At 37.7% G+C, this 72,089-nt stretch overlaps 1 non-coding gene across 1 annotated transcript; it reads left to right on the top strand.

The window, feature by feature from the left end:
* Nucleotides 1–38,318: 38,318 nt before the first annotated feature.
* Trnak-cuu (transfer RNA lysine (anticodon CUU)) lies at nucleotides 38,319–38,391 on the top strand. The gene has a single exon. It is a non-coding gene; the product is annotated as a tRNA-Lys (tRNA).
* The last annotated feature ends 33,698 nt before the right edge of the window (nucleotides 38,392–72,089 follow it).

Genomic DNA, 72,089 nt, shown 5'->3' with positions numbered 1-72,089 from the left:
TCTTCTTCCTCCTCCTCATCCTCCTCTTCTTCCTCCTCCTCCTCCCGCTTCTCCTCCTCCTCTTCCTCCTCCTTCTTCTTCTTGGCCAACACAGTTCTACATCCCAACCCTCTAGAGCTTCTAAAAAGCTAGTTTGAGAAATTCACACTCTTTAATAATCAACACAAATTTTCCTTTTCCTTTCTAGGCTCCAGAACAGGGAAAGGTGGGGTGGGGGAATAAATGGGACAGTCACCTAGAGAAAATTTTGCTGATTATCATATTTTTTGTTCATATGGCATTTAAAATATATTACCATATAATTTAAATCCTATTTTTAAAATTTCTTCATAGAAACAAAGACCATTTTTTTTCATTTTTATGTATAAAGTTCACAATTCTGTCTCTATAAGAATCTTTTAAACCATTATTTTGACATGACTTCTACAATCTCCATAGAGGCAAGACTGAAGTCTATATATTAAATATTCTAATCATCAAATGAAATAATTAGGAAGGGCAAATCAATAGAAACAATGAAAACTATGTCAAATACAATGAACAGGACAATCACCCATCAAACAGATACTTATCTTCTTTGAGAACAACAGTCTGAGAATGTGCAGAATTACTGACAGGACAATGTTTGAATTCAAAGGAAAGAGGAAAACTCTTAAAAATTGAAAGACAAACATGCACCAATATGTCATGCCTGTAATCCTCGATGCTCAGGATGCTCATTAGTGGCTAAAAAAAGCAAGAATAAACCAGATAACATCAAATGATCACATTCATAATTCAAAGACATTATAACAGAAGTGAAAATATATCCAACAGATACAGGGTACATATTTTTTTAATGCTACAATGTTAATGCTACAATGATCCTGAATCTTAAGTATTTTTATATCTTATAATTCTCTCTATATATATTTCTTTGGGGTCCGGTCATGGGGCTTGAACCCTGGGCCTGGGCGCTGTCCCTTAGCTCTTCAGCTCAAGGCTAGTGCTCTACCTCTTGAGCCACAGCGCCACTTGCTGATTTTTTATTTTGGCTTATGTGGTGCTGAGAAATGAAACCCAGGGCCTCAAGCATGCAAGGCAAGCGCTCTACAACTGAAACACCTTCCCAGCCTCTAATTCTATATATGATTTTCTGAATAGTATATTTCTTTTTCTTATTTGTGAAAATACTGTACAGTGGGGTTACAATTACATGAACAAAGTAATGAGTACATTTCTTATTAAGCATTGTTGCCTCCTCCTCTGTTTCCCATTCACATCCATTCTCATCCCCCCACCACGTGTCCCCCTACCTCCCCCCAGGCCAAAGTGGTAAAGTTCATTTTTCAACATAACGACTTTTATACCTCATTGTTGCAATGGGTCCATCTGTATCCCTATTTAAACTGTTTGTTTTTTCCCTTCCCCTCCACAAATTATACCAACATCAAATACAGTGAAAACAGGGGTTATACTGTTGGGGAGGGACATACAAAGCAACAAAGAAATCATCTTATGAATGTTAGACACAATCACAAGAAAGAAAAAAAAAACATTTGAATACTTATATTGGGGTTCATTTCACCTAACATCAACTTATCTGACCGTTTCTGCTTGTCTCAAAAATATACGTTATTGCAAATACGGGAAACCATGGGACCTATGTTTCATTGGGCCTGGCTTACTTCACTTAATTTTTTCCAAGTCTTTCCATTTCCTATGAAATATGGCAATGTCATTCTTTCTGATAGAGTAATAGAATTCCATTGTGTATATATACCATATTTTCTTAATCCATTCATCTACTAAGGGGCATCTGGGTTGGTTCCATATCTTACCGATGGTAAATAATGCTGCAATAAACATAGTTGTGCTGGTAGCTTTAAAATAATCATGTTTGTATCATTTGGGTAAATGCTCAAAAGTGGGATTGCAGGGAAATAGGGGAGCTCTATGTGGAGTCTTTTGAGGAATATCCATACTACTTTCCAAAGAGGTTGAACAAGTTTACACGCCTACCAACAATGCAGTAGGGCTCCTTTCTGTCCACAGACCAACCTGCTGTTAGAATTCTTAATTATAGCCATACTAACTGGGGTGAGGTGGAATCTGAATGTTTTGATTTGCCTTTATTTTATAGCTAGGGAGGTTGATGTGTCTACTGGCCATCCTTCTTTCCTCTTCAGAGAAGTTTCTCTTTAAGTCTTTAGCCCACTTATTTATTGTGAGGATTTGTTGTTGGGACATTTATTTTTTGAGTTCCAGATATATTTTAGATATGAGACCCTGGTCCATTGTATGGCTAGTGAAGATCTTCTCCCAATCTTTGGGCTTTCTATTGATCTTGCTAGCTTCATACTTTGCCATGCAGAAACTCTGAAATTTCATGCAATCCCATTTGTCCGACCTTTCTTTGATTTGCTGTGTTTCTGGGTGTCTTTTAAGAAAATTTCGGCCTGTACCAAGGAGACTTAGAGTTTCTCCAATTCCATCCTGTAATGTTTTCAGTGTCTGCTTTGACTCCAGGCCTTTGATCCATTTGGAGTTTATTCTTGTGCAGGGTGATATATAAGGATCTAGCTTTAGTTTTCTACAAGTAGTTAACCAATTTTGCCAGCACCATTTACTGAAGAGGCTGTCTTTCTTCCATTCTAATTTTTAGCTCACTTATCGAAGATTAGATGGCTATAGGTCTGTAGGTTCATTTCTGGATTTTCAATTATATTCCATTGTTCCTGAAGTCTGTTCTTGTGTCAGTATCATGCTCTTTTGATTACAATGATGTTGTAGTAGTGTTTGAAATTTGGTATTGATATTTTTCCAGCACTTTTCTTTCTGTTTTTGATCATTTTTGCTATTTGGGGTCTTTTATTGCTCCCTATGATTTTTTGGATTGCTTCTTCTACTTCCTTGAAGAATGAGGTTGGAATATTGATAGGTATCGCTTTGAATTTGTAGATAGCCTTGGCAACTACTGCCATTTTCACGATGTGGATCCTTCCAATTCAGGAGCATGGGAGGTTTTTCCACTTCTTAAGAACTGTTTTGATTTTGTTTTTCAGGTTTTGAAAGTTTTCATCAGCCTGGCACTGGTGGCTCATGCCTGTAATCCTAGCTATTCAGGAGGCTGAGATCTGAGGATCATGGTTCAAAGCTAACCAGGGAAGTATACTCAAATGGGTAGTTAAAAGTCCCAGGTATAGGGGCTGGGAAGGTGGTTCAGTGGTAGAGCGCTTGCCTTGCATGCGTGAGGCCCTGGGTTCGATTCCTCAGCACCACATAAGCAAAAAGAAAGTAGCCGGAGGGGGCGCTATGACTCAAGTGGTAGAGCACTAGCCTTGAGCTGAAGAGCTGAGGGACAGCGCCCAGGCCCAGAGTTCAGGCCCCACGACTGGACCCAAAAAAAAAAAGAAAAAAAGAAAAAAAGAAAAAGTCCCAGGTATAGTTCAAAAGGGACATGATTAGGTAAGAACTACCAGAAAGATGTAAAGATGCTACATTAGAATATAAATGAAAAAATAACAACCCAGATTCTGAATTTCTGGGAAGCAGAACAGGAGATAAATGCCTTTTCCACTAGAATCATTTGAAAAATATTTTAGCTCGGTGGGTGTCTCTATTTTAATCTAATGAGACTTCTTTTAGATTTCTGTCCTTTAGAACTGTAAAATGATAAATACGGATTATTTAAGCCAAATAACTTGTAGAAATACTTTACAGCAAATTTGGTTTAGTAAATTAATTCAACTACAGCCTTTTCCTAATGTAACTACAGGGACACCACATTTCCTAATTTCTGAGAATAAGAAAAAATTTGCCACCAGCTTAGTACACCTGTATGATGTACATACTACTAAGGGCCTTGCATTAATGAAGTCTTGAAATACTAAATAATATCTAAATAAGAAGCTCCCTATCTTAATTTTCACATTTGGGGATCACTAAGTACCAAAGTTATGTAGACGGCTAGGGTAAGATTATGGAAATTAAATCTGTTTGCTAATATTATAAAGATAATTTATGTCATGTTGAGTTAGAGTTTCTAAAGTAATTAAAAAAGGTAAAACAGAAACAGAGAAATTAGAGAATCCAGTAAAGTCATAGTCATCCCAGGATGGTATAGAATATTATTGCAACACTAGATGGTGAAAAAGAAGATAACAAAAATGAGTCCCCTGGAACAATGCGAAACAAATTTACACCACATATTGTCATATAGCTAGAAAATAGTTTCCACGATGCTGTCTTTTATATTTTAGGTTTGTTTTCACAGCAACTTTCACTTCTTAGGAAATGACCTTTTATTAATAGTCAAGGCTTTGCAGCTTATAACCCAGAAACAAATAATGCTTCTAAATTTAAACAAGCATGATACTAAGTGTAACCCAGGCTACAGCTGATAAATAAGAATGATCTTCAGGAATAATCAAACAATCTTGAAATTTTTCATACCTTTCCTCTTCTCCAACATGAGAGGTCCTAGTCAATATATGTAAAATATTAATAAAGGATTTTTATATTTTTTATTGTTCACTCCAAAGCAAATACACTTTCCTCTTTTCAAGCCAGACTTTGGAAGAGTCAAACCCTCACGATTATTTTATAGACAAAAGATTACTGCTTTGGCTTAGGTGTTTTCCTGCCTTAGGGTGTTGCTCTCTATTATTTTGGCAACTCCATAGAAAAACAAGATAAATCCATTACGCTTATATTGAATTTTTCAAAGTCAAGATGTCTTCACAGTTTTCTGTTACCTCCTTCACTGCTAATTAAAGTTTAATTATTGCTCTTTAAATGCAACAAAAACGTGTTACTTTAATGTATATTCTCATTGAAACTGGTGATTACAGGAGTGTCTGTGATGGCTTTTTTAATTGTTTTCAAGTATTTTCCTTATTGCCTTTGTTGCAGTCTTCTAGTCAGGAACAGAGGGTTACCCAAAAAGATCTTGCTAAGATATAAGATGTTAGGCAGAAAAAAGTAGATGTATAATTAAAGATTTTCATCTCTGAAGAGACTGCAAAGCCCAGAAGACATTTTGCTATTACTGGCATGGTTAAGATGACTTGAATGTTTTGGATCTTAAACTAAGTGAAATTCATGTAAAATGTTACAGTTGTTCCAAACAATGATTATAGCTTATACTTCTCTGCTCCAACGAGATGAAAACTCTGATAAGGTTGGAGGGTATATCGATTTTATGGTAGAAGGGTTAATGTTAAAAAGCCAAGGGAAATTGCTAAAACAGCACTGCCTAAAACATATCATTTAATCATTCTTATGGTATATAAGTATATAAACATACAAATATGAATTGAGTGACAAATATGTGATTTACAAAATTAAATGACAACTAAGTCCAGAAAAACCTTCTCTATATTTATATAAACTAGTATATCTAGTGAGGATTTAAAATTTTTACAATACATAGTTTAACATTTATGTCAAAATATTTATTTTAACTGTTTATTTTTAGTCGGTTGTGGTGCTTGAAATCTGGGCCTGGACACTGTCCCTCAGCTCTTTAGCTCAAGACTAGTGCTGTACCCCTTGAACAACTGTCAGTTTTTTGGTGGCTCATTGGAGATAAGAGAGTCGTCGACTTGACTGCTTAGGCTGGCTTTGAACCATGATTCTAAGCTCTCAGCCTCCTTACTAGGTAGGGTTACAAGCATGAGCTACTGGCTCCTAGATATATAATCATTTTTTACATATTTATAAAGTATTGAGTGGTAATCCCATTTATTTATATTGTGTAATGATAAGCTCCATCATATCCATTAATTTCTGCATGTAACATTTCTTTTTAGTGAGAATGCACTAAAACGTATCTTCTGGGTATGATGAAATATCTATTCTTAACTATAATAACTTTGTTTCTTGTGGTATATAATTAATATATTTACTTTTATTCAAAGAAATCTGCTAATTTAAGTTAAATAAAACATGATTTGTAAAGTGAAAGTAATTTTTGGCTTCATTGATTGTTTAAGAAAACAATTATGCCTTTTGTTTTCAATTATATTTCTGTGGGAATGTTTGATACTCATTGATTTAACTGTTAAAATTAATAACAGTTATATCAAGTTGATTCAAACTTGTATTTGAAAATTGCACACTTAACACAAATATACTTCCACTTTCCTCTACCACATAATTAAAATAATAGTAAAGCAAAGATTGGTGTTAGCCATTCATGTGTACAATCCTAGAACTCAGAGGGCTGAGACCTGAATATTTTAGTTCAATGTCAGTCCAAACAGACAAAAATGTGAAAACTTATCTCCAATTATCCAGCAAGAAACAGAAGGTGAGCATGTGACTCAAGGATAGAGTATCATCAGCCATGAGCAAAAAGTACAAGGGAGACCATTAAACATCGAGTTCAAGCCCTACAAATGACATATACACACAAGACAACAACAAAATGTACTATGATTATCAATAATGAAGACAAAGTAGTAAAAAAGATCCTGAGAAAGACAGAAGATCATTCTGGAAGACAGAAATCATTTGACAGAATTTTGATTCATGAAAGGGAAAAGTCACAGCCTCATTTGTACAGTCTCATTGTAGTCATTTGCATTGAAACCTGTCTACTGGGTAACATGTGAAAGAGTAGCTTGGACATACCTGACACAGGAGAAATTGCCTTTGACTATGAACCATCCCACTCTGCAAAAATTTAAAATCGTGTTTGTTAATTTAAATAAAACTTATTGTTAGAGACTGCTTGGTCCACACAGACTGAGATCCTTATTTTGAGGCTTCAGATCAATGCTTTTGTTTATAACCATTTCGGTTTTACCCCCCTTCCCTTGTGCAGCTATACCTTACTTAGCTGGCACCAAGCCAAGTCTTTGAACTAGACACCTGTGCCTTAATCCCTCCCTTTCTCCAGCTACAACTCATTTCACATACTATCTCTGTCTTAGCACTAGTTGTTTTCTGACTAATCCCCATCAGAAATCACTTATATTCATGTAAACCCACTATAAATAACCTAGTTAGAAAAGGGAGAAAGGGTTTACCATTGGCTGAGGCTCTCATCTGTAAGTTTGTTACCTAATAAATCTGTGCTACACTATCTCTTTTTTTCATGGCTTTTGAGTCTGACAAATGATTGATTTGGTTTGATGTAATCCCATTTATCCAGACTTCCTTTGGAAATTTTGACCTATGCTAAGGAGCCCTCATGTTTCCCCTAACTCTTCCTGTAAGATTCCTAAGGCATCTGGACTTACATTGAGCGCTTCAATCCATTTGGAATTGATTCTGGTGCAGGAGGATATAAAATGATCTAATTTCACTTTTCTGTGTACAGCCAGTTAAACCAATTTTTTGAAGAGGCTGTTTTTCTTCCATCCTGTGTTTCTGGCTTCCTTATCAAAGACTATGTGACTATAGGAGTGGATTCATTTCTGGAACTTCAATTCTGTTGTATTGATGGAATTGTGTGCTTCCATGGGAAAGAATGGCATTACCCCATTCTGAAGAAATGGAAAGACTGGGGGGAAAATGCTATTAAGTGAAATAAGCCAGATCCAATTAAATATATGCTACATGGTTTTCCTCTTTTCTAATAACTGGATATGCCCATAAATCTACATGTAAATCCGATAGATAGTAAAACACAAATAATTACACTTGGATATGATTAACAGCACTCTAAGCATTCACATGGCAAGAACAAGGGACGCTATTCTTAGGAGAGGATCACAATGGCTCAATAGCTATATGCATATGACCAGACAAATGTTGCTTATTGCAATGAACTCTAAGAATTAATCATATATATGAAATACATATATCTGTATATAATTTTAAAAGATGTCACAAATAACTGACTTCTCTGTAAACTCAAAAGCAAAATTCTAAGTTCAGAAGATAAAATTGAGGAGTTTTCAACACAAATCAAAATACATAGGAGAAAACGTGGGAGAAAATATAAGATGAAAAGTAGAATAGCTAACTATTGAAGAATTCATAAACAATTTTCAAAACTATACAAAAGAGCTTGGGTACAGCTAAGTTGTAGAACTAGACTGATACATACAAAGCCATGATTTCAATCTCCAAACCTAAAGGTCTAATAATAAGTTAATAAATAGTAATAATACAATATTTACTTGAAATAAATGCTTTTATATTAGAGAGGCCTGAATCCTAAAACAGTAAACAAAATATTCTCAATTCTTGTATCCAATGAAATGAAACCAAGAATGAAGAGCAAATAGTTTCTTTTTATCCATTCCTTTCATTTTCTGTTTTCTACTTTTCTTTTTCCTTTGGCACTACTGGTGCTTGAAATTGCTACGGCTCTAACCACTTTAGATTATTTTTCAGGCCAAGCCTCCCTTGAGTAATGATCTCTTACCTACGGCTTCCACATCGTGAGATAACAGGAAAATTACACAATATCTAGCTTTCTTTGTTTTTGTAGTTTTTTTACGATTTTTTTGTCAAAACTGTCCATGATATCAGTCTTCTAAATCTCTGCCTCCTAATTAGCAAGGTATATTTCATGTTAAGTTTGGGAGCAGACTAGATTTTAATGTAAACATTCAATATTTACTTCTGTTGTCTAGATATCATTAAATTATATTGCGGTTAGTATGGATCTTTATGATGTTGTAAGAACACACATAATTCCCTTGAAACCTTTTTCCAATTTATTTAAATATTTCTATTATACATCACAAATATGACATTAATATTTCACAAGTATCGTACGGAGACTTCAGTTACTTTATTTTGTGACATATTAACCCCAATATAATTTTATCAAGTCTATATGAATATACAATATTTGCAGATACATTATTTAGAGAATTAATTCATATTATTTACTTTTAATATTTTTGGGTAAGTACTTGGGTTCAAATTCAGAGCCTTGCATTTGCCAGGCAGTCACCTTACCACTTGAATCATGCCATATCAAGCAATTTTTGCTTTGTTTTTGATATAGAATCTTGCATTGTTTAATCCTAAGCTACCTATATACTGAACTTCCTAGTTGCATGTCCAGTAATAGGTAGGATGACATCCACACGTTGGCACACTGAGATTTTATTGATTGAGATGGAGGTGTCTTGTATGTTTTCCAGTTTGACCTTGAACTGCGACTATCCACGTTTCTATTTTCAAAGTAGCTAGGATTATAGGTATAAACCACCTCATTTGGCTTTTATTATTTATGTTTACGAAAAGTCTGAAAGTATGAGAAAATCATCTAGAGTTTACTGCTATACCCAGATTCTAGGTTATACATTTGGTTGTTCTTTCACAAACTGTTTTGTGACAAACTGTTTTATATAGTGGTATGGCACATCAATAATGCAAATATATATTGCTAATGCCATTTCAAACAGCTGTGATGATCTAATTTCTACGTGTGGATTTGTTTCCTGGGAAAACATCTTGAGTACATAGGCCAAAAATTTGATAGTCCTAACAAGCAAAAATTTGCTTCCATTATGATCAGCAGTTTGAAAAGAGTGGTTCCATGACTGTAGAGGACACTGATCACAGGGGAATTCCCTGCTGTGACCCTAAAATAAATCTGCTCTTTTCAAACTAGCAGAATGGTAAAAATTTGTCAAAATTATTATATGGGAACTTTCTTGATCTGATAAAGAGTATTGCATTAGAATGAAAGTATTCCCAGTTGCTCCGAAATCAGGCAAAGATGTCATCCATTTCTATTCAAACACATAGCAGGCATTTTTGCTAATATAATGAAGCAAAATACAAAATTCTTGTTAAATAGCTTTTATTCATATTATATAAAGAACTCTTAAATACATGAATCATACAATAAATAACCCAATTAAGCAGATACATAGAAAAGGCAAATAAGCACATCAAAAACCCATACATTACAATACTGTTGTAGAAATTCTTCCAAATGGGTTCAGATAATGCTTTTTGCAATGTAACGAATGTTAGTAATTTCACTATCTTGAGACTTAAAAATAAAATTTAAAGGGAAATACATAAAGAACTTCAGAATTCATGGAATTCTTGTTTCATGTTCTGTACATAATACTTCACAAAAGGTATATTTTTTGGGGGGGGATCCTTTCTTGGGGCCTGAACTCTGGGATTGGATGTTGTCCCTCAGCTCTTTAGCTCAAGGCTAGCGCTCTACCACTTGAACCACATGCTACTTCCAGCTTTTTTTTTCTTTTTGCTTATGTGGTGCTGAGGAATAGAACCCAGGGCCTCAGGCATGCAAGGCAAGTGCTCTAACACTGAGCCACCTTCCCAAGGTATATTCTTTAATTCTAGAAAACACTAATATTTTTATCTGTTTACAGGAAAAACAACAACACATGACAACTCTAAGAAACATGTCCAATGCCACCCAGCTAGCACAAGAGTTTTAGATATTAGTATAGTCACGGGGTTTCCAAATCATGAATTGAATCTGAGCCATGGATTCTGGTTCTGCTCAGTCTCAATTGTCATTTACACATCACCCTTCAGAAACACACCAATTCTCCTCGTGCCTCCATTTCTGCATTTTTAAAATGAAGATAACATTCTTCCAACCCTAGATGATGAGATAGGTAACACCATCAGATGACACAGAACACATATTTGCATTATTGTGATTTATCTAACAATTGTTGAATAGTTTCGATAAAAATCTATGAAAAAATTATCTTACAGCTTTTATAAAAATCTCAACCACTCACAATAAAAAATATTTAAAAAATCTCAACCATAATTTTATTGGCTTAACACCGTGCTTGAAAGTGTATCCCAAATACCAACAGAATTTACCGTAATTTTTCAAGTTGATAAATCAACTCAATCCTCCTCTTCTCTTGAGAAATAAATTCTCTTTATGAGCTCCTCACATTCTGACACATAGCTATGAAGTGCAATTTCATGAGCCCATTATCTCTCATTTTCACCTCATTGAAATCTGCTTGACAAAATTGTCCTGTTACAAAGCTGGTTGCAAAGACTTTCCTGTGATTTCCCCAAATGATGGTAGTCATTTCTGTAAGTGACTTCGTAAACATTTTAAGGCAATTGAGGAAGGAAATTATAGCAGAAAGTTCCACAGGAAATATCTTGAAATTTGTATTATAATCTTTCTTCCTTTTTCTTGTCTCTTTTTCTCAGGAGTAGGGATTGAACTCAAGGCCTCAAACTTGCTGGATAATTGCTATTGAATCATATACCTAGCACTTTGTTTAGCTTTAGATTGATTTTCAGATAGTTTCTTATTAACTGCCGAGGCTAGCCTCAAATCATGACCCTCCTACTACTGCCTCTCTTATAACCATGTGGCACCATGTAGTTTTAAGTATTGAAGTCCCAGTATTATACTTTTACCATACCAACTGCAAACCTCCTATACATTCCAGATTCTAGCTCATAAGTAGTTAGAATTATTGACATGTACCTCTATACCAAGCTGAATTTTCTTAAAAAGTAATCTTCAGTAGCTCTACTAACAAAGAACTATTCATTCACTTCTCTTTAGTCTCCACTTCTCTGCCTCTGTAACTTCTTTCTCATTTTTCTCCTCACTGAATCAGGCAAGTTTGTGATAACTTCAGTTTTGTTAATGTTTTCAAAATATTCCTTGTTAGTCTAAATTCTTCATTCCTCATGTTCTATATCATAGTGATTTTCCATACCAAAAATATTTGTCTCAGCTAGGAGAGGTGACTGATGCCTGCAATCCTAGTTACTCTGGAGGCTGAGATGTAAAGATTTTGGTTGGAAGCCAGATAATATTTTCTATCTAAAAGGAACCTGGGTGCCTCCTAGAAACATAAAAAAATATTTCATATTTGTTATAATAACAGCTTACAAATTTAAAGTTATTCACTTGAGAAGCTTAATAGAAACAAGGAAGCAAACATGAATTTCTCTCAGGAAATCCAAGTCATTCATTACAACCCTTACTTGATTTGTGAAAGAGATGAAATCTCATTCAGAAAACATAACTAGGTTCCATTGTTACATTCTCATTTCTGTCTTTATCAAGATGATTCAGAGGAAACAGTCCTAAACAGATATGTGCCTGGAACATATTGTAAATGCCAGAATTGAATGATCTCTCCATGATTAGAAAGAAAATCTTCACAAATTTTCATGCACCTGAACAACTCATACTATTGCTTCACTCTGAGCCTGGATGAGTTTTCCCATTTGTCCTTCTGTGGCACTGCTTCTATGTCAGGTGTGTGTCTTTCATTTTATTCGGCCGAAGTGGACTCTTATTTCTGCTTGCAAACATTCTGAGAAGCTTTTGCCAGGCCACAAGTACTACAGATAAAATTTTAATCCCATATTCTCCTCTCACAGTTCTCCTGTCATGAAAAGCTGTTTACTGAACAAAATGGAGCAATGATTGCACAGTGATATAAACCTGAGCAAGCATTATCACACTAGTCATAACACCAGAAAAGAACAAGTAGAGGAATCATTATCTGAGTATCACCAGTATCAAATTACCTATTGCTCCACATGTTTAATTGGGACAACTAATAGATGTTTTGCTAGCTGCCAGTGGCTCACACCAGCAATCATAGTTACTCAGGATACTGAGGTCTAAAGACTGTGGTTTAAAATGAGCCCAAGATAGAAAGTCCATGAGATTCTTACCTCCAATTAACTACCATAAAGCGGGAAGTGATACTGTGGCTCAAGTGGAAGAGTGCTAACCTTTAGCAAAGCAGCTCAGGGACAGCACTCAGGTCCCAAAACCAGCACACACACAAAGATAGATGCCTCTAGTTCCTGGCCATGTTCTTGTTTATAATGCTTCTTTTGGTGAAGATTTTGTAAGTCAAATAATCTTGATGCAAAGTAATAGCTATGCTGTCTTGGGCTTGTAGTCCTCAGCTTCATCTTCCTTGCCTGTACAATGAACAAATTTCTTTGCCAAACTTGTGCAGTGGGAGAATCCAGTCATAATATTCAATGTACATGCGTGAAAATGTGAACACGTAAACGGAGGGGTTGGGGTTGGGTGAGATAGAGAATAATGATCAAATTGATGACATCGATCAAGATGTACTCACAAACCGACATATTAAATTAAAACTCCTTTGTACACTACTTATGTATGATTTTGTAAGTAGAAAAAAATAAAACCAGTGCTTTTGTGCAATCCACACATCTTAGGTATAGATTGCTCAAAGCTGTTTCTTTTAAAGTATACAAGACAGAGAAGAGTGAAACAAATAATTTCCAGAATACAACTGATCAACTCTACCCCAACGTTGACATCAATAGTGATGTTGTTCATACACCCTTGATTTCATGCACTGAGAATACATATCCTCCCATCCCCCAATCCTGGGTTTAAATTCAGGGCCAAGATTCTGTCCCCCCCCCCACTCATAGCTAATGCTCTAACATTTGACCCACAGATCCAATTCAGGCCTTTTGTTTAATTGGAGATGAGTCTCATGGATTTTCCTGCCCAGACTGACTTCAAATCATAATCCTCAGATCTCAGGCTCGGTATATAGGTGTCAGCCATCAGTACCCAGCTTGAGAACTCACTTTTCCACTGTAATTCTCCTTCCCAAAACTTCATAGCCCCAATCTTGGGAGAAAAGATTCAGACAGCCCCCAGTTGAAGAATATTCTATAGAATCTCCTGTCCCATACACCTAAAATGGGAGAAACGCTATCTCTCTCCCTTTGATGAAAAAATAGATGTTAAATTATTATATGATAATAATAGTAGATTTTATTATAATGCTCTCAATATCTATTTCCATCCTCATTGATACCAGGCTTGGTTGTAGAACTTAATTTGACAAATGACATGTGAGAAGTGATGGCATGTGTCTTTTCTGAGCTTTAGCCCTGTGTTTTTCACTCTTTGCATCCCCTGGGAACCTCCAGCAGTCAGTCTGGATCACAGAATGGACACCATGCTGAGTGGAAGTGGATATTGAATAGGCTTTGTAGTATGATAGAGAGTAATCAAAATTGTAAGGTATTGCGTCCTTGGGGTTGGTTTCCCCAGTAAAATTAAGCTCACATTGAGGTCCCAGCTCTAGGTAGTCTAGGTCTCTTTCTCTCTATTCCCTCCCACTTCCTTCTCATTCTTCCTGAATATTTCCTCTTTCTCCTCAGGTGACACCAATTCTTGAGTCTCCTTATCCTAGAAACTGGTTTTAGGGTAAAACATTGTGGCTTTCTGTTTTACATTTTCTCTTAAGTGTTTCTTCACTTTTGTATTTCTGGAGTTTTCAGCCAGAAGCTCCCAAGTGTGATGGATCTTCAGATAAAAACCCTCTGCCAGGCCTGAGAAGGTGGCAGAGTGGTAGAGTGTTTGCTTTGCATGCATGAGGCCCTAGGTTCGATTCCTCAGCCCCACATAAGCAGTAAAAGCTAGAAGTGACACTGTGGCTTAAGTGGGATAGTGCTAGCCTTGAGCTGAAGAGTTCAGGGACAGTGCCCAGGCCCAGAGTTCAAGCCCCAAAACCGACCAAAAAATTTTTTACACGAAGTAAGCCTGGCCCAAAGAAGCAGAGGTCCCATGGTTTCTCTTATTATCAATAATTAGTACATGTCTGAGACAAGCAGAAACTGTCAGATAACTTGATGTTAGGTGAAATGAGCCCCAAGATAAGAATTCAATTTTTTTCTTTCTTTTCATATTTATAAATGATTTCTTTGTTGCTTTGCATGTCCCTCCCCCACGGTATGCCCCCTGTGTTCACTGCACTTGATGTTGGCATACTTTGTGCAGGGGAAGTGAAAAAAACAAATTATTTAAATTGGGATACAGGTGGATCCATTGCAACAATGAGATGTGCAAGACGTTATGTTGAAAAACGAACTTTACAACTTTGGTAGGAGGGGGGTCTGAGGAGGAACCATGGGGTGCGGTCGGGGAGTTGGGAAGGGATAGGAAGGGGAATCAAAGGAGACCGCCACAATACTTGATAAGGTATGTACTCATTACCTTGCCCATGTACTTGTAACCCTTCTGTATGGTATTTACACAATTTTAAAAAATAAATTCCTCTGCCACATCTGCCTTGTTTGCTTTCACTCCCCTCATGTTGGCATACTAGGAGGCAAGAATAACATGAAGCTCCAGAAACATTTTGGATAGAAAAAGAAACCACCGAATGCATGGGAAGTGAGGGGTGTATTACAAGAGATTGGAGCTGAACACAGGTAGAAGGTATCACAGCTTCATCCTCAGCTGTCTTCTGAATCATTGCCCAGTTACCAGCTGTAAGCCTTTGCTCCAAAATCTATGTGGCGAATTCTGCAATTCTTACTGAATCATCCACACAGAGAGATTTAGTAAGGCATTCAGTATGACATAAAATATACATTTCGTAAATCAGAGAAATCTGTACCAGAGAAAATGTGAAGAAAAAACTTCATTTAATCAGGTTCACTTCATTTTTACATGCTTATAATTTGACTGAGAGAACAATATCAAATTCTCTTAGCCTTCACAAAATCAAAATATCCAAGCAATGCACCACTGTAATGAAAAAAAAAAAACGTTTTACTAAAGTGAGTATTTGGAATGGGAAAATTCAAATATTATAAAACTTAAAAATTGATCAAATACCAAAAGAAAAAAAAATACATTGATCAATAATGAAATACCAATTTGTTTAGTAAATAAATAAAATGTTTGCGATTCTTATCCACATAGGAAATACATAGGAAAGTAAATAGGAAAGTCACTGAGATCCCATCTTACACACCAGAATAACTATCACCAGGCAAATAAACAAACTCCTGGAGAGATTGAAATAAATCAGGAACTGTGTTTGGTGGTGTGGCATTATAAACTAGTGCAACCCATATGGAGATCATGATGGAAATTTACAAAAAAGACACATATCTTGAAGACCATTATTGCAAATTGGATCCATACTGAAAGAATATAAATCAATATGAACATACATGTTCATGGCAGCAATATTCATAGCCACTAAGCTGTGTAATCAACGTGGATGTTCCATAAGGAAAGAATAAAGAAAATGCACCTTTCATAGCTATAAACATGTTTTGGTATATAAGAGAAGTGGATGTTCCTATTATACCATTGATAAATATTTTTGGATAGATACCTAATCCTAATTTCACTGGGTTTTGTGGTATTGTGTTTTTTCTTTAATGAAGGACTTCCGTATTGTTTTCAGAGCATTTACAATAGGATAAAAATATTATATAAAATGTGCATATTAGTTAAAAATTTAAATACATCAGTGACCACATTCAGATCATCATATAGAGTTTATAATTTTAAGCAATTTTAAGAAGGCAACAGTAGGGGGAAAAGACAATGTTAGAAGCTTAATAACAAATATACAGATATGGAAAAATACAAAAAAATGGTGGAACTAATTAGTGTTAACAGTAACACAACATTTTCCTCAAGTTTTAAAAATGAAACTATTAAAATAATACTTAATAACATCAAATAACTATGGCATGGAAGCAAATATAGCATAGACATATTTTCCCCAATATTTGTTTTATTTTTTAACAAATGGATTAAAACAAAATGTAATTACATGTCTGAAGTTGATAACACTTTCAAGTGTTATTGATTGAATCCAGCAAAGGAAAGTAACCGACAAGTACAGGGTAAGAACAACCTCGGTTATGGAAGAAGATACTTAGTAGAACTTGGTGAGGAAAGAATGTTCTTTTTCCTCATCAAAATAGGACAGCTACTTTTTGAGAGAACACTTGTAATGTAGTCAGAGCAGTGGAGTTACTAATTTAGGTAGTAATTTACTACTTTTATTCCCTAATCTTGTGATATTATGCCCAAATTATGTGAGTGATCCTAGATTTTCTGAGCCCTTTTTCACCCAGAGTTTCTAATTGCTCCCCATGCCAATGATTCTTATGCTACTCTCATTTCTTTTTGTTTCTCAACTCAAATCCTGAGACCTTTAGTTTCATGAGAAAGAGCTGAAGAACTATGAGGATGGCCTGGTGTCTGAGGTAACATCCACTCCTTTTCGGAGGATCTGGGAAAGGACCACCACGTGGGCCTCAAAATCAGATATTAATTGACCTCTTTGGAAATGGAGAAACTCACTCCCTCAGGCAGAATCTGTCATTCCTTGACTTTCTCTGAAGGGATTTGGTAATAGGGACCAATTCAGAGAATGAGCTTTCCCATCACCCACCACAGCCTTGTTAGAATGAACAGGATCAAAATTAAAAGTGCCCTCAGTTCCCATAGGGCTAATCAAAAGCCAAGAGATCATACATTCCTCCTCATCAGGGATCTTCTGGTAGGAATAGAATCTGGGCAAAGTTTAAGATGGAGATAAAATGAGACTGGGCCTAAGAAGGACACAAAAGAATGACCCTCTGTTTGACTACAAGTGAGTTGTGTAGTGAGACATGACAACTTCCGTCATATATGAAATTCACTAGGTGAGTTATCTCACTGCCACTTTGCAGGAGATCAGTGTCCCCAAAGGAGAAGTTGTTAAATGTTGTGACTGCCAGTTTGCTCTCTAGGCTGTTGTCTCTCCCACCCCTTCCCATGCCAGGAATGCATTGCTTCTTTTAGGCACTCAACTACTTGTCCTGACTCTTAAGCAGGAATACTGTAGGCTATTCTTTTGCCAACCTCTTGCATTTGAGGTAGAATAGGCCCATGTACTGCTCATGCCAAAGAGTAAATTCAAGAAGGTGAGTATAAGCTCATATTTGCATCGAAAAATAATCATATTGAAAGAATTAAATGAAATTAATAATTGAGAGATTTAGGGTTTATAGCAGCTAAATTTAAGTAATTATTACTAACACATCTAGAATCATGGATTAGGAAGGGAACAGTGAAGTAGTTTCAATATAATTTGCAAAAGATACACCATAGCCATAACAGGAGATGAGAGTGTGAAGGAACTATTGGCATAGTTCCAGTAACTATCTTAGGAGTGACATTGCATAGGATGCTTTTAGAATAATATCTAAAACAGAGGAACTTGCTTGGCACTGGTGGCTCACCCCTGTGATCCTAGCTACCCTGGAGGCTGAGATCTGAGTATTATGATTCAAAGCATGTCCAGACAGAAAAAGCCAGAAGTGGTATATGGCTCAAGTTGTAGAGCACTAGCATTGAGCTCAGGGACACTGCCTAGGCCATGAGTTCAAGCTTCTGGATCAGAAATACAACAACAACAATACAATAATGATAAAAAGAAATAAAAGAATGACTTAAAGATATGTGATGGAATAAGGCTGATGTGTAACTGTTTATGAAACCTACAAGAAGACAAAATTTGGAGGCAAATGATATCTATTCATGACTAATCAAGGATGCAAAGCAAATGTCAAATTACTCTTCTCAAAAACTTCAAACTTGGGCTGGGTTGGTGGCTCAGTGGTAGAATGCTTGCCTGGCATGCATGAGGCCTTGGGTTCTATTTCTCAGCGCCACATAAGTTGAAAAACCAGAAGTGGAGCTATGGCGCAAGTGGTAGAGCACGAACCTTGAGCTGAAGAGGTGAGGGACAGCGCCCAAGCCCAGAGTTCAGGCCCCATGACTGGCCAAAAAAAACAAAACAAAACAAAACAATAAAACTAAACTAAATTTCCAAACATAACTTTTCTCATAATTGAGGAGAGGCTTCTTTTACAGGAATTCTCCTTTTCTAGCTTAAGGTGGTCAGAACTTCAGTAGAATTTTCCTGTTGAGATGTAATGTGCCTAACTGTACTGAAGCTAATCATGGCTAGGAAAGTATGGACTGATATGTTTGTTGTATTTTTCCTCATAAATATATAATATTCTCAGGTATTATATGAAATATATTTAATAATAAACAATATATTATACATTATATATAATATATTAAATATTTTATAATATAACATATATATTAACAGACTTCCTAATTTTAGTTAGGAACAAGCAACATATTAAAAGAAAAATGCTTGAATCTCTGAGTAATTTCTCTACAAAAGGACAATTCCACGTTTCATTCTTATTACCCAAAGACCAACATAGGAAAGCGATGCCCATGGAGGTGGTTCCCTGGATTTTGGAAACTGTTATTGCATATATATATATATATATATGAAATATTGTTTTATACTAGTGAATATATCTAAAACTATAATAACAGAAAAATAAGTGAACACCTATGTGCACACACACTCAATCACTTTCAAATATAAGAATTTCTTTTCTGTGCTGCCTATTCACCTACAGAGAGAGTACATGAGTTGCCATTGAATTGTCCTGGAAGTTCTTTATCTGGCTACTCTAGCTTCACATCCTTTGTTCTGTAAGTAGTCAGATGTTATGTGTTCAACATACTTGTTACAGGCAAAAGTATCCACCCTGACATACAGAGAAACATGGATTTCAGAAATGCCACAATTAAGTGTGAGGTACACAGTACTTTTCATAATTGAATATATTACATATTTATTAGAAAGCTCATAAGAAAAAATATTCAGTGGAGGATGAAACACTTCAGAAAACTACAGTTTAAATTACGTATAACTGGGTGGAGGTAGCTCATGCCTGTAATATTTGCTAATCTGGAGGCTGGAATATGAGGATCACAGTTCAAAGCCAGGTTGAGAAAAGTCCCCGCGGGACACTTATCACCAATTAATCATTGAAAACTAAAATTGATTCTGTGGCTCGAAGTTGTAGAGAGCTAACCTTGAGCAAAAGACATCAGGATTAGTGCCCAGGCTGTGAGTTCAAATTCTGAAATAGATAAGAAATAAAATAAAAAATAAATTACATATCATTTTTTACCAACTCTGTAAAAGGAAAATAGGATATGACACATGGCAACATAAGACTTCAAATTACAAAGTTCCAGGGCATTTCCTCACTCTTGAAAACTAAGAGTAATCCATATCAAGAAAAAAGATAAACAATTTATACCAAATTTCAAAATATATTATACAAAGTAAATGCAATAAACATGCATTCCACAGTCTAGTAACATCATATTGTATAAAGAATCTGATTAACTGATTCATGAAAACCAATACTATGCAGTTAAAACATCCAATATCTCAGGTGTCAACTTTGCACAATACTTTCAATCTATGAAGTCTGTTTTGTATATTTTCCAGCCCTATCCATCCCACAATGGCAGAAAGCTCTTCCTGAGAAAGTCCAGAGACCTGTCTACTGTGAGTGCTCAATGTAGACCAGTTCCATTCTCTATTATTTGGGCATGTGATAGACTGAATATCTGATAACTTGGAAAAGGCACAATTTGGGACTGGCTTCCATCTATGTTTGGGCCAAGGGATAATTGACCTTACAAATTTCTTAAATTTTAGGTCATCACATACTCACTTCGTAGCCCTTAAACATTAAAAATACCTATCCATATAAGTCTGCATTACATACTTATTACTGTTTTTCTTCATTTGTCATGTTTTACATATTTGTGTATCCCAGTGTTTGTTCTGTAATATTCATTCTCATGGTTGTTATCACTGAATACGTGTAATTATTTCTGTTTTTTCTCTCCAGCTCTGTTTTTTCTTTAATTCAAGTCCTTAATAGCATCCTGTCTACTGACAACTAGCTACTGATTTTAACAAACTAAAAAGAACCCAAAGTGAGCTTTGATCTTTATATACATACCTATTCCTCATTACTATTTAATTAAGTGATAACTCTTCTAGTTGTCTTGTCAAAATACCTGGCAGTCATTTCAGACTTACATACTTTTCACACGTCATATTTAATCTATGACCAGGTTTCAACAAATTAACTCACAGAATATTTTAGGAACCATACATACATAAAATATGTGTGCTTGTACTATGAATTAAATTCAGAGCCTAGGTTCTTTTACTTTTCTTTTTTGCTCAGGCTGGCAGGCTTCCATTTGAACCACAGCTCAACTTTTACCTTTTTGGTTCTTAGTTGAAGATAAGTGTGTCGTGGTCCATTTAACTAGTCTAGCTTGAAACTCTGATCCTCTATTTTCAGCCTTCTAAATAGCTAGATTTAAAGGCATGCACCACTAAAACCACCCCTATTATATTTGAATGAAAAATAAATTTAAAGAATGAATATTTCATGGGACCTATGTTTCTTTGGGCTTGGCTAACTTCACTTAATACAATTTTTTCCGTCTTTCCATTTCCTAACAAATGAGGCAATGTCATTCTTTCTGATAGAGGCATAGAATTCCATTGTGTATATATACCACATTTTCTTGATCCATTCATCTACTGAGAGGCATCCCATGGTTTCCCTTATTTGCAATATCTAGTATATGTATGAGTCAAGCAGAAAAGGTCAGATAAGGTGATGTTAGGAAAATGAACCCTAAGATATGTATTCATATGTTTTTTTTTTCTTTCATGCATTTGTTTCTAACGCATTATACGATTATATCTTTGTTGCTTTTTATGTCCCTCCCCCACAGTATAACCTCTGCTTTCACTGTATTTGATATCAGTATAATTTGTGGAGGGGAAAGGGAAAAACAAGTCGTTTAAATAAGGATAAAGGTGGACCCGTTGCAACAATGAGAATTACAAGTTGTCATGTCGAAAACGAACTTTACATCTTTTAAGGGGGGGAGGATTAGATAGGGGGTGGGGAGAGGCTGGGAAGGGATGGGAAGGGGAAACAAAGGAGGAGGCTACAATGCTTGATAAGAAATGTACTCATTATCTTGCCCATCTAATTGTAACCCCTCTGTACAGTATTTTCACAATAAAAAAGAATGAATATTTCTAATATTTTCAAATCAGTATGTTTTCATTTACACCAAAACACATTGCCTTAAATGTTTTTTGTTATTCCAGCTCTCTTACCAAGAAAGGAAAGGAAAAATTCACAACCAAAGATGCTCTGAATGTATAAATGTTCAAGCCTGCAAGCCACAATTTCTTTGCTGGGAAATAACAAAGGATGATATCGTCTAAGGCAAAGCAGGAGAAAATGCTCTTCACTGAAATTACTAGAAGTTGATGAAGATGAGGAGGAGCAACTTTATCCAGAAAGTATAACAGTGGTTGTTGTCGTAGGGTGACTCTAGTGGATAAGTGTAGCCAATCTTAGAGGTTGTTTATAGTGATAGGGAGAATATTTGAAGGTGCATATGTGATTACAAAGGAGAGCTTTTTTGAAGATATATGTTTGTAGCATAGTTTGTATACTGTTGAGAAAGAGGCAAGATAGGGATGTTGACATAGCAATATTCATATCAATGGAAAAACAATCTAGAGAATATAGATTCTACAAAGAACCAAAGGAATCCAGAGATACATCTATTTTCCATACAATTGTTCCAACAGAATAAAGACCAACATGGTTTATTTAAAGTAAGAATTAGTCTAATGTCTGCACACTCACACTTAACAAATATTTATTGTAAACTTACTGATTGTATTCTTGGTAGACTTTCTTATTGTTGACAGACAAAAATTGCTTGAGTGAGACACAGGAATCTTAAGAAAGACTTATAGATAAAGGACATAGTGTGATAGAAGAGGAAACCATGGTAGGAAAATGAAACTTACTTTTTGTTGGTCACAGGGCATGAAGTCAGGGCTTGAGTGCTGTCTCTCAGCTCTTTGGTTCAAGGCTAGCCCTTTACCTCTTTGGGGCAGAGTATCACTTCGGGTTTTTCGTTGATTAGCTACAGACAAATCTCATAGGCTTTCTTCCCAGGCATGTTTAGAACCATAATTCTCAGCTCTCAGCCTCATGACTAACTAGGATTATAGACGTGAATCACTAGTATCCACCACCCCACAAACTGAAACTTTTGAGCTTCTAGTGATTTCAATCAATTTTCAGTGAAAACCTCAAAAAGTGTGGTCAGGAAAGACCTCATAGAATGGTTCTTTCAATATGATTGATCTTCAGTACAAATCATATCTTGTTGTCACCTCTTGGCATCAGCAGAGCCTGGGTCTATTCTATCACAAATGTAAAAGACTAGCAAAAGGATAGCCTATGGTATTTCTGCTTAGGAGTCAGGACAAGTAGTTGAATGCAGGAATGAAGCAATATGTTCCTGGCATAGGAAAGCGTGGGAGAGACAATAGACTAGAGAGAAAACTGGTGGACACAACATTTAACCCCTTCTCCTTCGAGGAAAATGACCTCCTACAAAGTGGCAGTAACACAATTAACCTACTGCATTTTCTGATATGAAGGAAGGTGTCATGTCTCACTAAACAACTCACTTATAGTCGAAGAAAGGGAAATTCTTTAGTGTCCATCTTAGGCCCAGTCTCAGTTAATCTCCATCTTAGACTTTGTCCAGTTTCTATTCCCACCAGAAGGTCCCTGACGAGGTCCTGTGGGAACTGAAACCACTATCAGTTTTGGATCTGTTCCTTCTGTCAAGGCTGTGGTGGGTGGTGGGAAAGCTCATCCTCTGAATTGTGCCCTAGTTCCAAATCTCTTCAGAGAAAGTCAAGGAATAACAGATTCTGCCTGAGGGAGTGAGTTTCTCCATTTCAAAAGAGATCAATTAATATCTGATTCTGAGGCCTAGGTGGAAGTCCTTCACTAGATCCTCTAAGCTGGAGTGAAAGTTAGCACAGACTCCAGGCCACCCTCACATTTCTCCATCTCTTATGAACAAAAAGATTTACAGGAGTTGAGTTCATAAACAAGGAAAAATGATAGTAGTAGAAAAACCATGCCCAGTGGGAGGAATTAGAAATTCTGGGTAAAAATGAGGTCACAAAATCTTCTAGGATCACTCACGTAATTCGGGAATCACATCATAAGATTAGAGAATAAACATAATAAATAACTGTCTAAATTAGTCACTCTATTGTTCTGACTACAAGTGTTCTTTTAAAAGCTAGGTGTCCTAGATCTAAGTTGATAAGGAAAAGAAAGCACATTCTTTCCTCACAAACTTCTACTGAGTATCTTCATCCTAAGCACAGGTTGTTCTTACTCTCTACTTTTTTGTTACTTTTCTTTGTTGGATTCTATCAATGATATCTGACAGTGTTAACATCTTCAGATATAACTATATTTTATTTTAATCCATTTGTTATGAAATTAAACAAATTATGAGGAAAATCTTTCTATGGTAAATTTTCTTCCATGACGTACTTATTTGATATTATTAAGTATTATTTTTATAGTTTCATTTTTTAAAATTTGAGCAAAATGTTTTGTTAAATTAACACAAATCAGTTGCACATTTTTCGTATTTTTCCGTGTCTGTATATGTGAAAATATATCTTGATCAGCACCCCATATGTTTTCTTCATCTTCTTTCCTCCCTTCCCACACAAACACAGATATCTTCAATCACATCAACATTTTTGGCCATATTCTCTCTCCTTCACAGTTCTGATCCTTCTGTGAATTCCTGCTATTACATATACAAAATACAGATCGTGTTTTGTCTTTTCATAAACATTTTAAGTGTATTTTATGTTTTGGAATGAGTTTCATCAGGGTACACCAAATATGCATATACTTCATTCAACTTGACCATGCAGATGAATGTTTTTCTAACATTCATCCATCTTCTACCATTCAACAGTTTCTGATGTATCTTATTTTATACTTTCTTCATTTACCTTTTCAAGATAATTTCTTATTAAGATTCTAGCATTATCTTTTTCCCAATTGTTGCCTTCTTAACATTGCTTCAAATTATAAACTATATATGATCGTCCTGTATGTGTTCACTAATATATTTAAATTTTGGTCTAATATTCATCTATTATAGGATATCCTTAACCTGTTGTAACTTCTCTGAAAATCAATAGGGATGTTCCTCACAAAAGCAAAAGCATAATGCCATAAAAGCCCATGAAATTAGTATTAGGTGTATATCCAAAAATACGTTGCATTGAAACAGTAGAAGAATTCACTTCTCTTATATCTGAGAATATGTTTATAGCTATGAACAGCACATTTTCTTTATTCCCTTTACTGGTACACCTAGGCTGATTGCAGATCTTGGTTGTTATGAATACTGCTGCCATAAACACGGATGTTCATGTTGAATCATATTCCTTCAATATGTATCCAAGTTATTTGTAAAGGTCAATAAAATATGTGGGTTTTTTTTGGTATTTTGTAAATCTCCATTCTGAGCTCCATATGGCTTGCACTAGTTTACAATTGCCACACAACTAACCACAGTTCCTGATTAATTTCAACCTCTCCAGGATTTGTGTTTATTTGTTTGAGTGGTTATAAATATTCTGATGTGTAAGATTGGAGCTCAGTAATTTTTTGATATGTGGATAAGAATTTCAAATATTTCATTTATTTATTAAACATTTACATTTGTACTTCATTCCTGATCAGTGTCCTTTTTGGTATTTGACAAATTTTAAGTTTTATAATTTGTGATTTTTTCCCATTCCAACTATTAACATTAGTTAAAAAATTATTACAGTGATGCACAATTTACTAAAATCAAGTGATTGTACATTTATAACACTGTTTTTTTGTTTGTTTGTTTGTTTACACCCAGGCATTTATTTCAATAAAGATGTTGAACTTCTTTCACTAGAAAAGTAGATTGAAAGGATAGTATCTCATATTAGTGCTAAGCTAATCTCAAATAACAGTCACTGCGTAGGCCCTAACAATTGGGCAAAGTAAAATACATTAACACAGCACAAATTGCATTTAAAGAGATCAAAAGACTTCATAAATGATGTTTTAAAAAGACACCAACTTCATCAAGCAAATGGTGAAGTTCACAAGCAGACCATAGGAATCTGATCATCAAGAAGATGAAGGGATAAAAGTATACAGAAGGACAACTTTAGAACGTTGACTAAGAATTTGTGGAGGGGGGAAAACCACTAGATACAAAATCTCAATGCTGAAGGGAAGAAGGGTTTTACCCTAAAATTCAGGTGTGTCTGTTTCTTTCACACCACACACACACACACACACACACACACACACACACACACACACACACACACACACACACACACACACACACACACCTCATGTACACATAGAAATCCAGGAGCAGCTGTATCTGGGACAACGAAGCTTTTTTCCTCTTGCTATCAGATAATCAAACATGATAGTGCAGTTGGCTCCACAGCCACCATACACTTGAGCAGGAGGAGGGAAAGGATGCCTTAGACTGCAGCACAGCCTTGTGTATCCCTGGCTTTCTGTGTAAGAATGAAGTTCGTGGTCCCATAGGCATGGGTGGCCAAGGTGAAATAGGTGTACACTTTGTCTGGAGGATGGCACACCATGAGCCTTGCATGCATGGCGAACCAGTTGTTGGAAGCCCTGTGAGCATCTCCATAATGACCTCTCAATGGCATGGAGTTGACACTGTACTTGGATGTGGCAGGAGGCAGGAGGACAGCTGGAATCCAGAAGGTGGAAGAGGAACAGGAGTGAATGGGCCTTTCTATGGAGAATCCTAAGGCAAGCTAAGGAAGTTCCCAGCTCACACATGACAGCCACCATGCTGGTCCCCAGAGGACACACCTAGTCTTGTCAATGGCAGAAGTCCAGATCTACAGGTGGAACGTCCCCAGTGGCCGTTGTCCTGGCTGGGCTGGAACAGCACCAGCCAAGAATGTTTCCTCCACACCGCTCTGCATGGCCTCCCAGACACTGCTCTGTGGGGCAGGCCAAGGCTGTGCTGGCCATTCCTGGTGCCAGGTCCGAGACCAGTCATAGACTGAGCCCACAGCATTGGATCTGCCCCTCACAAACTTCCAGCAGGCGTCAAAAGAGGGACACTGCAGCTTGAATCCTGTGGCGTCCACCCTCCACACCCCCAGAGTTTGCCTCCAAGTTCCCGCCTTTGTTGTTGAAATTCTTCATCCACTGGTTGTCTCCTTTCTCATTGTCTGCTTTGCCAGCACTTGAGACTCCTTCCTCTCCTCACTAGACTGCCAGACTGCAGGGGATCTGTCCCAAACATCCCACCTCAAAGACACTCCCCAGACCTAGCTATCATAGGGGTGGCTGCTGCCTGAGCCACTGACCTGCCCCTCCTTCCTCCCCTCACCAGCCTCTGTTGGGGTCTACCTTCCCCTCACCACCACCCCCAGCACCAACCCCAGTGCAGCCTCCCCCTTGTCCTACCCTCCTCTCCTCACCCCCACCCCTAGCTCCAACCCCAGCATGGCCACTGCTCTGGGAAAGCCAACTGTGTGCCCCAGGTAGCATCAAGGGTGCCACAGTGTGTGGCTGACTGAGAGCTGAAGGCAGCATAGGTCTCTCTGATCAGTGTCTTTCACTTTACTTACTCATGTATTCATTATTAATTTAGTATTTAATTTTTGGGTCTTATAAGTATCATTTCATTAATCCTTTGCAGAATAGCTGGAAGAAATATGGTCCCAAAATGCAGATTGTCTGTTTAATTCTTTCCAGATTCAGAGATGTTTTAGGTAGTCATAATAATAATGATTTCTCATTTCCATAGCAGAGTGCTATTCAGAAATTATTGCTTGTGCATCTGTTATTAATTATTTACAATACTTAAAACTTTTAAATTTCAAATATTACAGGAAGATCTTTGATTCATGTTGAGTGGATGTTTGTGAGTAGATGGAGCTGTTGTATACATTCCTGTGTGTGTATGTATGTGTGTGTGTAGGGGAGTGTACATGTATTATTGAAATCACAGATACAGATGATGAGCGTTGTTCTGAACTTGTGTCCTTTTTCTGAGATATATATTGTGGTGTTTCTTTGTTGATGGTAGGCTCCGACTGCTTGCCTTTGCCTGATGTGCACTTTCCAGCTCAATTTTTCAATAAAAGCTTCTTATTGAGCATATACGGCTCTAGTATTACTTTGTCTTTAGTCTGCCATCAGTGATCATATTTTCCTCTTTAAAAATTAACAATTAATATAAATTTTATTTCCTAGTTGATTTTCCCCTTTAATTTGCATTCAGAAATATGTATTATAAGACCTTTGAGCTCTGTATTCATGATGAAAAACCATTTTGAAATTTCTCTTTAATTCTCTTGTTAGCATCAAGATCTTGAATTTTTTGTAGTTTTAGTTTAAAATACCCTCCTTTGTGATTTTGGCAGGAGGAGACAAACAATTACTGGTAACAATGACAGCAGTTTTATTTGTTAAAATATCAGATAATTCATAATTTTGAATATGTCTAGTGGCAAAGGAATATATTTGCTCAATAGATTTGCTTGATAAATCCATGCACAAAAATACCACTTGTAGGGACTGGGAAGGTGCCTCAGTAATAGACTGCTTACCTTGCATGCATGAGGCCCTGGGTTGGATTCTTAAGCACCATGTAAAGCAGAAAAGGCCAGAAGAGGTGCTGTGGCTCAAGTAGTAGAGCACTAGCCTTCGGCTGAAAAGCTGAGGGACAGCAACTAGGCCCAGAGTTCACCACCAGCAACAAAAAATAAATAAATAAAACTCAAATCAAAAACATTAATTTCAAATGTTGATTATCATGTTACTTAGGGGCAGGGTGTCAAGACATAATATACCTCTGTCCCAAAGCTTTAAGAAGGATTTCAACACCTGACAATTACTGAAAAAAAGTAAAAAAAAAAAAGAGCTCTGCCAACAACATAGAGAATCTGCACTCAAACATAAACAGTTACTAAGAATGGAGTACTTTTTATAATATTTCTTAAGAGATTCTGGCTCTATATTAATTATCATATAAATTAACCTTTAAAAACTCCACAGATGGGTCTGAGTCTTAAGGGCCTCTAACAAAAACCAGAGGAGAGAATCATCAACCCTAATTTTTAAAATTGTTATTGTTAAGATAGTGTATACATGGGTCACTATTTTGTAAGTCACGTAATGAGTTCATTTCTTATTGGACAGTCTCATCACTTCCTTTGCTCTCTCTCTCTGCTTTTCCCTCCTGTCCCTGTCACAAATGGTATAGTTCATTGTAAAAATAATATATACAGAGAACCATCGCTGCATTTGTTTCCCTGTTCTCCATGAACTTCTGTGGATTCCTCATTGCCCAAAAATGGATAAAAAAGAACAAAAAAATCCCTCTTGTTTCCAATTCCTGGAATTCATTTCAATATAAACATCAGTAGTTTTATGAGAGTGTCAAGGTCTGTCCACACATCCCAAACACTTATACTTCAAGCAACAATTCATAATTCCCACCAGATTCTAAGGTCCAGAAAGTATTTCTTTTCTATTTCCACACAGGAAGAAGCTGAGATTCAGAAAGGGTAAGTAACTGACTGGAAATACTGGGTTGAGCATTGAAGCTCACTCTTATAGCGTACCTAATCCAGAAAGTGAGATCTTAAAACCACAGTTTGAAACCAACCTAGATTGGCATATCCATTACATGTTGATCTCCAGATAACCAGCAGACTTGTGTGTTTCAAGTGGTAGAGTTAGAATGCCACTAGTCTTGAATGGGGAACATGAAGGACACTGCCAATACGTTGTTTTTTTAACAACCAATGCTATCCCATACAAAATCTGACACCACACACACACACACACACACACACACACACACACACACACACACACAAACACACACACACTTTAGAAAAGATGTTAGTAATTAAATCCAAATAGTTTATTTTTTATTTTCATATGTTTTAGAATTAGTTTTAGTGAGATTTGCCTTGGTAGTCTCTGCTGATGAGCCACAATTTGAAAACTGTTGAAATGACTACCCATATCCGGGGTCAGAGAAACATTCTCCTATTTAAGTGTTCCTCCTTTCTAGCAATGATAAATTGTCTTTCCTTGGCCCAGTTTCCACTTTGGGACTCAATATCTTAGACTTTCCTGTCTTAATAAGCAGGATTATAGGTGGCAACTATTGTACTGGACTGTATGTGACTTGGGAAAAGTGTTCAAAATTCACTATTCAGTTGAGGTTGTTAGCACTCACCCATGATCATTCTGTGCTCAGAATTGGGAATTTTTAGGGCCAGGAATTCAGGGGAAGCACTGTGTGCTACTTCATATTTTTGATTTACTAACAGATTTCCATCCATGGTTTACTTTAAGCATTGTGTGAAGAGAATGATTGCCTCTAGGAGACAGAAGCACTGCACTAACTGTTGCTCTCAGAACACAGGAGGAAGGAAAAGAATTTCTGAATGAGCCATATAGCCTAGACACTGAGTTCTTAGAAACTCAGTCTGCCTGTTACATTCCTTTCAACCTAGAAAGTCAGAGCCTGAAGGGGCTTGTAAGTTTCATTTATATTCCAGATCATGGGACTCCCTTCCCCTCAGTCCTTCTGACCCTTTGCTTTAGGGTTTAACAGTGTGTCTTTCTTTCTTGTTACTTCATTGCATATTAAGAACACCCAACCGCAGGTTTCCATTGTCTAGTAGATGTTTTGCATTCCAGGACCTTCCTTCCAGGGAACTCTCTTCTTGAGACCTCATGTGCATATATCCACAGAAGTGAGTGAGTCACAGACTGTGGAACATAGTTGCTCTATGGTGATTAACACAGAGACTCATGCAGGTTGAATTTGGAGCCTTTCTGAGAGGCCTTAGCCTAGGCACTGTGGGCAACATTGACAGCAATTCCTCAGAGCAATACCACTGACAACAAGTGAGCCCTGACTAGTCCTTAGTCCTTGACAGTTCTACTTAGGGGTGTGAACAAATGAGTAGGCATGTTTAGCCTATTGCACAGTACACCAAGCACTGAAGTCATTTTAAGCTTAGGAGAAAAATCTCCCTGTGTAAAGCAGTACACATAAGAAGCAGATGATGTGCCACACTCAAACGCTCCAGGAGAAAAGAGTTTATTGATGTCTACACGGATGGGAAATAATATTCTGAGGGGGGAAGGGAAGATTTCAGATATTAATCTATGAAGTATTTATAAGTTTTTGAATTCCTAAACCAACTTCCTTGCTTCCTCTTAAATCTAGTTTCAGGAAGTGATGGAGTTTTTATGATCACAAAATGGAGGTTTTAAACCCAGGCCCAAACTCTAGGTGAGCTTCTTAGATCTTCCCACCTGCTACTAATACCAAATAAAGAGATGTGGTGAAGATCAGGAAAGGACATTGATTAGACTGCAGCCATAACATGACAACAATTTAGCGCAACTTCAGAACGCTAAGCAATACTCACCAATATTTCTATTCACCCATGTCATTAGGTCTGAGTTGTATCTAGGGGTACTCAGTGCCTTCAGAACAGGAAGATCTAGGGCAGAGCCCAAGACTGGTCTGGAATTTTGTAAATAAACTAAATTGTTTGATGGAAACTATTTGTACTGTCGTAATGGAAATGTAGAGACTGATCACAGCACATTTGCACGTTTGTCAATGAGCAGTGATTGGGAGGGGAGTATTTAAGATGCTACCCATGTTCTCAGTTGCCTAGTACTACCTTGGATTCCAGAGTTAATCTTGATAAATAGATATAGAAGTTACATGTAGCTTGCTGTGCCCAATTCACACCTAGAGAGGAAGATGAGAAATTGGAAGGGTTTGGTGTGAAAGCCACAGGTTGATCCAAAGCAGAAATCAAAGGATGTGGAGATGAAGCAACTACCTGGGAGGAAAAGGAGAGACAGTTGAAGGTGATGATCACCTAGAGGAGACAGAGAAAGTTTGAAGCCACATTTGGTCCTGTAGATCAAAGTAACACATCTGAGGTAGAACAGTCTGGTTTTCCAGAGCCACAGAGATGTTGGAAGAGCAGCAGCAAGTGCTCTTGCCCATTTCAAGGGAGCTCCCAAAATGCCAGGGTAAGAACTGGTACCTTCCCAGAGCACTGCTGCTGAGCAGTCCTCAGATCCCTTGCTGCCGCGGACCGGGTTCTGTCGGGACGATGGAGGATACCTAGGGGAGGAACCTGGAATAGGACGGGGAGATGGCAAACAGACAACTCACACACATTAGGAGTGGATGCTGAGTGCTGAGTGCTGAGTGCGATTTAATGCAGAGGATAACAAACTTTTATATCAAAAGTCTCCATAAGAAAGGGCAAAAGGTTACATAATCTTGCTGCAGGGCTTCATTCTTGGGCGGTCACCAGCTGGTCGCCTGAAAGGGCAAAAGGTTACACAACCTTGCTGCAGGGCTTCGTCCTTGGGTGGTCACCAACTGGTCGCCTGATAGGCACTTGTTTCCAGCTTTACCTCTATTTTTAAGAAATACAATTGGTTTCGATGATTGTCACCAATTAACCACTACTTTTTTCTATAGAGGCCTTAACTGTCCCATTAAGATCTTTCCTGTTCCTTCTTTAATAGTAAGCACCAAGGAGACTTAGATTTAGCAAGTCTCTTAGTAAATGAGGAAGTTCTTTCTCCTAAGTAGTTATCTCAGCAATTGCCATACATTCTTTCTGTTCTAGCCGCACCTACAACTTTTTGTAAATTTTACAATTCCTTCTGGAGTGACTTTGTGAAACCCCCAATACTTTTATATTTACTTATAACTTGTCTACTAGCCTCCATAAGAGGGGTTTCAGGGTAGCACTTAACTCTGGTGAGTTAGTCATATTTTTAAGACACTCATCAGATATTGGAGTCGTCAACACTCTTAAGAAAGAGCTTTGAATAAGGGAACGTTGACAATGAGTAAGTACAATGAGCAGTAGAAACAGTAAAAGATTAATAGGCACTCTTATGAGGAAAAGATAGGCAGAAACACATCTTTTCCAGGGGTTTTTGCCAGCCTTTTCCCAGGAGTAGGCCTCTTAGAAGCCCTATTCTCCGAGGTAGACTTCGGTGAAGTCCCAAAACTTGGAGATAGGTTTCTGTAAAGCCCCATTCTCTGAGGTAGACTTCGGTGAAGTCCCAAAACTCAGAGATAGGTCTCGAGGCCCCTATCATGGTCTGATAGATGGTTTCCCATGCTAAGCAGACTCTACTGGGGTCGGCGTGGCATTTGCCCCTTTTTTTTTTTTTTTTTTTTTTTTAATTTTCACCAGTCCTGACTCCGTGTATCAATTTTATACCAGCTGTCCTTGTAAGCTCCAATTTTAAGACATACTCATACCATTTGCGACATACTTAAACTTTCTGAGGTTTGTCTTAAAGACAATCCTTACTTTTCAAATTTCCCCAATTCTCTTTCCAAGGCTTTCTTTACTTCCTTCTTTCTTTACAATTCCTTTCCCAAGGCTTTCTTTACCACCCTCTTTCTTTACAATCTCTTGTCCATCTTTGTGGCTGTAGTTTAAAACTGCCCAATTTTCCTTTGGCTTGCGGAACCTTTATCTTAGAACAGCCTTAAGGCACCACCATGATGCAGAAGCTTGCTAGATTTTAAGGCTAAGAGTATTACCTCTGTTGATAACACACTCAGGTTATTACCATATCAGAGTCAAACTAGGCTGTGACCCTAGAGTGGATTTTCAGTCACTATGCACTGAAGTGCCTAAGACAAGCAAGCCAGTGATATCCTTGTCCCCAATATCCACTGTGGGAATAGAGAGGATTTCTGGATATCACCCAAAAGAATGTCCCACAAGATCTTAGATTTAGCAGCTTTCAACCAGGAAGCAGATTCAGGTGATGGAATCAAGCAGGAGTTCCTCCAGGTGACTGTCAGGCCGCCGTTGAACTTTACCCATTAAGGTATGCAGCAACAGCAGCAGCAACCGCAACAGCTGGGTCTCTCAGTGGCTCCAAGGGACTGTCACACCTCATGCTGGGCTGTAAATTCCTACACAGACTGGTTAAGGATGCAAGTAATACATAGGCTTGGCAGGCCGTGACTTCGTTGGTTTCTAAGAACATTTAGGCAATAGCCCAGGACAATTTACCAAAATAACTTTTTTACTAACCAGATTTTTTTTTTTTTTATAAATAGACACAGAAGGCTTAGTCTTGTAACCATCTCTGACAAATGCAGTCTCCACACTTGCACACCTACAGCTGTTAACACTATTCTTTATGCCTTTTTCTAAAAAAATTATTTTATCTATTTCGCCTCATTTTTCCAAAACTGACTCTAGACCCTTGATCTTAAAATGGGGGTAGAAGGGCGAAGGTCCATCTTCTGTAACTTCTTCAAGCTGACTTTAGGGGCGTTGATCTTACCTAGCCAAGAACCTATAACCTTAGCCTATTTTACAAAGAGGCTATCAGGGTTAGATGTCATTAAGAACAATATTTAACTTTTGACAACTGCACAGACATTTTCTCCAGCTATAGCAGTGTAGCTTGTTTAGCACTCTGGTTTGCAAAAAGCATCTTTTTAGATGACTTAGGAATGTGATCTCTAGTGACCCTAACACAATGCCTGAGTTACCTTTGCAGGCCTTTAGACAGATATCAATAGAAACACACTCTCAGGTTTACAAACTTTTTCCTGAGAAGATGAATTTCATGTTACTGGTGTCAGCTCAATATTACTGCCAATTAGAGCTTTTGGCACATAAAGGGGTTAAGATTTAAGCTATCTCCCACATTTTATAACATTAGCTTTTTACTATCACAGAGGACTGGCAAGTTCCTGTCCCTTACAAGGTAGTCATGAACATTAGGCATGCTTCCAAACTATCTTCCTATGACCTCCCGGCTCTGATCAGTTTTGAAGGGCCACGCACAAATGACTCTAGGATCTGACATTTCTGCCATCCAAGCAGTGGCTTACTGCCTCTGGATGCTCCTCCATTGCTTTCGTCCCAGGAGTGTCTTCGCTACACTGGATAAATGCCTCATTGGCATTTTCCTTTAGCTGGTCGCTGGACTTGAACTTGGGGCCTGAGCACTGTCCCTCAGCTCTACAGCTTAAGGCTAGCACTCTGCCACTTTGAGTCTCCAGCTTGGGGCTTGAGTACTGTCCCCTGACTCTTCAGTCCAGGGCTAGTACTCTGCCACTGTGAGTCCCAAAGCATTTCTGCTTGCTCTTTCAGCACTCTGCTGGCTGAGTAGAGGTGACAGTCTCGCAGGGACCTTTTTGTGCCCGGGCTGGCTTTGAACCAGTTAGCAGATCAATGAGTCTTACAAAAGGCCATTTTACTCCAATTAAAAGCAACAAGGTGGTCAACATAGAAGTAGCTTTTAAGCATGCACTTACCTGACACTTATTAAGAGTCAAAGTTACATCTGACAAACTGTAGGAATCCTCTGTGCTTTGCTTTGGGCTTGCTGGAAACTTAAAAAACCTATAAGAGCAAACTAGAATAGCAATCATTTTGATAATCCTATTTTTTTTTTTTTTTTTGCACATTGAGGCCAATGTCAAGAATGATTTTACATTTAAACTATATATCCAAAAATCCATTCCCTATTTTTTTAAACCTCTTATTAATCACCTTTAATATTTTATACTTTAGTTTTCATTTGCATTTTGAAAAGATCCCTTGAAATCTTGAGGCCAAGTGTCACTCATTGCCTCTTGGCTGCTTGTTTTAAAACAGACACACATTAAGATTTTTAAACTCAAATGACAATTTTCCTTAATGCAAGAATTACAGTCACCTTTACTATACCACAAAGCTAGATTTAACATCTTTATAACTTTTAAAAACATCCTAATTGTAGAACATAATTGAAAGTAAGCCACATTATACAAATAACTTTTTGCCCTCTTTTTAAGGCCTTCCTAATTTTAATGTTAACACATCCAAGGGAAAGTTTTTCCAGTACTAATCAGATCATCACACCACTCATTTTAACCATCATGTTTTCAGTGTCTATCTGCAGGGAAAAGAGACAGAACAACGATGGGCCACTTGGCCCCTCCTATGGAATGGCCACACACTCAATCTGACTCTTTAGGGTTAGATGAACTGCGTTTGTGCCAGCTTGCCTCACCATGGGTGGACTCCTCCCAGGGCCTGTCCCACTGCATGACCAGCTGAACTGCACTTCTGCTTGTTCACCCTTCACCTCTAAAGATAGGTCTTCTGTTGGTTTCTAAGTTTTTCCCCATCTCTTCTCTTGGTTCTCAAATGAAATATAGTTTTAGATAGACAGAACAGGTAACTTCTTTGACAGTGTTAAACTAACTTTTACATTTAAATTTCTAATATTTATCCCAAATTTTAGCCAAGGGAATTAAATGCCAAACTGCCAATGCATTTTTGTTAAGCCAGATAACTTGATTACAGTATAAACAGTCTTATGCATTTTAAAATATTAGTTTTTAAAATACCAGATTTTCTAATTTGCAAGTTAAAGAACCTTTTAAAAAGCCATTTAAAACAATGTGAAGATTTTTAAAATTTTTGGTAATGTCCAAACCTCATAACCTTTTGAATTTTTAAATTAAAACTCACCCAATTGTTACAGCATGCTGACAATTTTTTATCTTTGAACACGTTCACAAACACACACAAAACACACAGATCTTAAAGCGCGCAAAAATCAAAATCAGTTGTACGTACACTTTCTAAAGGTTTTAAACAAAAATTTAAGACAGTATTTCTTTTAAACTAGGTACCTTTGTTGGGCTTAATTTTCCCAGAGCTTGCTTATCTAGCAAGGCAATTCACTAATTAGTCTTTTGAATCTCTGTGCTGTTCTCATTCAGCAAACTGAATCCAGAGTCTGCAGAGTGAGCCTGTCACACTCACCCAAATCTTCCCTACCTCAGAAAACATAAAACGAACACACACACTAAACAAGACAAACAAGTGGCCACAAAGACAAAATTAGGTCTCAGTGAATGGGATGACATCTCACCACTTACCAGGGGACTCAAACCCCCTCTACCCAATCTCGAGGACAGCCCCACCCAGGGGTTCCAGGGGACGTCTCCCACTAGCCCCGCTGGCAGTCTTATAGCGCGTCCGCCAAGACTCTCCGCCAGCCCCAAGACCACACCTGCAGGCTTTCACCATTCCTGAAATATGAAAATTGTATCAAATTATCTGTTTCTTATTCTCTTGGGGAGGGGCTGGTTGCCCCTCTGTCCGTTTTTTGTTTCCTCTCGAAGGAGGAGTTCCGTCTTTACGGAACTTAGATTTACATTCACTTTTTCAATGGTTCCCTTTTTCCGTTTTTTGTTTCCTCTCGAAGGAGGAGTTCCGTCTTTATGGAACTTAGAGTTACATTCACTTTTTCAATGGTTTCCTTTTTCCTGCGGGAACCAAGGATTAGTTTGTTCTCCCACTGCTGCTGTGGAGTATATGTTTTAAAATAGAGACAAACTATCCTTATTCTTAGAAGATGAACTCCCCATGATTTGCTCGTTATCTTTCTCAGTCACAACTGAGGGGCCTGCAGCACCCCAACGAGCTTCTGACTACTATTCCAGGTGAAAAGAAAAGAGAGAGAGAGAGAGATAGATGCTTACCTCCCAAGGTTCCTTGACTGAAGAAACTGCTTCTTGCCCCGCTCTGAGCCCCACGTTGGGCGCCACCTGCCGCGGACCGGGTTCTGTCGGGACGACGGAGGATACCTAGGGGAGGAACCTGGAATAGGACGGGGAGATGGCAAACAGACAACTCACACACATTAGGAGTGGATGCTGAGTGCTGAGTGCTGAGTGCGATTTAATGCAGAGGATAACAAACTTTTATATCAAAAGTCTCCATAAGAAAGGGCAAAAGGTTACATAATCTTGCTGCAGGGCTTCATTCTTGGGCGGTCACCAGCTGGTCGCCTGAAAGGGCAAAAGGTTACACAACCTTGCTGCAGGGCTTCGTCCTTGGGTGGTCACCAACTGGTCGCCTGATAGGCACTTGTTTCCAGCTTTACCTCTATTTTTAAGAAATACAATTGGTTTCGATGATTGTCACCAATTAACCACTACTTTTTTCTATAGAGGCCTTAACTGTCCCATTAAGATCTTTCCTGTTCCTTCTTTAATAGTAAGCACCAAGGAGACTTAGATTTAGCAAGTCTCTTAGTAAATGAGGAAGTTCTTTCTCCTAAGTAGTTATCTCAGCAATTGCCATATATTCTTTCTGTTCTAGCCGCACCTACAACTTTTTGTAAATTTTACAATTCCTTCTGGAGTGACTTTGTGAAACCCCCAATACTTTTATATTTACTTATAACTTGTCTACTAGCCTCCATAAGAGGGGTTTCAGGGTAGCACTTAACTCTGGTGAGTTAGTCATATTTTTAAGACACTCATCAGATATTGGAGTCGTCAACACTCTTAAGAAAGAGCTTTGAATAAGGGAACGTTGACAATGAGTAAGTACAATGAGCAGTAGAAACAGTAAAAGATTAATAGGCACTCTTATGAGGAAAAGATAGGCAGAAACACATCTTTTCCAGGGGTTTTTGCCAGCCTTTTCCCAGGAGTAGGCCTCTTAGAAGCCCTATTCTCCGAGGTAGACTTCGGTGAAGTCCCAAAACTTGGAGATAGGTTTCTGTAAAGCCCCATTCTCTGAGGTAGACTTCGGTGAAGTCCCAAAACTCAGAGATAGGTCTCGAGGCCCCTATCATGGTCTGATAGATGGTTTCCCATGCTAAGCAGACTCTACTGGGGTCGGCGTGGCATTGCCCGGATAGCTCAGTCGGTAGAGCATGAGACTCTTAATCTCAGGGTCGTGGGTTCGAGCCCCACGTTGGGCGCCACCTGCCGCGGACCGGGTTCTGTCGGGACGATGGAGGATACCTAGGGGAGGAACCTGGAATAGGACGGGGAGATGGCAAACAGACAACTCACACACATTAGGAGTGGATGCTGAGTGCTGAGTGCTGAGTGCGATTTAATGCAGAGGATAACAAACTTTTATATCAAAAGTCTCCATAAGAAAGGGCAAAAGGTTACATAATCTTGCTGCAGGGCTTCATTCTTGGGCGGTCACCAGCTGGTCGCCTGAAAGGGCAAAAGGTTACACAACCTTGCTGCAGGGCTTCGTCCTTGGGTGGTCACCAACTGGTCGCCTGATAGGCACTTGTTTCCAGCTTTACCTCTATTTTTAAGAAATACAATTGGTTTCGATGATTGTCACCAATTAACCACTACTTTTTTCTATAGAGGCCTTAACTGTCCCATTAAGATCTTTCCTGTTCCTTCTTTAATAGTAAGCACCAAGGAGACTTAGATTTAGCAAGTCTCTTAGTAAATGAGGAAGTTCTTTCTCCTAAGTAGTTATCTCAGCAATTGCCATACATTCTTTCTGTTCTAGCCGCACCTACAACTTTTTGTAAATTTTACAATTCCTTCTGGAGTGACTTTGTGAAACCCCCAATACTTTTATATTTACTTATAACTTGTCTACTAGCCTCCATAAGAGGGGTTTCAGGGTAGCACTTAACTCTGGTGAGTTAGTCATATTTTTAAGACACTCATCAGATATTGGAGTCGTCAACACTCTTAAGAAAGAGCTTTGAATAAGGGAACGTTGACAATGAGTAAGTACAATGAGCAGTAGAAACAGTAAAAGATTAATAGGCACTCTTATGAGGAAAAGATAGGCAGAAACACATCTTTTCCAGGGGTTTTTGCCAGCCTTTTCCCAGGAGTAGGCCTCTTAGAAGCCCTATTCTCCGAGGTAGACTTCGGTGAAGTCCCAAAACTTGGAGATAGGTTTCTGTAAAGCCCCATTCTCTGAGGTAGACTTCGGTGAAGTCCCAAAACTCAGAGATAGGTCTCGAGGCCCCTATCATGGTCTGATAGATGGTTTCCCATGCTAAGCAGACTCTACTGGGGTCGGCGTGGCACCTTGCTACCATGATAATTGACGTTGGAGAGAAGCAGTGAGATTTGTAAAAGGTGATTGAAGCTCACTATGTGGAGCCTGTTCTGCAGGATTGTGGAGTGTCCTCTCTCAGGATGCTTAGGGAAAAGACCCCAAAGCCACTGTCAAACATTGCAATCTATTTGGAGTAGACATTTATGGATGGAACATGCCTGAACCCAACATACTGATAATGAGTTGCTACCAGTAGTTACCTAAAGATCTGACAGCCAAAACTGGAGAGGGAAACACTGAGCTCTGCACCACATCAGTATACCATGCAAATTGCTTCTATCCTAGTACTGGCTAACCAGTTTGCACACCCATGACATTGTTACCCTGATTGTGCCACCTTAATCCCTCACAACTTTTACTCTTTCACTTTCTCTTTTCCTCCTTATCCCTGCTAAACTGTCTGGATACCTGTGTTAACTACTCCAATCCCTGCAATGTTGTTGCTGCTACACAATTTCTTGGCACTGCAACTTAGCGAATACAGTCACAATTCCCCTTTCCCAGGTATCCTATTCTCTGCTACTCTGTTCTGCTACCTATAATTTATAACACCATTGTTCCAGCCACATGATCCCTGACACCCCTGTGGCTGATACCACTTTCCCTAACATAGCAAGGGTAGAATGGTAGGAGCTAGTTGACTTGGGTACTGCTGTCTTTTTTTTTTAATTTAATTTTATTTTATTTGTGAACATACTGTACAGAGGAGTTACAATTACATGGGCAGGATAATGCGTATATTTCTTACCAAGCATTGCAGCCTCCTCCTTTGTTTACCCTTCACATCCTTTCCCAGCCTCCCCCCTCCCCCCCCCAATCCCAATCCTTCTCCTTCCCCCCCTTCCCCCCCCCGCAGCGACGTTGTAAAGCTCGTTTTGGACATGACACCTTGTACTTCTCATTGTTGCAACAGGTCCACCTGTATCCTTAAACAAGTGTTTTTTCCCCATCTCCTCCACAAGTTATACTGACATCAAATATAGTGAAAGCAGGGGTAATTCCTCAATACAATAAAGGCTGTATATGACAAACCTACAGCCAGCATTATACTCAATGGTGAAAAACTAAAGCCATTTCCTCTTAACTCAGGAACAAGACAAGGATGCCCACTCTCTCCACTTCTCTTCAATCTAGTATTAGAATGCCTAGCTACAGCAATAAGACAAGATGCAGACATAAAGGGGATCCAAATAGGGAAAGAAGAAATAAAACTCTCCCTCTTTGCAGATGACATGATCTTGTATTTAAAGAATCCCATAGGCCCCACTCCCAAATTACTCAAGCTGATTCAAAACTTTGGCAAAGTAGCAGGTTATAAAATTAACCCCCAAAAATCAATGGCTTTTCTGTATGCCAACAATGAGAAAAGTGTGGCTGAAATTAGGAAAGCAACTCCATTTGTAATAGCCCCACAAAAAATAAAATACCTAGGAATTAACTTAACTAAAGAAGTGAAGGAGGAAGTGGTGCTGTAGCTCAAGTGGTAGAGCGCTCGCCTTAAGCTGAAGAGCTAAGGGACAACGCCCAGGCCCAGAGTTCAAGCCCCATGACCTACCGAAAAAATAATCAATATAATTTTGAAAATTCACATATGTGAATTATCAGATTATCATTATCCTCAAAGCTGTCTTTAGAGGCAAGAATATTGTATTCCTTTTCTAATGAATTAATGGAGTAATCTTACTTTGGAATGGACAGACATCCATGACACTTGTTCCAAAACAAGAAAGATACTGGAGAAAAAAAGAGGAAGTAGACCTAAGGCTGATGAAATGAGCATATTTCCTGTTTCGACTTAAAAAGGATTTTTGTACAAACAATAAGAATTTCATCTTAATATTATAATTACAAAATCTAGGTGCTACAGGACATCTTTTAAATATAATATTTAATGCTGTTGGATTACTTGAAGAAAAAGTTTCACAGAAAACCTTAAATTCCAGAAAAACTGCAATGCTCCAATAAACACTAAGAAGAAATATAATTTAAATATCCAAACGGGTTGTGGGAAAATGGTAAGGTTCTCACAGGCAGCCCACTAAGTGTCTCTGACCAAAAGAAGATCTAGTGCCACAGCCACCCATTACCTCAAGAGATCCACTCCAATCAAACTTTAAATACCTAAAGTCTTTTTCTACTACAAAAGGACTATCCTAGCAGGCAAACAAGAAAAGGCAAAAGAGAAAAAGTGAATGGGACTCTTGTGGAGCACCTGTACCACATAGGTCTATGCAATGCTGCACTAGGACTTCCTGCAGAGTTTTAGCAGAGGAGCACCCAAAAGCTGAAGAAAGTGCTCAATACTATACCTGTGAAATGTTAGAAGGGAATCTGGTGAAGATCTCCGAGTTGGTGAATGCCTCCCCCATTCCCCCCCACCGCCCAGCCTATGGGGAAGGAGCAAACTTAGTATTACCGCCACCATTACAATTGCCAGAAATTGGCACCACCGGGTAAGCCCCCAAAATCAGCCCATACCTGCAGCACTGGCAGGATCCCAGAGGGCTCCTGTCAACCCTGCACAAGATCTCCAGGAAACCACAGCTGCAGCCAATCGCTCTATGCTCTATGGGCCAATTGCGCAGCCGATTGAGCTTTCTGATAGGACTGCTCCCTCCTGCTGCCCTGCACAGACCCCTGGCCACTCCAACCTCTACCCAGTCCTCCCAGTGCCAGGACTCCTCACACCACCACATAGGAGAGAGACCCTTCAGCATCAGCAAAGCCATCCCCCCACCTAGATCTGCTAGCACAGAGACCCTCTGATTTAGAACCTGCCAACTCCATCTTAGCCACCATAGCACAGGCTCTGTGGTCCAGGGCACCACCAACTACAGACTTGTGAGTAACACAACTGGGTCCACGCCCTGGGGGTGGTAATTCTCTGAGGGATCCCAAAGCCCCCTGACACAAGCCCCCTTCCAAAAGGGATGGATCACATCAAAACCGAACACAGACATAAGCTCTGTTCCTAAGGCTCCTGTGGCTACCTGGGAAACCATGGGAACCCAACTCCAGTCTGATCATAGCAGTCTACAAACCTGAAACCCCCAAAACTGCCTGCCACCAGGCGTGAGAATGGAACTCTTGATAGCAGGCACCCTCCCCAATCAAAAAAGCCGTCTGCTCCCAACCAAGCTACAAGGAAAGTGGACTACAGCAAGGCACACAAGGTTCCATCAGGAATCTGCTCTGAGGACTACAGGGAGAATAAACTCCCCAAAGAACCCGAAAAATCCATTCTTTAGTATTTTCTTCTTGTTTTTGTTTTGTGTTGTTAGTTGAAATGTCTGATCATTTGTTGTTCATTTGTATTTCTATGTGTTACTTAGGTGTATTGTGATTTAGGATTTGCTATACCACTTAAAACTTCTGTTTTTCATTATTATTTGGTATCTGCTTCTACTTTACAATTTGCGAATTTGTAAGTTTTTTCTTCTTTCTTTTCTTCTCACTCCCCCTTCACTCTCTCTCTCTCTCTCTCTACCTTACACTATTACTCCATCAGGGCTCCCCTTTCTAGTTCTATGCACAAATAAGGCCTCCTTCTATGTGAGTAAACAATAATTACAGGAGTTAACTTAGAGTAAGCAACTTTTCAATAATATCTGACTGATATTTTTCTAATCTCAGCAAGTCTCCCCAATACACTTTCTTATTTTCATCTTGATCTCTAAGCTACTCCCTACATAACATTTCTTCAAATTCTTTTCAACCTGTTACATTCAGTAACAAGGTATTTATTCTCTTCCTACTACATATACCTCTCTCCTAAGCTGTCCTTACCCCTCTACTATCATTATACCCAAGTTCACTTCTGAAATTAAATTTATATCTCTCTAAACTTAACCCTTCATTTCTCCATCTAATCCAGCCCACTGATACTTAATGATTTATAAGTGACCCAACTTACAGTTGGTTCTATATTTGACTACAAAATTGGTTCCATTTGACAACTTTGAGTACAGGGGGCCCATCTTGTTAACTCTAAAGAGCAGACTGCTTATTAATCAAACCTAGATTGCCTCAAAAGTTACAACTATATGCAATCTCGACCCCAAAGCCAAAATATCCCTCTGCAAGCAAAGAAAAAGAGAGCTAAACAGGACAACACCTAACCTTACCACTGAAACCCTAAGATCTACCCATTTACACGACATCGGGTTGGCTCCGGTCCTAAAAGACTGTCCTACTCTTGTAGCAATGTGGTTCTTGTCTCTAAATGGGCAGAACTAACTGCAGAAACACAAGAAAAATAGCAAATAAACAAATCCCACCTTCATCTCCACATAAAAAAGCTACATAGCAGTCCCAGTATGACATAGAAGATAATGATCAAGATAGATTAAAAACATGGCTGGTAAACCTGCTGAATGAAAAATTGGAAACCCTACATGGGGTTATCAGAGAGTGCAAAGAGGCCAACCAGAAGTTAATAGATGACTTCATGGCCTCCACAAATAAAAAGGTATAGGAACTCCAGCAGAGGGAGAAAGAATCTAATGAAAAGATAGGAACCTAGTTTATGGAGTGGAAAGAAAAGTCTGATAACCAACTCCAGGAGGTAAGGCAATCTATTCAAGACTTGAAAGAGAACCTTAATAAAGAGCTGGGCACCATTAAGAAAGACCAGCAAGAAGGAAAGGAGTTAAACACGAAAGTACAAAGTCTTCAACCTACAATGGAAGAAGCCGAAGAAAGAATATAAGTAGCTGCAGACAGTTTAGACTCCATAGAGAAAGAGCACACCATTTTTCATAACAAAATTAAGCATGACAGATCAATGCAGGAAATACAGGAAACGTTCAGAAAGCTTAATTTGAGAATAATAGGAATACAAGAGGGGCTGGAGAGGGAAGCCAATTGATTAGAAATGCATTCAGCAAAATCCTAGCAGAGAACTTCCCAAATATACAAAAGGACAGGCCCATACACATGCAAAAAGTTTTAGAAACCCAAATAGACCAGAATAGGACATCCCACCTCTACATTACAATCCACACCGCTCAATAGCCACTAAAGAAAGAATTCTTAAAGCTGCCAAGGAGAAGAGATTAATCACATATAAAGGTAACCCAATCAGAATTACCTCAGATTTCACAGAAGACACTATAAAAGCAAGAATGTCCTGGAAAGAGGTATGCCATGTCTTAAAGTCAAATAACTACCAACCAAGAATAATCTACCCAGCTAACCTCTCATTCACAGCAGAAGGACAAATAAAAACCTTCCACAGCACGTTAAATCTGATGCAATATACCGCTACCAAACCAGCTCTTCAAAAATTCCTCAAAGAGCTTCTACATATAGAAAACCAACTAGAAAAGAATATAGTCAATGAAGCGGTCCACAAACACAGAAATATGTAATCACAAGAACAGCCAAGGAACAGCTTCCCCCCCAAAAATTGTATAAAATGGTCGGGACAGACAAACACCTTTGTGTCTTAAACCTCAATATTAATGGACTTAACTCTCCAATTAAGCGACATATATTGTCCAGTTGGATCATAAAGCAAGATTCTTCTATCTGCTGTCTTCAAGAGACACACTTGCCCACAAAAATAAACATTCTGAAAGTGAAAGGCTGAAATAAAATATATCAAGCAAATGGAGGCCATAAACAGGCAGGATTTGCAATCCTAATATCAGATAAATAGACTTCAAATTAAAATCAATGAGAACTGATAAAGAAGGTCACTACATACTAATTAAGGGATCTCTTCTTCAGGAGGATATTATGATCCTAAATATCAACTCACCGAATAATAAAGCACCAAAATTTATCTAATAAACACTACTTTCACTCCATCTCACATAGATTCAAAGACATTAAGTGTTGGGGATTTTAACACACCATTCCTTTCAATAGAGAGAACAATCTGGCATAAACTCAAGAGAGAAACCTCGGATCTTAAAATATGCATAGATCAACTAGACTTAACAGACATTTAACGAATATGCCACCTAGCAGCATCAGATTACACCTTCTGCTCAGCTGCACATGGGACATTCTACAAAATAGACATCATTCTAGGCCATTTAGCAAATCTGTCCAAATTTAAAAACATTGAAATTATGCCCTGTAATCTCTCAGACCACAAGGGAATAAAATTAGAATTCAACATCAAAAGCCACCAGAGGAAATACTGTAACACATGAAGGCTGAACAACACACTCTTGAATCATCAGTGGAAGGAAGAGATTAGAAAGTAAACACAACTGTTCATGATATTCAACAAAAATGAACACACAAATTACCAGCTTCTCTGGGACACAGAAAGACAGTACACAGAGGCAAGTTTATAGCTCTGAGTTCCTCCATTAACAAATTGGAGAGATCTGAAAATAAAAATTTAATGAGTCACTGAAAGCTCTTTGAAAAAGTACAAGCTAAACCCAAATTCAGTAGATGGGAACAAATAATTAAAATTAAATCCAAATTAAATAAATTACATTTAAAGAAAAACTATAGAAAGAACTGACAAAACAAAGAGTTGATTCTTCGAAAAAATTAATAGAATTGACAGACCCCTACCAACTCTAATCAGAAAAAATAGTACACACCCAAATAAACAAACTCAGAGATTAGAATGGAAATATCACTGTAGAAATAGCCAAGATTCAGGGGCTGAGAAGGTGGCTCAGTGGTAGAGCACCTGCCTTGCATATTTGAGGCCCTGGGTTAGATTCCTCAGCATCACATAAGCAAAAAGAAAAAAGCCAGAAGTGGCACTGTGGCTCAAGTGTTAGAGAACTAGCCTTGAGCTGAAGATCTGAGGGACAGCGCCCAGGCCCAGAGTTCAGGCCCCACGACCAGACCCCCCCCCCCAAAAAAAAAAAAGTAATAACCAAGATTCAAGATATACTAAGCGGATAATTCTCAAAACTTTATGCTAGTAAGTTTGAGAATCTTAAAGGTATGGACAAATTTCTAGCAAATATTGACATGCCCAAACTAAACCAAGATGATTTAAACCAACTTAACAAAGCCATATCAAGCATCAAAATAGAAGCAGCAATAAAAGACCTCCAACTTTTCCCAGGTGCCTGTGGCTCACGCCTGTAATCCTAGCTACTCAGGAGGCTGAGATCTAAGGATCACAGTTCAAAACCAGCCTGGGCAGAAAAGTCCGTGAATCTCCAATAAATCACTAGAAAAAAACAGAAGTGGTGCTGTGGCTCAAGCGGTACAGTGCTCACCTTGATCTGAAGTGTGTAGGGACAGCACCCAGGCCCAGAGTTTAAGTCCCATGACCGCAAAACAAGAAAAAAGACCCCCCACCAAAGAAAAGTCCAGGACTAGATGGATTTACATCTGGATTCTACAAAGCCTTCAAGGCAGAACTCACACCAATACTCCTCCATCTCTTCAATGAAATTAAAAGTAAAACATACCTACCACACTCTTTTTATGAATTCAGCATAATCCTCCTCCCAAAACCAGGAACTCATCAAAGAAAGAGCACTATAGACCCATTCTTTGATGAATTTCGATGCAAAATTTCTCAATAAAATCTTGGCCAATCAACTACAACAACTCATCAAAAAAATCATACACTGAGATCAAACAGGATTCATTTCAGTGATGCAAAACTGGTTGAACATAAACAAAACGATATAATTCATCTCATCAACAAGAGCAAGAATAAGAACCACATGATTATCTCAATAGATGTGGAAAAAACTTTTACAAGATCCAACACTTATGATGAAGGCTCTGTATAAACTAGGAATCCATGGAACATTCCTCAATACAATAAAGGCTGTATATGACAAACTTACAGCCAGCATTATACTTAATGGTGAAAAGATAAAACCATTTCCTCTAAATTCCAGGAACGTGACAAGGATGTCCAATCCCTTCAGTCCTCTTCAAACTAGTATTAGAATGCCTAGCTAGGGCAATAAGAGAAGACACTGACATAAAGGGGATCCAAATAGGGGAAAATGAAGTAAAACTCTTCCTCTTTGCAGAAGATATGATCTTGTATTTACAGAAACCTATAGATTCAACTCCTAATTACTTGAGCTGATCGGAAACGTTGGCAAAAAAGAAAGGTATAAAATTAACCCTCAGAAATCAATAGCTTTCTTGTATTCCAATAATGAGAAGAGGGCAGCTGAAATTAGGAAAGCAACCCCTTTTACAATAGACCCACAAAAGAATAAAATACTTAGGAGTTAACCAAATGGATGAAGGACCTCTATGACAAAAACTTTAAAAACTTTTTTAAAAAAGAAATTAAAGGAGAACTAAGCAAGTGGAAAAACCTCCCATGCTCCTGGATTGGGAAGAGTAACATCGTGAAAATGGCAATATTGCCCAAGGCTACCTACAAATTCATTGCGATACCTATCAATATCCCAACTTCATTCTTCAATGAAATAGAGGACGCAATCCAAAAATTCATATGGAACAATAAAAACCCCAAATAACAAAAACAATCCTTAGTTAAAACAGCATCACTGGAGGAATATCAATTCAAAATTTCAAAACTCTAATAAAAAGCCATAGTAATCAAAACAGCTTGGTACTGACACAAGAATAGACCCGAGGATGAATTGTTTAGGACTGAAGACCCAGAAATGAATCCAAAGACCTATAGCTACCCAATCTTTGATAAGGGTGCTAATGAAATTGAATGGGGGCTGGGAAGGTGACTCAGTGGTAAAGTGCTTGCCTTGCATGCATGAGGCCCTAGGTTGTATTCCTCAGCACCACATAAGCAGTTAAAAACCCAGAAGTGGTGTTGTGGTTCAAGTGGAAGAGCTCTAGCTTTGAGCTGAAGAGCTGAGGGACAGTACCCAGGCCCTTAGTTCAGGCCCACAATCGGACTCCCCCCCCAAAAAAAGAAAATGAATAGAAAGAAAAAACAGCTTTTTTAGTAAATGGTGTTGGTAAAATTGGTCAAAAACTTGTAGAAAACTAAAGATAGGACCGTATATAACACCCTGCACCAGAATCAACTCCAAATGGATCAAAGACCTCTAAAGAAAAGCAGAGTCCAAGAAAACATGACAGGAAGGAATAGGAGAAACTCTAGGGTTCTTTTGCACAAGCCAAAAGTTTCTTAATAGATACCCAGAAGCACAACAGATCAAGGAAAGGTTAGGCAAATGGTATTGCATGAAACTGCAGAGCTTCTGCAAGGCAAAAGACATCGCTCACAAGATCAACAGAAATCCCACGGACTGGGAGAAAATCTTCACTAGCCAAACAATGGACAAGGGTCTCATGTTTAAAATATACTTAGAACTCAAAAAACGAAATCTCCTAAAAACAAATCCTCAAACAACTGCCCAATTAACAAATGGGCTAAATACTTAAAGAGAGACTACTCAGAAAAGGAAATAAGAATAGCCAATAGACACATGATGAAATGCTTAGCTCCTCTAGCCATAAAAGAAATACAAATATACAAAGAGATAATTTGCAACAAGGACAAGTCGAAAATGAGCTTTACAACGTTGGTGCGGGGGGGGGGGATTGGGGGGGTTGGGGGGAGGTAGGGAAGGGAGGTGAAGGGTAAACAAAGGAGGAGGCTGTAATGCTTGATAAGAAATGTACACATTATCCTGCCCATGTAATTGTAACCCCTCTGTAGAATATGTTCACAAAAAAATTAAATTAAATTACCCCCCCCAAAAAGGAAATACAAATCAAGATAACGCTGAGATTCCACTTCATCCCAATTAGAATGGCTATAATCAGGAAATTTAGTAACAGATGCTGGTGGCCATGTTGCTAGAGGAGAACCCTACTGCATTTTGGTGGGAGTGTAAACTTGTTGAAACACTCTGGAAAGCAGTTTGGAGGTTCCTCAAAAGACTTCATATTGCAGGGCACTGGTGGCTTACGCCTGTAATCCTACCTACTGAGGCTGAGATCTGAGGATCGTGGTTCAAAGCCAGCCCGTGCAGGAAAGACCATGAGAATCCTATCTACAATAACCACTAGAAAACTGGAAGTGGCGCTGTCATTCAAATGGTAGAGCCCTGCCTTGAGCTGAAGAGTTGTGGGACAGAGCCCAGGCCCAGAGTTCAAGCCTCACAAACGACAAAAAAAAAAAAAAAAAGACTCCATGTAGAGCTCCAATTTGGCCCAGCAATCCCACTTTTGGGATTTTACCCAAACAATCACAAACAGGGTAATACCAAAGCTACCAGCACAATCATGTTTATCACAGCATTGTTTACCATAGCTAAGATAGGGAACCAACCCAAATGCCCCTCAGTATATGAATGGATCAAGAAAATGTGGTATAAATATATACAATGAAATTCTATGCTTCCATCAGAAAGAATGACATTGCCTCATTTGTTAGGAATTGAAAAGACTTGGAAAAAATTATATTAACTTAAGTAAGCCAGGCCCAAAGAAACATAGTTTCCATGGTTTCCCTTGTTTGCAATTACTAGCACAGGTCTAGAAAAAGCAGAGAAGTTCAAAGGCTATGTACACACGAACACATGAGATAATGTGAAGCAAAATGTAACCCAAGACAGGGACAGAGTGGTTTTGTCTTTATTGCTAGTGTTTTATAATGTACTTAAAATGCACTATGTGAATCTTTTGTTTCTTTTGTATGTTCTTCCCCGCCCGTGTAACCCCTGTTTTCACTGGATCTGATACTGGTGTTCTGCACCTTGTACATACATTTTTGTAATTTGGGGAGTGGAAAGGATATTGGGGAACGTTTAAATGAGGATGCAGGCTGACCTATTGTGATGACAAGATGTACAGGACACTAAGTTAAAAAATGAACTTTACAATGTAGGGGGGTCAGGAGGTGTTGAGGAGGGGGGAGGGAAATGATGGTAGGGGGAAAACAAAGGAAGAGTTAAATGCTTGCTATGGAATGTACTCATTACCGTACTTATGTACCTGTAACCCCTCTCTACAGCATTTTTATTATATATATATACCTATATATTCGCATATATATGTATCTACATACATATATTTTTAAAGGAAAATGAACTTTACAACTTCAGTAGGGGAGGGGGTTTAGTTGTAGAGGTGGGAGGGAAGGAGTGGTAGGGGGAAAACAAAGAAGGAGGCAACAATGCTCAATAGGAAATGCACTCATTGCCTTGTTCATGTAACTGTAACCCCTATGTACAGCATTTTTTACAGTAAAAAGCTTACAAAAATAATTCATGATTCAAAGCAAGCCCTAGCAGGAAAGTCTGTCAGATACTGATCTCCAACTAACCACGAGAAAACAGGGAGTGGCACTGTGGCTCAAGTGGTAGAGAGCTTGGCTCGAGCTGAAATTCAACCCAACGACCAACAAAAAGAAAAAAAAAAAAAAAAGAAAGCACCAAACAACCTGAAAATGATGTCCAGAATAATGAGTGGGGCATAATGGAATTACATAACTTAGTCACTTGCAACCTAGTTTACCAGGGGAGATGGTGGGTGATTTGTGTGTGTACCAAAATCTGCAAAATTATTTTGCTCTTTCCCAAGGAGGGAGGAAGGGAGGAATGGAGGAGGGGAGAAGGAGTTTGTTTGGCCTTTCCTTTTGGTTCAGTGATTGCCTTCTGGAGACAAATTCAGAGAAATTCCACTTGTAATCCTACTTACATGGTTGGCAAAGAAGTCATTCCATGGAAGTGGTCTGTGTCCTGTCCTTGGCCAGGTCCCAACCACCACTGGGTAATACAAGTCCCAATTCAGGACCAAGATGCCTTGAAGACAACTGATCCACTGGGCAGGTGGACCTAACCACGTCCAGAAAAGACAGAAAGAACCATGCTGAGGGAAGCACCGGAGATCTAGACTGGGCAGAGATTTTTTGTGATTCTCATTTTGTATTACCACTTTGATCCTACAAAATAAACTATGGATTTTAACTTTCTTCCCTCCCTTTGGATAAAACTCACAAAAACCTTGTCTTTAGCTTTTAAGACATTTAACTCTTAGGTCTCGCCAATCATTTCCAGGATAGTGAATTACTTAATTGTATTTTGAACGCATAAATCATGCATATAAAACTAGCATATTTTGATCTTATGAGAAAACACCCTTGTTCTTTTCTGGTGTTATGACTAGTGTGATAATGCTCACTCAGGTTTATATCATTGCGCAATCATTGTTCCATTTTATTCAGTAAACAGTTTTTCAGGACAGGAGAGCTGTGAGGGATGAATAATTTATCTGTACTTCTTGTGGCCTGGGAAGAGCTTCTCAGAATGTTTGCAAGAGGAAATAGGACTCCATATAGACCGAATGTAGAAAAAGATACACACCTTCAGTGCCACAGAAGGACAAATAAGAAAACTCATCCAGGCTCAGAGCAAAGCAACATGATGGGTTGTTTAGGTGCGTGAAAATTTGTGGATTGTCTTTCTTACCATAGAGAGATCATTCAATGCTGGCATTTATAATATGTTCCAGGACTCATACCTGTTTAGGTCTGTTTCCTCTGAAGCATCTTTGATAGGGACAGAAAGGAGAATGTAACAATGGCACCTAGTTATGTTCTCTGAACGAGATTTTATCTCTTTCCTGAAACAAGTTAGGGTTGTAATGAATGACTTGGATTTCCTGAGAGAAATTGATGTGTATTTCTTGTTTCTATTAAAGTTATCAAATGAATAACCTTAAATTTGTAAAACGTTATTATAACAAATATGAGATAATGATTTTTATGATACTAGGATGCATCCAGTTTCCTTTTAGATAGAAAATATTTGGCTGGCTTCCAACTAAAATCTTTGCATCTCAGCCTCCAGAGTACCTCGGGATGTAGGCATCAGTCACCTCTCCAGGCTGAGACAAATATTTTTGCTAAGGAAAATCACTATGATATAGAACATGAGGCATGAAGAATGTAGAATATGTATTTTAATATTTTCGTTTCTTTCATGCATGTGTTTCTAACGCATTTATAAGATTATTTCTTTGTTGCTTTGTATGTCTCTCCTCCAGAGTGTAACCCCCGCTTTCACTATATTTGATGTCAGTATAACATGTGGAGGAGATGGGGACAAACAAGTCGTTTAAGGATTCAGGTGGACCTGTTGCAACAATGAGAAGTACAAAATGTCATGTCAAAACCAGCTTTACAATGTCGATGTGGGGGGGAAGGGGGTATGATTGGGTGTGGGGGAGGAGGGAGGCTGGGAAGGGAGGTGAAGGGTAAACAAAGGAGGAGGCTGCAATGCTTGGTAAGAAATGTATGCATTATCCTGCCCATGTAATTGTAACCCCTCTGTACAGTATGTTCTCAAATAAAATAAAATAAAATATAAAAAAATAAAATAAAATAAAAAGGAATATTTTGAAAGCATTAACAAAACTGAACTTATCACAAACTTACTGTCTTCAGTGAGGAGAAAAATGAGAAAGAAGTTACAGAGGCAGACAATTGGAGACTAAATAGAAGTTAGTGAATATTTCTTTGTTATCAGAGCTACTAAAAATTTCTTTTTAGAAAAATTCAGCTTGATATAGTGGTACATGCCTACAATTCTAACTACTTAAGAGCTAGACAGTGGAAAGTATAGGAGGTTTGCTGTTTGTATGGTAAAAATGTGATACAGGTACTTCAATATTTAAAACAAACTGGTGCTACATGTTTATAAGAGAGGCAAAAGTAGGAGGATAATGTTTTGAGGCCAGTCTAGGCAGTTAATAAGAAACTATCTGAAAAGAAATCTAAAGCTCAACAAAGTGTTAGGTGTATGGATCAAGAGCAATTATCCAGGAAGTTTGAGACCCTGAGTTCAATCCCTTCTCCTGAAAAAAAAAGAAACAAGAAAAGGAAAAAGATTATGATACAATTTTCAAGATATTTTCTATGCATTTTTTGGCTACAATTTCCTTCTTCAATTGCCTTAAAAGTTTTGTGAAGTCATTTACACAGACGAATACCATTATTTGGGGAATTCACAAGAAATTCTTTACAACTCGTTTTGTTACAGAACAACTCTGTAAATCTGAGTTCAATGAGCTCAAAAGGAGAGGTAATGGTTTCATGAAAATGCACTTCATAGCTATTCGTCAGAATGTGAGGAATGATTGAGTTGATTTTATATCAATTTTAAAAATTAGGGTAAATTCTTTTAGAATTTGGGATACACTTTTAAGCAAGATTTTTAGACAGTAAAATTATGGTTGTTATTTTGATAAAAGCTGTAAGACAATTGTTTCATAGATTTTATAGAAGCTATTCAACAATTGTTGGATAAATTCCAACAATGCAAATGTGTGTTCTGTTTCATCTGATGGTGTTACATATCTCATCATCTAGCGTTAGGAGGATGTTATCTTCATTTTCAAAATACAGAAATGGAGGCATGGGGAGACTTCGTGTGTTGCTGAAGGCTGATGTGTAAATGACAACTGAGACTGAGCAGAAACCAGAATCATGGCTCCAATTCAATTCATGATTTGCAAACCCGGTGACTATACTAACACTTAAATTTTTGTGCTAGCTGGGCGATATTGGACATGTTTCTTAGACTTGTCATGTGTTGTTTTATTCCTGTAAACAGGTAAAAATATTGGTGTTTTCTAGAAATAAAGAATATACCTTTTGTAAAGTGCTATGCACAGAACATGAAATAAAAATTCCATGAATAATGAAGTTCTTTATGCATTTTTGAAAATTATTATTGGAAGAATCAAGATAGTGAAATTATTTACATTCCTTACATTCCAGAAAACATTATCTGAACACATTTGAGAAGAATTTCTATAATATTCTTGTAATGTATGGGTTTTGGGTGTGCTTATTTGCCTTCTCTCTGAATCTTCTTAATTGGGTTATTTATTGTCTTATCCGTGTGTTTAAGAGTCCTTTATATATATATATATATATATATATATATATATATATATATATATATATATATATAAGCTATTTGTGAAGAACTTTATATTTTTCTTCATTATATTAGCAAAAATGCCTGCTATGTGTTTGAATACAAATGGATGACATCTTTGCCTGACTTCAGAACAACTGGGAATATTTTCATTCTAATGCAGTAATCTTTATCAGGTCAAGATAGTTCCCATATAATAATTTTGATAAAATTCACCATTCTGCTATTTTGAAAAGTGCAGATTTATTATAGGGTAACAGCAGGGAATTGCCCTGTGATCTGTCTTCTCTACAGGCATGGAACCCTTATTTGCAAACTGTTGATCATACTAGAAGTAATTTTTGCTTGTAGGACTATTAAATTTTTGGCCTATGTACTCAGGATGTTTTGCCAGGAAAAAAATCCATACATAGAAATTAGATCATCACAACTCTTTAAATTGGGATTAGCAATACATATTTATATTCTTGATGTGCAATATTACAAACTGTGTTTGTGACAGAATAAATATAAGTGGATCATCTAGAATCTGGGAATGGTTAGTAAACTTTTTGAGAATTTTCTCATACTGTCAGAACTTTCATAAACATAAATAAGACAAACCAAATGAGGTGGTTTATACCTATAATCCTAGCTACTCTGAAAATGGAAATATGGATAGTCACTGTTCAAGGTCAAGCTGGAAGACATACAAGAGACCTTCTTCTCAAACAATAAAAGCTGGTTGTGCCAATGTGTGGCTGTCATCCTACCTATGTTGGACATACAACTAGGAAGTTCACTATCCAGTTATCCTAGGAATAAACAAATGCAAGGTTCTATCTCAAAAATAATCGAAGCAAAAATTTCTGGATGTGGCATGAATCAAGTGGTATGGTCCCTGCTTGGCAAATGCCAGGCTCTGAATTTGAATCCAAGTATTTACCAAAAAATTAAAAGTGAACAATATGAAATAATTATCTAAACTTCTCACTCTGTGTAATTATCATATGTATTCTCCAAATAAACTTGTAGTGAAGGCAGAGAATTAAATAATCCAGATCAATATAAAATTCCAGAATCATAGAATGGCTAAGATTCAGCTTTGAGATCATTCAATGTCTGGATCTTAATGTTCTTAGATCCACAATCTTATAGGAAAAGAAAAGAATGTATATGTACAATACATTTATTTACTCCCTTCATCCAGTTTCACATATCGAAATTCTATCTCAAATGTAATGTTATAGAAGTGGGCCTTTGTGTGTACATGGATGGTAATTAAGTCATGCAAGCAAAAGGTCATGAATTGGATTTAAATAAACAAAACCAAATAGATTTCACTCCTGAACTTTAAAACAGGGCCTCACTCAGAAATAAAAAATCCTGACTATGCTGGCATTGTAATCTTGGACCTACAGGCTCCAGATTGGAGAAATAAATTTGTTGTTTATAAGCAATTCAGTGTCTGGTAATTTGTCATCATACGTCAAAAGGACTGACAGTAAGCCAGCTGAAAAGGACTGTTGTGGTTTCTTTTTTCTTTCTTTCTTTTTTTCTTTCTTTCTTTCTTTCTTTCTTTCTTTCTTTCTTTCTTTCTTTCTTTCTTTCTTTCTTTCTTTCTTTCTTTCTTTCTTCCTTCCTTCCTTTCTTTCTTTCTTTCTTTCTTTCTTCCTTCCTTCCTTTCTTTCTTTTGGTTGTGCGGCCTCAAATCTGGGCCAGGGCACTGTCCCCCAGTTCTTCAGCTGTAGACCAACGCTCTATCACTTAAGCCTAGGCCCCAAATCCGGCTTTTTCTAATTATGTGGTGCTGAGGAATTGAACCCAGGGCCTCATGCTTGCAAGGCAAGCACTCTACTACTGAGACACCTTCCCAGCGCCAGTTTCTCTATTTCATTTTTCCATCTTTCCAGAGTCCTTCTGATATTGAAAAAGGCTAAATCTCCATAGAGAAACGTTTAAAAGTACCCCTTTGTCCAATTCTGACTTCACAAATTTTGGAGTGTAAGGAATGACATCAAGTACCCAAGAGACCTAAGACAGGACACTTCATCATCTTCCGCTTTGCTCATCAGCACCTAGTGCAAATTTACACTATATCAACAAATCAACTAATGGTAGTTATAATAAATTTTAAAATGCATAGCCAGAAAACACTTTATGAACACTCTTGCACTAGTCTCATGGGCTTCCATGTCCAAAATAGGAAACTGAGGTTTAAAAAGAGGTTGCAAAACTGGTATATTGGTTCATTTAAACTCAGACTGATCTATAATCATACTTAGGCTAACATACTATGTGCACTTATTTTTCTGCTCACAGAAATTTTTTCAAGTTCTACACTCTTATATGCTACCATGATATCTTAATCCTGGGTGCTTTACTGGTGCCACCATGTCATATCAGCTGAAGTTGATACGTCTGTTCCCACTCAGATAAAACAGCTGAGAATTGGGCAACGGTACTTTTAAAATCTCCCATGCAGTAATAATGTGTAATTAACAGTATGAAATCCTGGGCTAGAGAATAAAACTTGTAGACAGGCACCAGTGGCTCAAGCATGTAATCCTAGCTTGTCAGGAGGCTGAGATCTGAGGATCATCATTCAAAGCCAGCCCAAGCAGGAAAGTTCATGAGTTTCTTATCTCCAATAAACCATTATAAAACGGAAGTGGCATTGTGGCTGAAGTCGTAGAGCCCTAGCCTTGAGCTGAAGAGCACATGGAAAGCCCCAAAACCCAGAGTTCAACCCCATGACCAACCAAAAAATAAAAAAAGAGAAGAGAATAAAACTTCTATGATGATGCTAGGCCTACCTCACAAATCTTTCTTGGTCTCTTCCTTCCTTCATTTTTATTGCTGGGGATTGAACCCAGGGCCCTGTGCATATTAAGAAATTGCCATAACACCAAGCTATATGGCCATTTCCATCTCTCCAATTTCACTCTCAAACTCACCTTGTTCCTGATACCTTACATTCCTTGGTCATAATATTTGGAGAATACTGAACTTCCTAAGTTTTTCATCATTTTACAGAATATTTGTTTTCTCCATTCCTATGTATCAAGACACTGTGCAGGAAGGATTTTTTTCAACTCCCCAGGCAGAGTTCATATATCATTACATTTATAATAACAACTCACTTAAATAATTGTTTGTCTTCTTCAGACTATTAGTAGACCCATGTTGAATCCCAGCTTTTATATAAACAGGAAAAGAATTCTTCTTGTGTTATTTTACTCTTTTTGACTTGGTCAAATTTTCCTGATTTTGTAGGAAAGGTTTTTCTGCATGAATAATTTTCAGGACATTTCTGCATATTGTGTATAATAAAATTAAGAGATTTCTAGCCAAAGCGAACAACTCAGAATTCTAAAGCTTAATGACTGTACTCTGGGTTCCTGTGCACGTGGCACTGCATTTGGCATCTTGGTATTACAAAAATAGACAATATATATTGAAAGTTGCTGTCTTTTTGGTTTCCCCTTTTCAGCCATATGAAGCAAGTAAACTGTGGGAGTATGAGCTGGTAATCTTTTAAAATATTTTTATTGTAAAATATTGTATAGAGGGGTTACAGTTACATGAGTAAGGTAATGAGTACATTTCCCGTTGAGCATTGTTACTCCATCCTTTGTTTTCCTCCTACATTCCTCTTTCTCCTTACTTCCCTAACTCTTCCTTCTCCGTATCCTGGAGTTGTGAAGTTCAGTTTCATCATAGTGTATTGTACATCTCACTGTTACAATTGGTCAACCACTATCCTTGTTTCAGCATTTTGTTATCTTCCCCTCCCCAAATTAGAAAACTGTATATACAAGATGCAGGGAACCGGAATCAAATACAGTGACAACAGAGGATATATGAGTTGGTAATCTTTAGCCTTCAAATTCCAAAACAAAAATAAGCAATGAAAGATCAAATTCTGTTCATAAGTGTAATCTCTACCTTCCAAATGATGCTCTGATTCTTCCATTAAAATAAAATCCTGTTCCAGACTGAAATGCAGATACCCGTGGAAATGATGACAATAAGTTGCTATTATTTAAATATGGCTTCCTATTGAAGAAATACCATGGAAAAGGTTTTTACAAAAACTGGATGATAGCAAGAGTCATTTCAGACAAAGTTAATAGTGGGTAAGTTGGGTAAAACTTACAAAATTGGAACTACATGCTGGGAAAAAGAATAAATTCACAGGGAGGAGTAACTTACTGTTTTAGATGAGCCAAGTTAAGATGGATCATTATGTAAGAAGAAAGTTTGTATTTGGTTCTTTCTAACGAGCAGATACTTTTCTATAAAAAATGAATACTACAGTGAAAAATCCAAAAGAACTTTGATGATACATATAATATTTTGGAGACAGCAAAGATTTTCAGTAATAAAAACAGTTCAATTAATTATGGAATTTATAAACATTGGACTCCCATGTAATCATTATAAGTGATGCTCTTAGAACAGTATGAAATTTCTAAGGATGTTATTGGGTAGGAAATATATGCATGATACAACGAGATGAAAAGTCAAAGTATAAAGTAGGCTCACACCTGTAATCCTACCTACTCACAAGGGTGAGATTTGAGGATCATGGTTCAAAGGCAGCTCCCAGAGAAAGTCCATTCAACTACCAAAATGCCAGAAGTGGAGCTGTGGCTAGCACTGAGGTGGAAAAAACACAGAGAACAATGTGCAGGCTCTGAATTCAAACTCCAGTTTTGGCAATAAAAAAATGAATAATCAAACAGATATATAAACCCAAATTGTAGGCATATATATATATATATATATATATATATATATATATATATATATGCATATATGCAAGGCAGAGGAGTATAACCATGATGTTCCAGTGTTCACATTGTGAAGATCCAGGATGGGAACAGCACAAAAATTTACTTAATGGAAATCAAAAAATGACAATATGTTGGAAATGATCTGTACAACTTGGGTGGTGGGATTGAGAGAGCCAGGGAAAGAGGAAGAAAATGAGGGAGGGTGTAACAAGTTACACAAGAAATGTTATAACTGCTTTACTTATGTAAGTGTAACCAATCTGTACATAACCTTGACTATAATATTAAAATTACAAAAAAAACAAAACAAAGCTTTTATTTATGATATTACATTTAAAAGTATATTTTCAAAGAATTATAGGCATGTTTTAAATTTCCAATTCATTGTCCCACTCTACTGGATTATACTGGAATATTGGAAGAATTACTTACACATGAGTCCATGAGTAAGGACCCCAATAAAAATTCTACGAAGAAATGTAAACATGGACCAAAGGGTCCTACTCATAATACCTTACTTCTATAACAAATCACACAATCTCTCAAATCCTCATAATTTAATCATGATGATGAACCAAAGTCTCCATTTGTAGAAATACATACTTGCAACAAGGATGGAAAAGGCACCAAAAGCCAAAGTAATGATACACAATTTTAAGAAAGATTACATAATAAAGGAATGTGCCCCACAAATTTCCAACTCTAAATCTGGGAAAGTCAGTTATATTTGTCATGCTAATAAAAAAGCACAAATAAAAGCTAACTGTGAGAATCAAAAAGATTGTCTGAGAACAGGTGTTCATTGTGACAGCAAAGCAACTCCAGTGTGAATTACTATGTCTCTCTTTCCTTGTCTTATTCCCATCTCTTTCTTGAATTCTGAAGTTCAGATTCTGGGGAGCCAGTTCTCTTAGCTCCAGTAATTAACAAAAGGGTGGTTGGAGATACAATTTGTTCACATTGTTTATGGATTCTCTTTCTTTATTAAGCTTACTGAGTAATAATGGGACTATAAAACACAAGAAAGTCTTAAGTTTTCCACTCATTTCTTAAATGCCTGCTGTAAGAAGAATAAAAATTAATTAAAAAAACAACTCAGACCAAGGGTATCTCCTATTCCGTCCTGTAATGTTTTCAGGGTGTCTGCTTTGACTCTGGGGTCTTTGATAAATTTGGAGTTGATTGAATGACATTGTCCCATTTGTTAGGAAATAGAAAGACTTGGAAAAAATTATATTAAGTAAAGTAAGCCAGGCCCAAAGAAACATAGGTCCCACGGTTTCCCTTATTTACAATAACTAGTACATGTCTCAGACAAGCAGAAACGGTCAGATAAGTTGATATTAGGTGAAATGAACCCCAGATAAGTACTCAAATGCTTTTTCTTTCTTGTTATTGTTTCTAACATAATTAAGATGATTCCTTTGTTGCTTTGTATGTCCTCTCCCCTGGTACAACACCTGTTTTCACTGTAATTGATGTTGGTATAGTATGTGGAGGGGAAGGGAAAAATTGTTTATTAGGGTTACAAGTGGATTCATTGCAACACTGAGATGTACAAGACGTTATGTCTAAAAACGACCTTTACAACTTTGGCGCAAGGGGAGACATGGGGCTGGGGAAGGGGGAGATGAGAAGGGATCATAAGGGGAAACAAAGGAGGAGGCAACAGTGCTTGATAAGAAATGAGCTCATTACCTTGCTCAAGTAATTGTAAAACCTCTGTACGGTATTTTCACAATAAAAAATGTAAAAAAAATAACACCTCAGAAACCATATAAAGATATTTGTGGTGTACTGATACCAGGCAAAATTAAAATGTCATGTGTAAATACCAAATGACATTTACAAGCACAGATCCTAATTCTTCTGTAAGCTAATGTGATAATTAACACATTTATACTTTCCAACAAAATCACCATTGAGAATACCACAGCCAATTCCAATCACAGAAGCAATGCTGCAAAGAATTGCTAAATTTTTCATCTATTCATTCCTAGAGTTGAGAGAGTTGATTATGCTGACGTTGACTGTTTGATCCTCTTCCTCCTCACAAATAAATGTGCCTATGTAGAACAATTTATATCTATATCTTAACTTGATGGGTTTCTAGAATTTCTGGTCTGATCTTCAGTCTGAGTACCAGCTATGGAGTATATGTAGTTTAGGAAGATGTATTATTTCTTAACAAGCGGAAACACACTCTAAAACAGTTTTAACAGAAACATCTTTGATAACAGAAATATTCTATATATGCGTTTTCTAACAGACTAGCCACTGGCTATATGTGGCTACAGAATCTCAAACGTTAATAGTGTCTGAGAAATTAATCCTTCCAATTTCAGTTAAATGAAATTTTAAATAATGAGATTCATCTACTCTGTTAACTGGACAGTGCAGTTTTCAAATAAGGAAGCTGAAGTTCTCACAAAGATGGTGATAATATATATCCAAGTGAAGAAGATTCTATTGGATACTAACTGCATGCCTCTGAATTATCTGACCTTTTATGTCTTATAGTTTGACAGCTGGGAAGAAAGGGGTATGAGATATACATAAGCTACTTGGGTTTCGGAAAATTGTTCCTTGAAAATGAGGATTGTGCAGGAGTCTTTTCTATATTTAGCAGAAAGCAAAGTGTGTAGAATCCTGTAGTAGGTAGAAATATAATGTTTGTTTTTTATTATGTCAAAGAGGTGCTCTGTTTATGAAAATGGGAGAGAAGTGAGACAGGTGAATTCTATAAATATACAAATAATATATACAAAATTTGCTACATTCTATTCCATGATAGGCCCTGGAATGAACTTTGGTTCTTTGCACATACTATAGATATTTACACACTAAAAAACAGAAATGTAATCCTTTAGTACTGTTAAAATACATAAACTATCTTCTTAAAATATATTCATGGACCTATTTTTTCCTTAATTTCTTCCACACGTGCATTAAGAAATGTCTTTAAAAGAAAAACTTCTAGATGTGTAAAATTTGAACTCCATCTATTTCTTTTGTTGAATTGTACTCTAGATAGGATTGAAATCTCTATTTCATCTTAAGGCTTAGAGCTAGAAAAAGAATAAGTATTCTCGACAAATTGTCAAGCCTCATTTTTAAGGAGAGCTATGTACTGATTAGGAGAAATATGTATCTGTCTTGGTAGCTAGGAACCTTCAAGAAACAAAAGAAAAAGAATAATTTCATGGCAGTCTCAAGTATTTGCATACCTTCAAGTGAACACTAGCTGCTCTATATTCTATAGTATATTTGCAAGAATATTTTCATAAGCTATTTCTAAGCTATTGTCATCCTCCAGCGTAAAGTTCAGGTATGCCTATGTCTCATTATATAGATTGAAATTGCTCAAAGTCAGAACCTATTGTTTGTATAGGTTTCACATGGCTATCTTTACTTCACTCCGTGGCACTGAGGAAGATTCACTTCAAATATATAAATACACACACATACCCACACATATCTCACTGGCTTTCACAATTTTCATACAAATTAACTCCTTTTTGCCTCTAACCCAAGAGTATCATAAATCTTCTAGCATACACGAAAATGTGACAAGTTCATTATTAACTTGCAAGTAGGTTATATCTCTAGCTTCACACAATTCTAAATACTCATATGAATAAAAATATATATCTAGAGTTTTGGTGTGCTTTTATATTAAAAAGCTCTCAATATTCATCTTATTTGCCAGGAAGAGGCAACAGTGCTCTATAGGTAATGTACTCAGTACCTTACTCATGTAACTGTAACACCTGTACACTATTTTTACAATCAAAAACGTACAAAAAGTAATAAAAGGGAAATTGGATGTCACATATTTCCATTAGAAATAACTAAATATAGGGGCTTTAAGTTTCTACAGGTTTTAGGGACCTAGTAAGTTTTGGATATGCCCCAAGGCCATTACTAAAAGCTGAGGGAGAGAGATCCAAAAGTGGAAGTAGATAGGTGACCAGAGCATAACTTTGTATCTTTAGTTCACTGTTACAATAACAGGGGTACAAATCAATATGATGGTTTGTAGATACAGGACCAGAAGACATACTGGAAACTGACATCAGAGTAGGGTCATTCATTGTGGGAAAACACAAATCGGGAGGCAACAAAGGATGCAATCAACAGTGTCCATAAAACAACACAGAATGGTAGAAAGTCAAAGTGTTAACCAGCCCACGAAGAAGGTGTTTAATATCACTAATCACCAGAAAGTGTTAGTCAACATAATGAAGAAAATTACCGCTTCATATGAATTAGGCAGGATAACTACAAGAAAATAAAATAACAATGTTGACAAAAGTGTGGTAAAATTAGAACCCCTCTATGGGAAAAGTAGAGCATCTCTTCAAACAATTTATAACAGGATTATTCATACTTGTCATCCTAACCACTCAGGACAGGGGCTGAAATAAAAGGATAGTGGTTCAAAGCCAGCCTGGGGAGAAAACTGGAAGTGGATCTGTGGTTTAAAGTGGTAAAACACTAGTCTTGAGGAAAAGTTCAGGGACAGTGGCCCTGACCTGAGTTAAAGCCCCATGACAGAAAATAAAAAAAGAAGAAAAGAGAATTTTGATATGATCCAATTACTCCATTTCTGGGTATATACTCTAAAGATCTAAAAGCAAGGTCTGGAAGAGATCCTTGTACTCTCATATTCATTTTGTACAATACTCAAAACCTGGAGGCAATCCAAGTGGCCATCAACTAATGAATAGCTAAGGCAAATGCGGTTTATACCCACAGAAGTATATTATTTCAACTTTAAATAGAATTATGTTTTGACAACTGCTATATTATGCATGAATCTTTGGGACACTGTGCTAAGTGAAATAAGCCAGTCATAAAAAGATCTAATATTACATGATTCTACTTACATCAGTTATTTAGAACTGTCAAATTGATAGAGACAGGAAGCAAAATCGTACTTGATGCATATCTTGAAGCAGAGGAAGAGTGGAAAATTGTTTTACTGAATATACAATTTGAATTTTGGAGGATGTAAAGTGTGAACACTGATCGTATACAATATTGTAAATGTACTTACTACAACTATGCTGTATTCTTAAAATGATTAAAATAATAAAAAACAAACCTGGGAGAGGAGAAGGAGAATGATGAAGAGGTAAGTATAATCAACGGACATTGTATGCCTATGTAGATATATCAAAATGAAATACACTTATTTAACTAGGTAAAGCTAATACAGAATTTAAAAAAGATAATACATTTACATTTTAAGTTGTTTGCATTTGAACACAATTATTGAAAAAAAGGAAAAAAACAACAACAGGCTGAGAAACAATTTAAATTGTCAGCATTCTATAAACCTGTGTTCAAAACTATATCTCATTTAAGTATGCGAGGGTTTTCTTTGGGGGGGGGGCTTCAGTCGTGGGTCCTGAACTCTGGGCCTGGGCATTTTCGCTCAGCATTTCAGCTCAAGGCTAGTGCTCTACAACTTGAGCCACAGCACTACTTCTGGCTTTTTTTCTTTTTGCTTCTGTGGTGCTGGGGAATCAAACCGAGGGCCTCATGCATGCAAGACAAGCACTCTACCACTGAGCCACCTTCCTAGCCCCTGTGAGGTTGTTTTTTAAACATGTTTTTATTAGTATTATCTTTAAGTAGTTGTACAAACAAGTTCCCATTCTGCACAACTGTATATGAATACGATGTATCTGACAACATAATCACCCATCCCTCTCAACCCAACCCTTCTCCCACTTTTAGAAAAAATTGAGATAGGTGATTACATAATACTCACATAATTCACAGCATTGTGGAATCATGATACTTAGTAAAAGTCACAAAAATATTTTAACCATACAAGGAAAATTATCATTTTCATGGTCTATAAAGTTTGTGAATTCTATGAGCTTTGACAATACCAAGTATTTCTTCCATATCAGGTGATGTTTACATTTCTTGCCTTTTGTATAGTGTAGATTATTCCCGGTTTCCCTGTTATTCCTCCCTTCCAATCACTGTCTTTGGATTGCTTAGTTCTTTTCCTTCTATGACCAGTGGAGCTGATGGGCCTCTTGTGTGTTGTTCTGAGTTCCACTCATTGTGTTCCTCCTTCTGGCTTCCCTCCATTGAGTGCAGATTTTCTTTAATGTAATGAGAGTATGCTCAGGGAAATCACCCCGTTAGTTCAAAATAGATTTTCAATGTGCCTTAATTTGGATGTTTTCATACGCATTTTCAATATATAAGAGCATATGTAGCATATGAAATATGTTTCTTCTTTTTCTTATGCTTGAAAGCAGTTTCTAGTTGCAGATAAAATGCATCAACTATTCCTCATACAAAATAGTAAAACATTAAACACGAGTTCTAGAGCCCTTGATATACATAGCAAAACATCTCAGGTGCTTACCATAATATCCACCCTTCTTTCTGAATCAATAAATTTAACTGAAGTCTAGGGTAAGTAAAATAGTGATAACATTTCCCAATAGTGATAATATTTAGATAATACAGATAAAAATGTTACCTGATAACATCTAGGATATTGCTTTAAGGCTAGTCCTCACATGTTCTGTATTTCTTGATTTCCTTCTTTCTGTTCGTTCATCTCACTTCCTGGAACTTGGAAGTGATTACTGGCAATTTAGGGATCACTTTGGGCCAAGACAGTGAGGGCTATATCCTAATGCTGGGGTATGCCTCCATCTTCTTGGAATCTTCATGCCTATACTGTCTTCCTCTGGGCTTTCAACAGATAAGAGACTAAACCATTACTAGTTGCATTTTTATGATCATTGGAGTTCTCCTATCTTTAAGATACTTACACTGTGGATTGAGATGCACTCACAAAAAATACATAGTATTGCAGATATATATATATTCCTTTAAGTAGTTGTAGCAAGGGTCATCATTCAACAAGTCAGAAAATAAATACAATGCAACTTGATCAATATCACTGCTTTTATAATTTTTTCTTTCATTTGTTCATCAAAATGTCATTACCAGTTTCTTCTCTTCCTCTTGTTCTGAGATAGAAATCGATCTATTCTACAGCCAAAGGATATGCTTCCTTCACTAGCTAGATCACGTTCACTGACTTTTGCTTTCTTAAAAACTGCTTAACTCCTGCAAGAGGGAATTGAAGGCTGCCAGACAGGAAGGATTCAGTGTAAACTGTGGGAAGTGTTCTCATACTCTGCATCTAGAGGGCTAGTAAACATGTTGATCTGCTCGATGCCTCAAGCAATTCAGAAAGTGGCTTGCATTTTCTAAAACCTAAATCCAAACTTTCCCCTTCTCCTTCCCACCAAGAATTCTCCCTCAGGCCTCTTCCTACCATAGTGTCTTGGCAGCTTAGAACTGCTTTACTTCAGAAATGTGGCATCAGAAGTGTGCCATATGCTCAGCCAAGCATCTGGGATCTGGCTGATTCATCTATGGCTCTGAAAATACTGCAGTCTAATCTGTGTCCTGTGCTCAGGGTTCAATATGTGTGCTTAAATCCATAGCTACGTGCCTCCAGAGAGAGCAGGCTTTCCTCTTTCTATTAGCATTAGGAGCAGAAGTATCAGATAGGTTCTTTATAATAAAGCAGCCACACACAGCGGTTGGTTTCATAACCACTTGCTGAGGTGAGTTTGCCTAAGGGAGCCAAAGCAATATGTGAATAAGGTGTTTTCAACTGGAAGCTCATAAGCCTCCATTCCTAAGAGGAAGCTGCTGATAATAAATTCTGTCTGGGAAGGGACTGTGCAGGAGATAGAATATTTTTCTGTCCCTATTTGGATCCCCTTTATGTCTGCATCTTGTCTTATTGCTGTAGCTAGGCATTCTAATACTAGATTGAAGAGAAGTGGAGAGAGTGGGCATCCTTGTCTTGTTCCTGAGTTAAGAGGAAATGGCTTTAGTTTTTCACCATTGAGTATAATGCTGGCTGTAGGTTTGTCATATACAGCCTTTATTGTATTGAGGAATGTTCCATGGATTCCTAATTTTTCCAGAACCTTCATCATAAAGGGATGTTGGATCTTGTCAAATGCTTTTTCTGCATCTATTGAGATAACCATGTGGTTCTTATTCTTGCTCCTGTTGATGTGATGAATAATATTAATTGATTTGCGTATATTGAACCAGCTTTGCATCCCTGAAATGAATCCTGTTTGATCATGGTGAATGATTTTTTGGATGAATTGTTGAAGTCGATTGGCCAAAATTTTGTTGAGAAGTTTTGCATCAATGTTCATCAAAGAAATGGGTCTATAGTTCTCTTTCTTTGATGAGTCCCTGCCTGGTTTTGGGATGAGGGTTATGATGGCTTCATAGAATGTGTTCGGTAGTGAGCTTTCTCTTTCAATTTCATTGAAGAGTTGGAGGAGTATTGGTGTGAGCTCTGCTTTGAAGGCCTTGTAAAATTCTGCTGTAAAACCATCTGGTCCTGGACTTTTCTTAGGTGGGAGGTCTCTTATTGCTGTTTCTATTTCAATGCTTGATTTGGGCCTGTTAAGCTGGTTTAACTCATCTTGGTTTAGTTTTGGCATGTCAATATTTGCTAGGAAAAGTTCCATTTCTGTCAAGTTCTCAAACTTATTAGCATAAAGTTTTGAGAAGTATTCCCTTATAATGTTCTGAATCTTGGTTGTTTCCGTGGTGATGTTTCCATTCTCATCTCTGAGTTTATTAATTTGGGTGTGTTCTCTCCTTTTTCTGATAAGGTTTGCTAAGGGTCTGTCAATTTTGTTAAGTTTTTCGAAGAACCAACTCTTTGTTTTGTTGATTCTTTCTATAGTTTTTTTGGATTCTAATTCATTTAATTCTGATTTCATTTTGATTATTTCTTTCCGTCTACTGGATTGGGGTTTATCTTGCTGCTCTTTTTCAAGGAGGTTTAGGTGTGTTATTAAATTGTTAGTTTCCGATCTCTCCAATTTGTTGATGTAGGAGCTCAGAGCTATAAACTTGCCTCTGAGTACTGCCTTTGCTGTGTCCCAGAGGAGCTGGTAATTTGTGTGTTCATTTTTGTTGAATAGCATGAACATTTGAATTTCCTTTCTAATCTCTTGTTCTCAAATAAAATAAAATACAATTAAAAAAAAAAGAATATTTTTCTGTGAAAGTGATTGCTTGAAGGAAAGCCATAATCTTACAAAAAGCTATTTTAACTAAAGTATATCCTGTAAGTAAAATCGTTCTAGGGACATGGTTCAACTCATAGGCATAGTTTAATTCATAGAGCACAAGCATAGTAAGAATTTTCTAATTATTTCTGGCATTTGTTGTCCTGGTTTCATTGATTGCTCTGAAACTGATCCCCTTTCAAACTAGCCAGCTGCGCTTCAAAAGAGCCAATTGAGCAAGATTGTGAACACAACTTCTGATAAATACCAGAAGTAGTAACTCATTAGGGGTAAAACCTACTTCCTACTCAGACTTCCTACTCAGAACGGTTGCTTCATTGGCTTCCTGCCAATAACATGCCCTTCAACAGAACTAAACTTTGCCTGCTAAGTTTCTTTCAACTTGCTGGTCTTTCTTGGGATATTGGCTTACACTATGGGAGTATTCCCAATAATCTGGGGTATTGTCCACAATCTTTGTTATGCAAGGCGGGAACCCTTTAGAAGGAGACACATCCTGCCTTGTTGCGGTAGCTCAAGGTTGGGTTAAACCCACCCATTGTGGTTAATGATGGAAAGTGTATCAGCAATGTCAGGAAAGGGCCTATGGAAGCACCCCAATAAAAAGTTACCTCATGCATTGGCCATGAGAGGAAAAATTGGACTAGTGCACATTACCTTGTTGGTTGGGTACTTTCATGTGCTGAGTGAGTCTTAGGCACAAAGAAAACTTGAGTCTTGATGTTTGTTTTCATTCTCTGGCCCAGGAATAAAAATGTGGGAGCTGAAGGAAGCCATATTTGAGAAATCTCCAGTAAGGGGAGAGTTGAATATGAGAGGGGAGCACAAGAAACTTACAATAGATAGGATTTAGTGCACCAAAAACTGAAATCTCAAGATACCTGCTAAAATGGGGAATAAGAATTCTAGGCCTAAGGAACCAAAGAAAATTGATCAAAGGACCTGCTTCTGATAATCCACTGGGAGAATGGTGAAAAAGATCTCAGAACAGTATTAAATAATGGATAATTTTTATTATTGAGATCCATACTGTGCACTTGTCCAAACAAAAATTTGTTACACATAAGTGCTTGAATGTGTGTGTTTTAAATCTTATATGCTGAAAGGGGAACTCAAAAAAGTCCTATTCACTAAAATCCTTCAGCTGCCTACTTTGACTCTGAAGCCTGGATTGATCCTCTAGCTGATTGAAGGATGTATGGCATTGAAGCCTCAGTTTAAGAAGCAAACTTTCTGGGTAAACTTAAAATTCAAGTCCAAATCTGGGTGCCAGTGACATGCACCTGCAATCCAAGCTACTCAGGATCTGAGGATTGGGGTTCAAACACAGACAGAGCAGAAAAGTCCTTGAGACTCTTATCTCCAATTAATCACCAAAAAACTGGAATGGCTCTGGGCTCAACTAGTAGGACTTTATTTCACCTTGATCTGAAGAGCTCAGGGACAGAGCCCAGGCCCAGAGTTCAAGTCCTATGACCAACAAAAATTAATGCTTGGGTGAAATGGATTAAATATTTTGCTCACCATTACTGTAAAGATTGTGTGGCACAGAGACCAGAAAAACAAGTGGTACACTTCCCACTATAATGAACCTCAGACCCTCAAGGGCATGGAGTGCATGATCTGTTGGCCAAACACAGCTTGGGGAAACTTGAAAGACCCTGCTGTTGCTGTTTGCAAGAGGAGGATCTAAGACAAAAATCATATCTTCCTAAGGCCATCTATACCCCTTGCCTCTGTAGGTACGGGGGACAACTGGCATTTCTGGGAAACTTATCAAGATGCAGTGAAGGCCGAACCTGTGAAGAGTTGAGCAGTAAGCACTAAACATAGCCAGGGGAAATGTCTGATGGTATTGTGGAGGACCAGTGTTGGAGACCTTTCTGGCCAACTAGAGTAGAACCTGTGCTTTGGTTTAATTTGCCATCACTTACATCCTAGCATTTCATCCACCTGTCCATTCTCAAACATTTTATACTAGTTAGGGGAGACTCCTTCCCTAAAGGATCATTCATTTCATATTTACATAGGTACTATTCAGGATCCTCCCCCAAAAGTTTCCAAAAATTCAAGCCAGGCCCCAGATAGCAGCTTAAGAATCAGTATAATTAGTATAAATTAATTAGTATAATTAGTATAAATAAAATGTAGTTTGGAGGCTAGGAATATGGCTTAGTTTTAAATTGTTTTCCTAGCATGCATGAAGCCTTGGGTTTTATTCCTCAGCACTAGATAAACAGAAAAGGCTGGAAGTGGCACTGTGGCTCAACTGGTAGAGTGCTAGCTTTGAGCAAAAGAAGCTCAGGGAGCACCAGGACTGGCAAAAATAAAATGTAGAGTAGAATAAGATCAACAGAGATTTGTTAATTATACTAAAAGATTTTTTTAAACCCATAAATTAAGTGCTCTAGAAGGATGGCATGGGAAAATTAATTCTAGCAACATTATCTATAAAGGGTAGATTTTGTGTGGTGATTGAAGGCCAAAGCTGTACAAAGGACTTAGAAGAATTCAACATTGGCAAGTGAGTGAACTAAAAACTCAGATGAAGGGTTGAGAAGGTAGCTCAGCAGTAGAGTGTTTGCCTTGCATGCTTGAGCCTCTGGGTTCGATTCCTCAGCACCACATAAGCAGAGAAAGCCAGAAGTGTTGCTGTGGTTCAAGTGGTAGAGCGCTATCCTTGAGATGAAGAGCTGAGGAAGAGTGTCGAGGCCCAGAGTTCAGTACCAAGACTGACCAAAAATGAAAAAACAAAAGGCAAGCTACACATAAAGAGTTTCCTACCAAGAGGAACAGAGAGTTTCCTACCGAGAACGAGGGAGTTTGGTGGATTTTTATCTAGCAGGAATGCAAGTTTCCCTTCTAGTGGGAGAAGGATTGCCTTCTAGTAATGAGGGTGTTAATGATCACATTGGTCAAAAACATCATTCAGTTTCATAATGCCCAGATAAGTGTCTAATGTTTGTCAGGTATTGACTTGTGAAAACATATATTATTAATGTACTACTGAAAGATTAAAAATTAGAGTTATATTTTTACAAATACTAACTGCTGGTTTAGCTTCTGTAAACTTGCTTGCGCTAGCCCTGACCCTTCCCCTCGCTGGAAATAAATAAAAAGCTTCGGAGTCTAGGTGTCGGCCCTGAGACAAGCTCTGTAGTCGTAAATAAAGAGCTAACAATAAATTCCCCAAATGGCTGAATGGGACCCTAGATAAGGAACAAAGAGTATGTTCCTCCGCATTCCTGTGCAGAAATTCCTGGTTTAGGGGGCTCAAGATAAGGGCCATCTGGTGGGCTCTGCAGACTAGGCCAAATTGTTAATCAATCACAAACCTGTAAACACTGTAAATCTCCTAACCCTTATCCCCCAGAGTGACTATCTCAGTCTGCACTAATTGTCTTATTGCAAAGAGTGTTATAAACTTCCCCAGGTAGTAAAAAAATAATTGCTAAAGTACATAGTGACCTTTTAAATGGGCCAATCCCAGGGACACCTGGTGTTATATGCTAATCCTGTGGTCTTTGTCTTTAAAAATGCCTGTAATCGCTGGACAGGGCTCCCTGCCGGCCTCGGACAGAGAGCCCGTTTGCGCAAATGCCAAATAAACTCCTCTTGCATATTGCAGCTGCTGGCTTGGAGTCTTGGTTCTTGGGGTGCCCTCCCTTTAAAGAAAGTACCCCAGGGGGCTAGGGGGTCTTTCACTACCATCTGCTTGTCAATCTGTTCTTATTTTCTCAACCCCAGGGGCTCAATCTCAGGTCCTGCATAGTTTGTGTCAGCTCATTTTGCCCCAGGATGGCATGCTGACACTCACCCATTCATGAATTTGGACCT

This window comes from Dipodomys merriami, unplaced genomic scaffold (genome assembly GCF_024711535.1).
Source record: "Dipodomys merriami isolate MVZ:Mamm:240054 unplaced genomic scaffold, mDipMer1.0.p SCAF_47, whole genome shotgun sequence".
Taxonomy (NCBI): Eukaryota; Metazoa; Chordata; class Mammalia; order Rodentia; family Heteromyidae; genus Dipodomys; species Dipodomys merriami.
This window is presented reverse-complemented; position numbering and strand designations above follow the sequence as displayed.